The 72,089-nt window shown below is 39.8% G+C and overlaps 2 protein-coding genes, 1 non-coding gene and 1 pseudogene across 3 annotated transcripts; 2 read left to right on the top strand and 2 right to left on the bottom strand.

Annotated features, from left to right (window-relative positions):
- The first annotated feature begins 8,420 nt into the window (after positions 1 to 8,420).
- TRNAS-GGA (transfer RNA serine (anticodon GGA)) lies at positions 8,421 to 8,492 on the top strand. Its single transcript has one exon. It is a non-coding gene; the product is annotated as a tRNA-Ser (tRNA).
- Positions 8,493 to 14,179: 5,687 nt separating this feature from the next.
- Positions 14,180 to 27,749, bottom strand: LOC133242631 (zinc finger RNA-binding protein-like; annotated as a pseudogene).
- Positions 27,750 to 27,956: 207 nt separating this feature from the next.
- Positions 27,957 to 30,504, top strand: GSPT2 (G1 to S phase transition 2). Its single transcript, XM_061410133.1, has 2 exons — positions 27,957 to 28,066; positions 28,174 to 30,504. Exon 2 carries the CDS (start codon positions 28,185 to 28,187, stop codon positions 30,078 to 30,080), a length of 1,896 nt encoding a protein of 631 aa, XP_061266117.1. The 5' UTR covers positions 27,957 to 28,066; positions 28,174 to 28,184; the 3' UTR covers positions 30,081 to 30,504.
- Positions 30,505 to 62,139: 31,635 nt separating this feature from the next.
- Positions 62,140 to 62,950, bottom strand: LOC133242520 (polyadenylate-binding protein 1). The gene has a single exon (XM_061408702.1). It carries the CDS (start codon positions 62,650 to 62,652, stop codon positions 62,170 to 62,172), a length of 483 nt encoding a protein of 160 aa, XP_061264686.1. The 5' UTR covers positions 62,653 to 62,950; the 3' UTR covers positions 62,140 to 62,169.
- Positions 62,951 to 72,089: the final 9,139 nt, after the last annotated feature.

Below are 72,089 nucleotides of genomic sequence, written 5' to 3'. Positions count from 1 at the left end.
CTGCAGTATTTGCTCTGGGGAAGGGGAGATGGCCAGTTATAGGCAATTAATGTCAAGTTGGCTCATTGGTTACCAGGGAAACTAGCAGAGGAGCACGCCCCTCACTGCCCCACTGATAAGAACATTTGTGTGTAGCTGGGGCTGGGGGCATGTATGTGGGAAGGTCAGTCATGTGAGTAGGGTATAGGTGAAGCAGGTACTGGTTAAGCAGGGGATGGACAGAGAGCAAGACAACAGCCATCTTGAGAGGCCTGATTGTACACTTATCAACTTTCAAGCCCAGTAGATGCCTGAAACTGCAGACAGTACTGAACTATAAATATATATAATGTTTTTTCCTGTACATAAATACCTATGTCAAAATTTAATTTATAAATTAGGCACAATAAGAGAATATCCAAGTTGCCAGCCTCACTGCTTGGGTACTTTGGGCCCATTACTAAGTAAAATAACAGTTACTTGAACACAAGCACTGTGATACTGCCACACATCATCCAGATGGCTATGAAATAATTAATGGAAGGGATACGTTCATTTTCAGGTGGGACATAACAGGACAGCAGGAGATTTCATCCCACTACCAAAAATGGTACACAATTTCAAATTTAACAATCATGTCTAGATTTTCCCAATAAACTTTACAGACTGCAGCTCAAAGCAAGTAACTGAAACTGCAGAGAATGAAACCAAAGATAAGGAAGGACTACTGTATGCAATGCAGTGTTATTAACTGTAATACAGTGTTATTAACAGTCACCATACTGTGCATTACTTCCCCATGTCATTTGTTTTACAATTGAAAGTTTGTATCTTTGGTCTCTCTGCCAACCAATGAACACTTCTCTGTATCTATCAGTTTGGCTTTTTGCTTTGCTTTGCTTTCAAATCCACATATAAGTGACATGATGTGGTATTTGTCTTTCTCTGGCTGACTTATCGGGCTTCCCAGGTGGCACTAGTGGTAATGAACCCGCCTGCTAATGCAAGTGATGTAGGAGACCTGGATTCGATTCCCGGGATGGGAAGGTCCCTGGAGGAGCGCATGACAACCCACTCCAGTACTCTTGCCTAGAGAATCCCATGGACAGAAGAGCCTGGCAGGCTACAGTCCATTGGGTCACAAAGAGTCAGACACGACTGAAGTGACTTAGCAAGCACATCTGACTTATTTCACTTAGCATTATACCCTCCAAGTCCATTCATATGGTTGCTGATACTGGATCTCCTTCTCCTTTATGGCTTAATAATAGCACATTGTATTAATATCCATTAATATCTCATTGTACACCACATCTTCTTTATCCATCCATATGTCTATGGACACTTAAGCTGCTTTCATATCTTAGCTATTGTAAATAACACTGCAATAAAAATTGGTGTGCAAATAGCTTTTTGAGTTACTATTTTCATTTTCTTCAGATAAATATCCAGAAGTGGGATTGCTGGATCAGAGGGTAGTTCTATTTTTGTTTTTTTGAAGACCTACCATCCTGTTCTCTGTGGTGGCTGCACCAATTTACATTCCCACCAACAGTGCAAAAGTACTCCCTTTTCTATACATCTTTGCCAACACTTGTTATTTCTTGTCTTTTTGATAATAGCAATTCTGACAGATGTGAGTTGGTATCTTATTGTGGTTTAGATTTCCATTTCCCTGATGATTAGTGATGTTGAGCACTTTTTCATGTACCTATTGGCCAGCTCTGTGTCTTCTTTCCTCTTTTCTAATACATACATTTAAGGATAACAGTTTCACCTAATTGAGCTATCTTCCCAAGTTTGGTCTGTTACATCTCCATTTCCACCCAGTTGAATGTGCTTTATCATTTGCATCCAGATAGATGTGAAAGTGTTAGTCGCTCAGTCATATCTTACTCTTTGTGCCCCCATGGACTGTGGCCCACCAGGCTCCTCTGTCCACGGAATTTTCTAGGCAAGAATACTGGAGTAGGTACCCATGCCCTTCTCCAGGGGATCTTCCCAACTCAGGAATCGAACCCAGTCTCCTGAATTGCAGGCAGATTCTTTACCATCTGAGCCACCAGGCAAGCCACCCCAGATAGATGATACAAAGTGAAATGGGAACTAATTTACTTATGATTCAGTCACCTGACTCAGAGGGTGTAAGTTCTTGGGGTTTCAGCTAAAATTAGGGATGGTCACCACTTTTGGTTAGCTCTGAGACTTAAAGCACAGCTCAGTTTTATAGCTGTTTACTTTTACATAGACAACTCTGGATAGAAGCTGTTTTCAGTTGTAGGCTTGCTCTGCCAGTCCTGTCTTCTCCTAAGAGATCCAGTAATTACACAAAGTAATTCTTCAGCATCCTCTTCGAACCAAGCTGATTTAATGTTTTTCTTTATGTATCCCCTGAGCTTTTTAATTACTCTCGGCAGATCCACTGGTCCTTGCAACTTACTTCACATTTATCAGAATATGAAGTCTGTTATCTTCGTGTAGGTGCTGAGTATCATATGTATCACTTAGATCCATCTTATTTGTTATTTATTTAGTTCTTCTATGTTGTTATTGTGTGCACTTTATCTATCATGCCCTGAGAGAGGCCATGGCAAATCTCATACTGCTAATTTGTGTATATAAGAATCACAAGTGTTATATCATCTTGCTGCTGCTGCTGCTGCTAAGTCGCTTCAGTCATGTCTGACTCTGTGCGACCCCATAGACGGCAGCCCACCAGGCTCCGCCGTCCCTGGGATTCTCCAGGCAAGAACACTGGAGTGGGTTGCCATTTCCTTCTCCAATGCATGAAAGAGAAAAGTGAAAGTGAAGTCGCTCAGTCATCTCCGACCCTTAGCGACCCCATGGACTGCAGCCCACCAGGCTCCTCCGTCCATGGGATTTTCCATATTCTTCTGCAATAAAATATACCCTTATTTGTATCTCTTCTTCATTCATTCTCTCCCTGTTTTAAATTGTGATTCAAATTTAATTTCTCCTTCCTTCCTTTCTTTCATGTTATTTGCATTTGTCTGGAAAATCAACTTGCCAAGGCTAGGCTATCTCCTTCATGGACCACAGACTTGTCATGGAGAAGGGGTATGTGTAACTCAATGAAGTTATGAGCCATGCTATGCATGGCCACCCTAGACAGATGGGTCATAGTGAAGAGTTCTAAAAAAATGTGGTCCACTGGAGGAGGAAATAGTGATTCACTTCAGTATTCCTGCTGAGAGATCCCCATGAACAGTATGGAAAGGTAAAAAGATATGATCCTGGAAGATGAGGCCCCAGGTCAGAAGGTGTCCATTATGCTACTGGGGAACAATGAAGGGAAATAACTAATAGCTCCAGAAAGAATGAAGCAGCTGGGCCAAAGCAGAAATGACACTCAGTTGTGGATATGTCTGGTGGTGAAATTAGTCCTATGCTGTAACAAACAATGTTGCATAGAAACCTGGAATGTTAGGTCCAGGAATCAAAGCAAACTGGACATGGTCAACCAGGAGATGCACTATGGCTGATTCATGTTGATGTTTTATAGAAACCAATGTAAAACTGTAAAGCAATCATCCTTCAACTAAAAATAAATTATTTTTTTAAAAAAAGAAGGTAGGAGATGCAAAATTAGTCTTCGACATCTTTAGGAATCAGTGAACAAAAATGGATGAGAATGGGCAAATTTAATTCAGATGACCATTATATCTACTACTATGGGCAAAAATCTCTTAGAAACAATGCAGTAGACTTCATAGTCAACAAAAGTTTCCAAAATACAGTACTTGAGTCAACCTCAAAAATGACAAAATGATCTCAGTTTTTTTCCAAGGCAAACCATTCAACATCATAGTAGTAGTAGTAGTAGTAGTTATAGCAGCAGCAGCAGCAGCAGCAGCAGTGTTAATCACTCAGTCAGGTTCAACTCTTTGTGACCCTATGGACTGTAGCCTGCCAGGCTCCTCTGTCCATGGAATTCTCCAGGCGAGAATACTGGAGTGTGTTACCATTCCTTTTTCCAGAGGATCTTCCCTACCCAGGGATCAAACCCTGGTCTCCCACATTGTGGGCAGATTCTTTACCATCTGAGCCACAGAGAAGACCAACATCATAGTAATCCAAGTCCCCAACCACTAATGCCAAAGAAGCTCAAGTTGACTGGTTCTATGAAGATCTACACCACCTTCTAGAACTAACACCAAAAAGATGTCCTTTTCATCACAAAGGATTAGAATGCAAAAGTTGAGAGATATTGGAATAACAAGCAAGTTATTTGTACTTGGAGTACAAAGTGAAGCAGGGCAAAACCTAACAGAGTTTTGTCAAGAGAATATGATGGTCACAGCAAACACTTTTCCAACAACACGAGAAATGACTCTTTACATGGATATCACCAGATGCTCAATAATGAAACCAGAATGATTATGTCTTTGCAGTTAAAAATGGAGAAGCTCTACACAGTCAGTAAAAAATAAGACTTAGAGCTGACTGTGGCTCAGTTCATGAGCTCCTCAGTGCAAACTTCAGGCTTAAATTGAAGAAAATAGGGACAACCACTGGGCCATTCAGGTGCAACCTAAATCAAATCCCTCATGATTATACAGTGGAAGTGAGGTGGCAAATAGATTCAAGAAAATAGTTCTGGTAGATAGAGTGGATGAAGAACTGTGGACAGAGGTTCATAACACTGTACAGGAGGCAGTGACCAAAACCATACCAAAGAAAAAGAAATGCAAGAAGGCAAAGTGGTATTCTGAGGAAACTTTACCAATAACTGAGGAAAGAAGAAAAGCAAAAGGCAAGGGAGAATGTGCAATCTATACTCAACTGAATGCAAAGTTCTACAAGGAGAGAGAAGAAGGCTTTCTTAAATGAACAATGCAAAAAAAAAAAAAAAAACAGAGGGAAACAAATAGAATGGGAAAGACTAGATAGAGATTTATTCAAGAAAAATGGAGATATCAAGGGACCATTTCCTGCAAGGATGGGCACTAAAGGACAGAAATGGTAAGAATCTAACAGAAACAGAAGAGATTAAGAAAAGGTGGCAAGAATACACAGAAGAACTATGTAAGAAAAGTCTTAATTACCTGGATAAACACGATGGTATGGTCACTTACCTAAAGCTGGACTTCCTGGAGTATGAAGTAAACTGGGCCTTAACAAGCATTACTAGGAACAAAGCTAGTGGAAGTGACAGAATTCCATCTGAGCTACTGAAATCCTAAAAGATGACGTTGTTAAAGTGCTGCCCTCACTATGTCAGCAAATTTGGAAAATTCAGCAGTGGCCAAAGGACTGGAAAAAGTCAGTTTTCATTCCAATCTCAAAGAAGGGCAATGCCAAAGAATGTTCAAACTATCATACAATTGCACTCACTTCACATGCTACCAAGTTATGCTCATCAAACTAGGCTTTAATAGTATGTGAATCTAGAACTTCCAGATGTACAAGCTGGTTTTAGAAAAGGTAGAGGAACCAGACATCAAATTGCCGATATTCATTTGATCATAGAGAAAGGAAGGAAATTCCAGAAAAAAAAGACACCTATTTCTGCTTCATTGACTATACTAAAGCCTTTGACTGTGTGGATCACAACAAACTGGAAAATTCTGAAAACTGAGAGTATTGTACCATCTTCCTTGTCTCCTGAGAAGCCTGTATGCAGATCAAGAACTAACAGTTAGAACCTTACATGGAACAACTGACTGATTCAAAATTGGGAAAGGAATATGACAAGGCTGTATATTGTCACCTTGCTTACTTAAGTTGTATGCAGTATACGTCATGGGAAATGCCAGCCTGGATGAAACACAGGCTGGAGTCAACATGGCTGGGAGAAATATTAACAACTTCAGATATGCAGATGATACCACTCTAATGGTAGAAAGTGAAGAGGAACTAAAGAGCCTCTTGATGAGGGTGAAAGAGGAGAGTGAAAAAGCTGGCTTGAAACTCAACATGAAAAAACAACAACAACAACTAAGATCATGGTATCCAGTTCCATGTTTTCATGGCAAATATAAGGGGAAAAAGTGGAAACAGCGACAATTTTTCTTTTCTTGGGCTCCATAATCACTGCAAGTGGTGACTGGAGCCATGAAATTAAAAGACGCCTGCTCCTTGGAAGAAAAGCTATGACAAATCTAGACAACATATTAAAAAGCAGAGCAAAGGTCCATATAGTCAAAGATATTGTTTTTCCAGTAGTTTTCTATGGATGTGAGTGTTGGACCATAAAGAAGGCTGAGAGCTGAAGAATTGATGCTTTTGAATTGTGGTGCTGGAGAAGACTCTTGGGAGTTCCTTAAACTGCAAGGAGACCAAACCAGTCAATCCTAAAGGAAATCAACCCTGAATATTCACTGGAGGGACTGATGCTGAAGCTGAATCTCCAATACTTTGGCCACCTGATGTGAAGAGCCAACTCATTGGAAATGACCCTGATGTTGGGAAAGATCGAAGGCAAAAGGAGAAAGAGTGGCAGAGGATGAGATGGTTGAATAGCATCATCACCAGCTCAATGGTCATGTGTTTGAGCAAACTCTGGGAGATGCTGAAGGACAGGGAAGCCCAGCTTGCTGCATGTGTTCATGGGGTTGCAAAGGGTTGGACACAACTTAGTGACTGAGCAATAAATGTGTGTATCTATATCTATATATACAGCACATCTTTACCCATTCATCTGTCAAAGGATATTTAGGTTGCTTCCATGTGTGACTATTGTAGATACTTGGTGCTATGAACATAGGGGTGCAGGTATCTGTTTGAATTATAGTTTTCTTCTTTTCTGGGTAGATACCTGGGAGTTGGGTTGCTGAATCATATCACAATCTATTTTTAGTGTTTTAAGGAAAATCCATAATGTTCTGCACAGTGACTGTACCAATTTACATTCCCACCAACAGTGTAGGAGGGTTCCCTTTTCTCCACAATTTCTCTACCATTTATTATTTGTAAACATTTTTATGAAGGCCATTCTGGCTGGTATATATGTACACTTCTTTAACATTCCATCTTTCTTCTTTCCATTCTGAAGCTCTAAGTTTTCTCTAGTTATATCCTTCCTTTGTGTTTGGAGAGCTTCCTTAAACCATTTTTCTAGGGATATATTTCTAACTGACTAATTATTGTAACTTTCCTTGTTTTGAGTATGTTTTTTCTTTCCCCTCATTTCTAAAGGAATGTATCTCCATATGTAAAATTTAAGGTTATGGATTCTTTTCTAAAGAACTCAAAAAATATTGGTCAAAGACACAATCTCTTAGGTACAAGATGAATAATTTCTGGTAATCTAATGTACAGCATTGTGGTTGGATTTAATAATACTTGGCATTGCAAGGAAGAGTTTGTATGTGCTGTCACCACAAAAAAAGGTAATTATATGAGGTGATGGTTATGTTAATTAATTTGATTGTGTTTATCATTTCTTTATGTATATGTCAATCAATCATCATATTGTATAACCTCCAAAACAAACAGGACTTGAAAAAATGACATACCACTTCCTTATGTACTCCATGGTTTGAGACCAAAAAAAATCTACTAGAATCTGTTTTCCTCTCCAAATAACGTATCACTTCTGAGTGTTTCATTTCTTGATTATTTTCTTGGTCTTGAGCTTTCAGTAATTCAAAGTGTTGGAAAAGAATATTTTGAGTTTATCCGATTTTGAATTCTCTAATTTCCCAGAGCCTGTCGTTTTTTGGTTTTTCATTTCTTTTCCTTAAATTTGGGAAGTTTTCAAACACTGTTTTTAAAATAAAACTTTTAAAGAAAATGACATTTTATGTCTTAATATCTGTTTGGAGACCCCCAAGATAACTGAAAGTACTGCAACATGGTAGCAATATACTTATTAAAAATAAACTTTAAATTTTGCAACAGTTTTTGGATTTTTAGAATTACTATAAACAGTGACAATTCTCATATTATTATCATTTTATGTTAATATGGTACATTTATCACATTAATATACTGATATTGATAATAATCATTAAACAAAGTCAATGCTTTATTCATACTGTCTCAGCTATTCTCTAATGTCCTCTTCTCTAATGTCCAAGATCCCATCCAGGATACTGACTCACATTTAGTAGTTATGACTTCTTAGGATTCTTGTGGTTATGACAGTTATGTAGATGTGATTTTTTAATGCTCTTGACAATCTGAAAATGATATAGCTATTCCCAAGTTCTCTTGCTTACTTTTAGAATGATAAGATTTTTCCCATCGCTTTGCCCTATCAGAAACAGTCAATATAAAATGGATTAATATAAAATGAGGACATACATATATCTGGGCTGATCCATGTGGAAAATATGTCAGAAATCAACACAATATTGTAATTATTTTTAAATTGAAAATAAAAAACTTTTAAAATATGTTCCTGTTGACAATACTTACTTGTAAATTTATAAAATCCACTTTGACATTTATTTGGAATTTATAGACCATTCAGGGCTTCCCTGGTGGCTCAGAGGTTAAAGCGTCTGCCTGGAATGCAGGAGACCCAGGTTCGATCCCTGGGTGGGGAAGATCCCCTGGAGAAGGAAATGGCAACCCACTCCAGTACTATTGCCTGAAAAATCCCATGGACAGAGGTGCCTGGTAGGCTACAGTCCATGGGGTCGCAAAAGAGTCGGACAGGACTGAGCGACTTCACTTTCACTTTCAGAAAGTGATTATTGAAATAGTTGCATTAAAATCAGTTATGTTTGTAGATGCTTTCTATCCATTACAAGAAGCTTCTTTTCCTGCCTTCTACAATTGTAACAGATTGTTTTATAATAAGCCAATTAATTTCTCAGGCTTCTTTGGTGGATCAGAGGCAGGTTGGATCTCTAGCTTGGAGAGATCCCCTTGAGAATAAACTGCAACCCACTCCAGTATTCTTACTTGGGAAATCCCATGGGCAGAGGAGCCTTGTGGGCTACAGTCCATGGAATCACACAGAGTCAAACACAGCTGAGCAACTAAGCATGCAATATCTATGGAGCCTTTGCTGTGTACTGGTCACCCTGCCTGGGTTCTGCCAATATTATGTAGCTGCTGCTGCTGCTGCTAAGTCGCGTCCGACTCTGTGCGACCCCACAGATGGCAGGCCATCAAGCTCCCCTGTCCCTGGGATTCTCCAGGCAAGAACACTGGAGTGGGTTGCCATTTCCTTCTCCAATGCATGAAAGTGAAAAGTGAAAGTGAAGTCACTCAATCGTGTCCGACTCCTAGCGACCCCATGGACTGCAGCCTACCAGGCTCCTCCGTCCATGGGACTTTCCAGGCAAGAGTACTGGAGTGGGATGCCATCGCCTTCTCCGATATTATGTAGAGATAGACTTAAATACCGCTTCCAATGACTCCATCTGGCCCTTGGGAGACACTTCTGGCTCCTAATCAAAAAGGGCTAAGGATTTTAAAATATTTTTTATTGTGGTAAATTTATACATAGCATGACATTCCTCTTCTAACAATTTCAAGTGTACAATTAAATGGGATTAGATTCACGATATTATAGAACTGTCACCACTCTTTTCAAAATTTTTCATCCCTTTGCAAACATCTGTTCACACTGAACAATAATCTACCCAACCCTACCACCCAGTCCATGGTATCCTCTAACCTACTTTCAACTGTCTCTATGAATTTGCCTATTCTACACTTTTCATATCTGTGGAATCATATATTTGTCCTTTGTGTCTGGTTTATTTGATTCAACATATGTTTCCAAGATTAACCATCTTGTAGCATGCATCTAGAAGACACACAAGCATAGAAATAACAAGGTTTCCATTTTCTTTTGGGTTGATAAGAAAAATTTGGAAGCAGCCTTTGCTAGCCCAGTGTAGTCAGGTGCATAATTCACTGTATGTCTTTCCAGCCACATCTTCAATATTTTAGGGGAATATTGCATTTCCCCTCCTCCTGACAAGCTGCCAAGTAATGGATGTGATGTTTCAACAAATGAGTGAGTGAGAATGTTCTGAATCCTACCAGACAGAAGAGTATTAAAAAGGCTTTTCATCACAGACCATTTACTTTCTACACAGAATTAAATTAAGTGAAATAAGAAATTATCCACACTGATTTCTCAGACCTCTAATAGTAACTTTCTTTTCTCAGTGGGTGAATTACTTTAAGATCAGAGCAGTGCAATTGTACACTCCCTTCCAAACCTCATCAAAGAAGCTCAGCATCTCAGGTGAGAAAGACAGAGAAAACAAACAAACAAACAGATATTTCTAGGCTCAATCGATGTAGAAAAAAACTGTTCACCATTCCTCTCCTTTCAAGTCACTCTTTTCTGATAAAAACCCAACATGATTGACAGCAATAGCAACAATCTACTACTTCTCCTTTCTCACTTCAGTATCTGAAGCCTTTGCTTCTTTTATTGCATAAGGAACAACATGGAGCATGCTTGGATCAACAACATGCATGAAACAATTAATATCAACAAGATATAATAGAATTAATAAAGAAGGGATCCCCCTACTGTCTGTTATACTTCCTTGTTCTTACTGAGCTACAGAATCTACTGTGAGCAGAAATGCTTCCACCTTGCAGTGTCTTGATTTCCTAGTAAGGGTTGGGGAATACACAGAACTGTACAAAAAAAATCTTCACGACCCAGATAATCATGATAGTGTAATCACTCATCTAGAGCTAGACATCCTGGAATGTGAAGTCAAGTGGGCCTTAGAAAGCATCACTACCAACAAAGCTAGTGGACGTGATGAAATTCCTGTTGAGCTATTTCAAATCCTGAAAGATGATGCTGTGAAAGTGCTGCACTCAATATGCCAGCAAATTTGGAAAATTCAGCAGTGGCCACAGGACTGGAAAAGGTCAGCTTTCATTCCAATCCCAAAGAAAGGCAATGCCAAAGAATGCTCAAACTACCACACAATTGCACTCATCTCACATGCTAGTAAAGTAATGCTCAACATTCTCCAAGCCAGGCTTCAGCAATACATGAACCATGAACTTCCTGATATTCAAGCTGGTTTTAGAAAAGGCAGAGGAACCAGAGATCAAATTGCCAATATCTGCTGGATCATCGAAAAAGCAAGAGAGTTCCAGAAAAGCATCTATTTCTGCTTTATTGACTATGCCAAAGCCTTTGACTCTGTGGATCACAATAAACTGTGGAAAATTCTGAAAGAGATGGGAATACCAGACCACCTGACTTGCCTCTTGAGAAATCTGTATGCAGGTCAGGAAGCAACAGTTAGAACTGGACATGGAACAACAGACTGGTTCCAAATAGGAAAAGGAGTACGTCAAGGCTGTATATTGTCACCCTGCTTATTTAACTTATATGCAGAGTACATCATGAGAAACACTGGACTGGAAGAAGCACAAGCTGGAATTTGCTGGGAGAAATATCAATAACCTAAGATATGCAGATGACACCACCCTTATGGCAGAAAGTGAAGAGGAACTCAAGAGCCTCTTGATGAAAGTCAAAGTGGAGAGTGAAAAAGTTGGCTTAAAGCTCAACATTCAGAAAACGAAGATCATGGCATCTGGTCCCATCACTTCATGGGAAATAGATGGGGAAACAGTGGAAACAGTGTCAGACTTTATTTTTGGGGCTCCAAAATCACTGCAGATGGTGACTGCAGCCATGAAATTAAAAGACGCTTACTCCTTGGAAGAAAAGTTATGACCAACCTAGATAGCATATTCAAAAGCAGAGACATTACTTTGCCAACAAAGTTCCGTCTAGTCAAGGCTATGGTTTTTCCTGTGGTCATGTATGGATGTGAGAGTTGGACTGTGAAGAAGGCTGAGCGCCAAAGAATTGATGCTTTTGAACTGTGGTATTGGAGAAGACTCTTGAGAGTACCTTGGACTGCAAGGAGATCCAACCAGTCCATTCTGAAGGAGATCAGCCCTGGGATTTCTTTGGAAGGAATGATGCTAAAGCTGAAACTCCAGTACTTTGGCCACCTCCTGCCAAGAGTTGACTCATTGGAAAAGACTCTGATGCTGGGAGGGACTGGGGGCAGGAGGAGAAGGGGACAACAGAGGATGAGATGGCTGGATGGCATCACTGACTCGATGGACGTGAGTCTGAGTGTACTCCGAGAGTTGGTGATGGACAGGGAGGCCTGGCGTGCTGCAATTCATGGGGTTGCAGAGTCGGACACGACTGAGCGACTGAACTGTACTGAACTGAACTGAAGTCTGTAATAAGGTTTCAGAGGAAGGAGGAAATGTCATGTCAACTGGTAAGTCTGCAGTATTATGATGTCTCAATGGCTTTTCATGACATATGAAAAATTTGATTGAAATTTAATGTTATATCTTTAAAACATCCAAAGACTAGACTCCTAGTTTTCCCCACAATGATGGGAAGATCCCTGTCTTCCCATGTTCTTCTGAACAGACTTAAGGAGTGAGAACTGATCAGTCTACAAATGGTGTTGAGCCACAGGCACGTACTTAACTAGGGGATGGGGAGGGTTCAGTCAGCAGGATCTGTATCTCACAAGACTCAAGCGTTAATGGATGGAGGTTAAGGACAGAGAATTGGGTCACAGGATTTTGGCATTGGGTCAAATATGTCAGGGGAACAAAGTTGACACAATAAAGAACCACTCTGCCTCTGTAAGTGGCAATCTTCTACTGTCATGAAATGGCATTATGAGGCACAAGAAAGGTTTGTAGGAACTATAGTTGCTGTTATGGTAGAAGCTCTGCTGGACTCAGCAGGTACTCATGGGATGAATATACATCAAGCTCATTCCTTGTGAACAGGTGACCAGACCTGCTGTCCATGTGATCAGCTTGGCAGCACCTCTACCTATGGTCAGTACAGCAAGCTTCACACCTCCTGAGTTAGGCCCTGAAGTCCTTTCTTAGCCCATAACTGAGTTCCTATGTTCACAATTTTCACTTATGACCTTGTGTGCAGAATGACGAATGTGGGACAGGAGCAGTTGTGAGCCACTAGGTGAGCCCTAACTGTGCAAGCATCATCTACCATCACAGTAGGGCCAGAACCAAAGTAGGCCCCCTTCCTGAATTGGAATATGCCCAGCACAGTGCTGAGCAAACTGGACTTCATTCACTTGCCCTGTCAATATTTCCCACAGTGATTTTGGTGAGCTAGGGGGTGGCTGTTAGAACCCCTGGCAGAGGTGCAGAGTAATGTGTGGTGGAGCCACCCAAGAACCTCAACAAGACACCTTTCCCTTCCTCTAGGAGGCTCTGGTCCCTCATCAAAACAAGGAGATAATACCACATCCCTCCCTTGCACAATTGTTGTGAGGACTGAACAATACAGCAGGTGTGAAAGTGCTTGGATAGTGTATGCGACTGAATCCTGTGAGTGTATTCCCTTCAGTGCATATTTATCCCTTACCCTTGACTTGATTTTTGGCTCTAGGAGCTCTGCTCCTCCTTTCTCACTGGATTTGTTCATTTCTTACCCTCAGCATTTCCTACCAATGCTCTGTGGTAGGAAAAACTAATTTTGATCAAAGCAGTAACATGTTTGGTCCCCAGGTGGGACTTGGGATTTCTCCAATCCAGTCAGGGCTACACCATTTCTCTTGGTTAAGTCATGATTTTTCCAGCCTCCTCTATAGCTAAAGGTGGCTCTGTGATCAAGTCCTGCCCAATGAGATGTATGGAGAATGTGTTGGGGACTTCTCTGGTGTTTGCCTTTTTTATTGAGAAGGCCAGATGTGGCACAGGAAGGTAGTGGTACTTGGAATGCAATAGAGATGCCTGGAGCTCTTGCAAAGACAGCTGTGTGACTGCATGAGGTTGTCACCTTAACCTGAAAAAAAGAGTGCAGCAGGGAAATGGAAGCCATGGAGACCTGTGATGTCCTGGAACAGATGAATCAGAAAATGGGTGCTTCCTGACTTCTTATAGAAAACAAAAACAAAAAGGAACAAACAAGTGTCCAAAAACCAAACAAACAAGAAAAAAGTAAGGCCCTATTTATTTACCTTTAATTCTAAACTTTAACTTAAATTCATTTGAAGTTAACTTTTACAAATTCTAATTCTGGCTCTATATCCATAAATTCTTATTTCATTAGTCTATTTTGTAAATTTGGATATTTTAAACAACTGTCTATTAGATATTTTCAAACTGATACACAACAGGTTAACTATTATAATGTACTCCCATGTAAGTCTACCCAACTTCAAGTGTAATTCTTTTTTTTTTTTAATACAGTAAAGATTTAATAGGACTAGTTAATAAAAGACACAAATATAGGGGGAGCTAGGGCAACCAGTAAATAAAAACAAAAATAACAGGGAAAAAATCAGAACCATTGTAATTCCCCAAGCTGGAGCACAATTTTGCGGGGGAGGGGTGTCTTTCCATTCATATAATACCTAACACTGTACATTAAGATTTTAGTATCATAGAAAAACTTGGTTCTTCCATGAAGTTCTTTAAATTCTTGATAATTTTTCGAAGTAGACATCATTATGAATGAAAAACAGCCAACGAATGGGCACCTGTTGTTTTTTAACACTGTAGATTTACAGAAACTTTTTAAAAGTTATCATAATCTTTTTTGTCTTTTTTCCCCTCAGCTTCAAATCCATCAACTCCATCACTATCCCTTCTTCGTTTTCTGTTGTTGTGGATGTTAAAACACTGGTTCATCTGTGGTAGTGGATCCATGCCTAGAACTTTGTGTATCTGGCAGAATGCAAGGAGTCGCAATGCAAACTGTGCATTGGATGTGATGTCTCCACGCTGCTGGTCAGTCATTGTCGCCAAGGTATCGAAGGGATCCTTCTCACAAGGATCCAGATGTCCAGGACTACCTTTAAGAATAATCCCTGAAGAAATGCACTCAAAAACTCTTCTCAGAGCATCTCCAGGGCTTTGAGGACTAGAAGCACTACTGATTGCTTTCTGTACTAGTAACTCCATCGCCCAGCTTGGAAAATCAGACCAAGTTGGAACTCGTTGACAGAGGTCCCGGAGAATACGTATGATAATCACACAGGACTGTAGACCATTAGCTCTAGCCTGGAACCACTTAGCGTGGCCTAGAGCAGCCAGAGCGTCAAGGCATTTTTGCCTGTCCAAGATGTCCGGTGGGTCTTTCACCATACCCAAGGTTACATCTCCTTCCCTCATGTTCTCTTCTCAAATAATTGGAGATGTCAGGGTGATAGTGACTTGCATTTTGGGTTCCACACATGAGTTCAAAATTATTGCCACTTCAGAAACAGCACATTATATGCCATACTTCTCAGGACTTTTAACAGCAAGCTGCTTGGGTAGGTTTTCTGCAATACGGCTTAATAATGTCTTTGAAGGTTTCTCTGAGCACAGCAAAACAAGGTTGACATAATCCTTTCAACAATACTCCCACTCGCGAAACTCCCTTTAAAGCTCTGTCTTTACCTCCCTCTTTCTTATCATCTCCCTCTTTGCTCTTGCTCTTCTCGTGTTCAGATAAGCTGTCTGAAACAAGTTTTAAAGCACGTTCAGTGATAGAAACAATTTTCTGAACTGCCTGTAATTCCTCTTCAGTTGGATAAATGGTAGCATGCTTTGTTATTACGTAACGGTCATCAGATGAGTCACGACGATGTAAGGGTGCAGGCCCCTGTGGCTGAGGAGGCATGCCTGGTTGGACTCCCAGAAGGCCTAGTGGGCCCGGGGAACCATGAGGATAGCCTCTGTCAGGCATTTGGTGGCGATCATCCCAATGATACTGTTCTTCCTCCATTCTTCTCCAGTACATGTCCTCTTCGTAACGTCTCATTTCCATTCTCCAGTGTTCTTCCTCTTCTCTTCTTCACCAGTACTCCTCTTTCTGCATTTGCTTTCTCATTTTCTCTTCTTGAATCTTTCTTGCTCTAATACTGGGCTCTACTTCTTGCAAATCTGGATTTACTTTATTATTTTTTTCTTTATTTTATTTTTTAACTTTATAATATTGTATTGGTTTTGCCATGTATCAACATGAATCCACCACAGGTATACACATGTCCCCCATCCTGAACCCTTCTCCCTCCTCCCTCCCTGTACCATCCCTCTGGGTCGTCCCAGTGCACCAGCCCCAAGCATCCAGTATCATGCATCGAATCTGGACTGGCGAGTCGTTTCATATATGATATTATACATGTTTCAATGCCATTCTCCCAAATCATCCCACCCTCTCCCTCTCCCACAGAGTCCAAAAGACTGTTCTATACATCAATGTCTCTTTTGCTGTCTCGTATACAGGGTTATTGTTACCATCTTTCTAAATTCTATATATATGCGTTAGTATACAAGTGTAATTCTTGGTCAATTTTATTTCATGTAAACCTATTAATTTCCCCACCCCTCTAGGTTTTATTCAGACAAATCTTAAACATTTTATCAGTTAATCCACAGATATTTCATAATATAGCTCTTAAAGATAAAGACAACTTAAAAAGACTACTTTAGTGACAAAATGCATGCCATTATCATGCCTGAAGTGTCAAAGTGTTAGTCACTCAGTCATGGTCTACTTTTTGTGACTCCATGGACTGTGGCCCACCAGGCTCCTCTGTCCATGGGATTCTCCAGGGGAGAATACTGGAATAGGTAACCACTCCTTTCTCCAGCAGATCTTCCCAACCTGGGAATGAACATCGGTCTCCTTCATTGAAGGTGGATTCTTTACAGTCTGAGCTACCAGGGAAGCATGTTATCATGCTTAGACAAGAGTTAATGGCCACTTAGTATCTTCAGTATTCACAGTAAAGTTTCCCTTGTGTGCTGTACTCAGTTGTGCTGACTCGTTGCGACCCTATGGACTGTAGCTTGCCAGGTTCCTGTCCATGGGATTCTCCATGGAATAACATTGGAGTGGGTTGTCAGGCCTTCTCCAGGAGATCTGATTGCGGCTGGATTCCTTCCCCACTGAGCCACATGGGAAGCCCAAAGTTCCCCTTGTGTGGTGCTGTGTGTGCCTGCTCAGTCATGTCTGACTGTTTGTGACTCCATGGACTGCATTCTGCCAGGCTTTGTCCATGGGATTCTCCAGGCAAGAATATTGGAGTGGGTTGCCATTTCCTCTTCCAAAGGATCTTTCTGACCTAGGGCTTGAACCCATGTCTTCTTTACTCTCTCATAAATGTTAATGTTTTCACCAATTCTGAATCCCATTTAGTCTCAGGCACTGCAGTTTTTCAATATGCCTGCTAATTCTCTGTAAAATTCCCCCTCTCTTGCTCTCTCTGTTTCTCATGAGAAATGAATCCTTTGCTCTACAGAGTCATCCACATGCAGCATTTTGCTGATTTCATCTCATTGGCATCATTTAATACACTCCTCTGTCCCCAGCTTTTCCTGCAAATTGGGGTTTAGATCTTGTCTTCTGGTTCAGTCTTCTAATTTGGCAAGAATGGCTCAGAGGCAGTGTGGCATTCATCCACTGGGAGGGGAATACTGTATGGTTGTCCCTATTTTTGTAGAGCAAGCAGATACTGGTGCTCATTGCCTACAGTGCTTGTGTCATTTGAGGTTGAAAATGGAGGTATTTTCATTCTATCTATGCTTCTTCATTTAGTAGATGAAATTCTTCTCTGATGAGACACTTCCCTCATCCACTGTTTGGTAACCAATGTTATAGTTCATGTGCCACACACAGGATAACGGTTTCATTATTTGCCTCTGCTTACCCAATTTCCAAATAATGAATCTATTTCCTAGCATTTAATCATAGCGACCATGAGGTCTTTGTTCCTTTAGAGCCACTATGAACCCCATATTTAATCACAGCTGATGTGTTTTAATCCACTTTAGTTGTTAGTCTTATTGGCACTCAACTTGTCCCTACATGATGCAGACTCATAGTGTGAATCTGCCCACACACGGGCAAGTGCAACGCCAGTGCTCAGTTAGCATGGGTTGCAGTACATCAAAGAACTGAGTGAAGTATATTGACATCATGCTTGACTGTTTTATTACAACATTATATTACTGTGCTCATCCCTCCACCAGATGTTTGAAACTGGCATTATCCCCTTGGCTGTCTTGGGTGTGATGCATACTACATTTGGAGACTGAAGAATGAAGACTCTCTCTCCTTCACTGGAATTTAGTACCTTACTTGGGGGACGAGTGACTCAACTAGGCTCATGAACTTGATTACCTTTTTGTCTTACAAAAGTCCTTTCCCCACATGACCATTAATTCTTGCTCACACTGTTTTCTCTGTGCCATCATCTGCTATTGCTCTAGTTTCTGGAACCTTGCATGGCTCACATTTCCCCTTTCCCTGACACACTTCTCTCCTCCATATCATTGTATCAGCACTCCCGTGATAGTAGTTTATCAGTAAATCTCCAATGGCTTCTTTATTCAGCTTCCTCCCCTCAATGGTTTCTCCAATCATGGCTGTACACTTTGAGGATAGAATATTTTGGCCTCGAACACATCAAAGACCCTTTGGTAACTAATCTCTTTTTCTCCAAAGTTTAGTTTTCTGATTTCTAACCTGGGGCAAAAGAGCTAGCTTTCCTGTGTCCTTGTGAAATGAGCTTCACAAAAGACCACCAAGACATCATGAAGCATACAGAGTCTAGGATGTGTAAATTATTTTTACCCATGGTTGCTTGAGTACAGGCTGCTACCTGAGAAGTGCTGAATAAAATGTAGAGGATTAGACGATCCCTTGAATTTATCTCATTACTCTGAGAGATCACAGTAATCTTTACATAGGAAATGCTGGGACTTAGGCAGAAATGGTTGGCCATCATGTTAATGTACAGATATTTTTCCACTTTTTATCCCCCAAATAATCCCACTTTCTGGTTAGGCTACCTCAGCACTCAGCTATCAGGCAGTTCAGTTCTAGCTGAACGTGCTTCACTAAATTTTATTTTTTATTGAGATAATTGACATATGATATTCTATACTTTTAAGTTGGATGGTGTGTTGATTTTACATTATATATTACAATATGAATACCACTCTAGCATTAGGTAACATCCCCATCATGTCACATAGTTATCATTTTATTTCTGTTTCACTAAATTTTACTGTGGTACTCGTGTACACTGGTGGAAAGTGAACAATTCTTAGTGACTAATTATCTGTTTTCATAGTTCTTCATATTTCCGGTATTAAGTCTGTGTGAATTTGTATGAAAACAACTGCTTGATAGTTTAACCTCTTTTGTGATTACATTCTCACCTAGGACCGGAAACATTGGATAGAGTATGGTGGTGACATTGCAGTCATTAAGGATTGCCTTAGAATGGAGATACATTTCCCCCCATTTAACCTCAAAACTAGGCTATTTTCTTCCTGTTTACACACGTTTGGCTATCAGGCATTTCATCCATGATGTCCCACAATTTACCATATTGGTGTTTAGTAATGATGATGTTACTGAAGCGTCTTACAATTCCAGCCCCTGTGGCTCTTTATACTCACCATGACGTTTGCCTCTAGCACCTCAGAGTGTATGTGTGGATGTGGGTTCATCTCCACTCATCATATAAGGAAAATGAGGCACAGAGTGGTTAAGGATATCAAACAAAGAAAATAGTTTAAAATGGCAGGCCTTGAACCCTAGTCTTTTGGTACTTGTACTAGTCAATGTCTGGTTGCTGTTAGCAGAAAGCATTCTATGTTAATTAGCACAGGGATGAATTTCAGGAGTTAGGAGCATATAAATACTGTCTTTCAAGGGCCTGGAGATACAGGTCTATTCATGGCCTCTCAGAATGATTATTATACTCATTCAGCAAAGTTGGTCCCCAAGGGCAGCTGCCACAGTTGAGTGTGGAATCAGGATGTTTCCAGTACATCTGTTGGCTTTAGGCATAGGGTGTCTTAATTGCTTTCCTAGAAGCAGGAAATTCCACCAGAATTGTTAGCTCTTAATTGCTTTCTTGGAAGCAGGAAATTCCACCAGAATTGTTAGCTTCCCAGCTACATTCACAACTCCAGCATGCACGTCTTACATCTCTCTACACTTAAAATGCTTCTAAAATAAATCTGATCAGTGTACATCAGATTGACAGAAGGTAAAATGCATTTGGAATCCTACTAAGTTAAAAACTCTAGGAAATGGAGAATTAAACTGCTGCCTAGTCGCTTCAGTATGCTGCTGCTACTGCTGCTAAGTCCCTTCAGTCATGTCCGACTCTGTGCGACCCCATAGATGGCAGCCCACCAGGCTTCCCTGTCCTGGCATTCTCCAGGCAAGGACACTGGAGTTGGTTGCCATTTCCTTCTCCAATGCATGAAAGTGAAAAGTGAAAGTGAAGTCTCTCAGTCGTGTCCGACTCTTGGCAACACCATGGACTGCAGCCTATCAGGCTTCTCCATCCATGGGATTTTCCAGGCAAGAGTACTGGAGTGGGGTGCCGTTGCCTTCTCCACTCTTCAGTATAGAGAGGGATATTTATGAATGGAGCTTGAAGAACCAATGCTGAAAGAACCAATATAAGGCATCCAATACAGTGTTCTTAACCCTGTGCTCACTAGTCCCTTGATATATTCCTCTTCTCCTTCCAGTCCATTTGGCACTACTATTCATAAAACCTGGGTGAAACTTAAAACTCTGTTTGTGCTCTAGGCTGCCTAATGAAGTTAGAGGTACACTGGAGAAAGAGAGGAATCTCAAAGCCTGAGCATATTATGTTTTCCAGTATAAACTACTTTTGTTTAAATGGAATTCTTCAGAAAATAATTTTACATTCTCAAATCAGCCACCTCCCCCCAAAAGTCTATCCTAAATTTTCTCCCATTCCTCATTTTTCTTATTTCATTCTGCCTTAACAATCTCCACAGGGTTATCTCCTACTTCAGGAAGAAAACGTGTTCTCATAAAAGAACTTCACTGTATTATCCTTTCTCTCAAAAATTCACCAATATTTTCATTCTCTCCAGATAATCTAACATGTTTCCATCTTTTCTCATTTTGTGATTTAAACGTACCTAATCTCCTGATTTCTTTTTTAGTATATAATAGATGTTACAAGCCAGTATGGCCTTAGAATTGTACTGTCTGTGCTCGAACACAAAGCCTACTACTTACTACTTATATGATCTTGGATAATTCACTCAGCTTATCTAAACATTCATTTCTTCTCTGTAAAATATATTGATAAGATTACCTTATTCACAGAATGATAGGGAAAATGAAATAAGAAAATTCATAGAAAGTAATTGAAATACAACCTGCACCCAGGAAACACTCAACAAAAGTGAGTTATTATCAGATAAATGTAGTTCAACCATAATGTACTGGCAGAGAATGTGAAGAGCTTATGGAAAAAAAAATCTGTTTTCTCTAATCATATTGGTGATGGCAATACTAAGAATTCTATTAATACATGTGTGAAAGTGAAAGTGAAGTCGCTCAGTCGTGTCCAAGTCTTTGCGACCCCATGGACTGTAGCCTACCAGCTCCTCCATCCATGGGATTCTCCAGGCAAGAGTACTGGAGTGGGTTGCCATTTCCTTCTCCAGGGGATCTTCCCGACCCAGGGATCAAACCAGGGTCTCCTGCATTCCAGGCAGACGCTTTAACCTCTGAGCCACCAGGGAAGCCCTATACATGTGTAGGTGGGGTAAATCAAGTAAATAAGTATTTTATTTTCTAATTTTATCATCCGCTTTTATCACCTCATGCGAAGAGTTGACTCATTGGAAAAGACTCTGATGCTGGGAGGGATTGGGGGCAGGAGGAGAAGGGGACTACAGAGGATGAGATGTCTGGATGTCATCACTGACTTGACCGACATGAGTTTAAGTGAACTCCAGGAGTTGGTGATGAACAGGGAGGCCTGGTGTGCTGCAATTCATGGGGTCGCAAAGAGTCGGACACGACTGAGCGACTGAACTGAGCTGAACTTTATCATTGAGAACCAATATTTCTGGTTGGCAGAAATATATAAAATTGGTCTGGTACATTTTGTCTTACCAGCTAATAAAAAAACCCATGAAGGACCACTAGCTTAGTCTCAAAACCACTCAGAATTAAACTAGAAGAGGCTTCCACTGGTTGATGAAGGGCCATCCTAAATTCAGAGAGTATAGCAAGAAAAATTGTTTCAGTTCAGTTCAGTCGCTCAGTCATGTCTGACTCTTTGCAACCCCATGAATCGCAGCACACCAGGCCTCCCTGTCCATCACCAACTCCCGGAGTCCACTCAAACTCATGTCCATCGAGTTGGTGATGCCATCCAGCCATCTCATCCTCTGTTGTCCCCTTCTCCTCATCCCCCCAATCCTTCCCAGCATCAGGGTCTTCTCCAATGAGTCAACTCTTCCCATGAGGTGGCCAAAGTACTGGAGTTTCAGCTTTAGCATCATTCCTTCCAAAGAAATCCCAGGACTGATCTCCTTTAGGATGGACTGCTTAGACCTCCTTGAAGTCCAAGGGACTCTCAAGAGTCTTCTCCAACACAACAGTTCAAAAGGATCAATTCTTTGGTGCTCAGCTTCCTTCACAGTCCACACTCACATCCATACATGACCACAGGAAAAACCATAGCCTTGACTAGACGGACCTTTGTTGGCAAAGTAATGTCTCTGCTTTTGAATATGCTATCTAGGTTGGTCATAACTTTCCTTCCAAGGAGCAAGCGTCTTTTAATTTCATGGCTGCAGTCACCATCTGCAGTGATTTTGGAGCCTCCCAAAATAAAGTCAGCCACTTTTTCCACTTTTTCCCCATCTAGTTGCCATGAAGTGATGGGACCAGATGCCATGATCTTCGTTTTCTGAATGTTGAGCTTTAAGCCAACTTTTTCACTCTCCTCTTTCACTTTCACCAAGAGGCTTTTTAGTTCCTGTTCACTTTCTGCCATAAGGGTGGTGTCATCTGCATATCTGAGGTTATTGATATTTCTCCCTACAATCTTGATTCCAGCTTGTGTTTCTTCCAGCCCAGTGTTTCTCATGATGTACTCTGCATATAAGTTAAATAAGCAGGGTGACAATATACAGCCCTGACGTACTCCTTTTCCTATTTGGAACCAGTTTGTTGTTCCATCTACAGTTCTAACTGTTGCTTCCTGACCTGCATACAGATTTCTCAAGAGGCAGATCAGGTGGTCTGGTATTCCCATCTCTTTCAGAATTTTCCACAGTTTATTGTGATCCACACAGTCAAAGGCTTTGGCATAGTCAATAAAGCAGAAATAGATGTTTTCTGGAACTCTCTTGGTTTTTTGATGATCCAGAGAATGTTGGCAATTTGATCTCTGGTTCCTCTATCTTTTCTAAAACCAGCTTGAACATCTGGGAGTTCATGGTTCATGTATTGCTGAAGCCTGGCTTGGAGAATTTTGAGCATTACTTTACTAGCATGTGAGATGAGTGCAATTGTGCGGTAGTTTGAGCATTCTTTGGCATTGTCTTTCTTTGGGATTGGAATGAAAACTGACCTTTTCCAATCCTGTGGCCACTGCTGAGTTTTCCAAATTTGCTAGCATATTGAGTGCAGCACTTTCACAGCATCATCTTTCAGGATTTGAAATAGCTCAACTGGAATTTCATCACCTCCACTAGCTTTGTTGGTAGTGATGCTTTCTAAGGCCCACTGGACTTCACATTCCAGGATGTCTGGCTCTAGGTGAGTGATCACACCATCATGATTATCTGGGTCGTGAAGCTCTTTTTTGTACAGTTCTCTTGTGTATTGTTGCCACCTCTTCTTAATATCTTCTGCTTCTGTTAGGGCCATACCATTTCTGTCCTTTATCGAGACCATCTTTGCATGAAATGTTCCCTTGGTATCTCTAATTTTCTTGAAGAGATCTCTAGTCTTTCCCATTCTGTTGTCTTCCTCTATTTTTTTGCATTTCTCACTGAGGAAGGCTTTCTTATCTCTCCTTGCTATTTTTTGGAACTCTGCATTCAGAAGCTTATATTTTTCCTTTTCTCCTTTGCTTTTCACTTCTCTTCTTTTCACAGCTATTTGCAAGGCCTCCTCAGACAGCCATTTTGCTTTTTTGCATTTTTTTTTTCCGTGGGGATGGTCTTGATCCCTGTCTCCTGTACAATGTCATGAACCTCCGTCCATAGATCATCAGGCACTCTGTCTATCAGATCTAGTCCCTTAAATCTATTTCTCACTTCCACTGTATAATCATAAGGGATTTGATTTCGGTCATACCTGAATGGTCTAGTGGTTTTCCCTACTTTTTTTCAATTTCAGTTTGAATTTGGCAATAAAGAGTTCATGATCTGAGCCACAGTCAGCTCCTGGTCTTGTTTTTGCTGACTGTATAGAGCTTCTCCATCTTTGGCTGCAAAGAATATAATCAGTCTGATTTCGGTGTTGACCATCTGGTGATGTCCATGTGTAGAGTCTTCTCTTGTGTTGTTGGAAGAGGGTGTTTGCTATGACCGGTGTGTTCTCTTGGCAAAACTGTATTAGCCTTTGCCCTGCTTCATTCCGTATTCCAAGGCCAAATTTGCCTGTTACTCCAGGTGTTTCTTGACTTCCTACTTTTGCATTCCAGTCCCCTATAATGAAAAAGACATCTTTTTTGGGTGTTAGTTCTAAAAGGTCTTGTAGGTCTTCATAGAACTGTTCAACTTTAGCTTCTTCAGCATTACTGGTTGGGGCATAGGCTTGGATCACCGTGCTATTGAATGGTTTGCCTTGGAAATGAACAGAGATCATTTTGTCATTTTTGAGATTGCATCCAAGTACTGCATTTCAGACTCTTTTGTTGACCATGATGGCTACTCCATTTCTTCTAAGGGATTCCTACCCACAGTAGTAGATATAATGGTTATCTGGGTCAGATTCACCCATTCCAGTCCATTTTAGCTCGCTGGTTCCTAGAATGTCAATGTTCACTCTTGCCATCTCCTGTTTGACTACTTCCAATTTGTGTTGATTCATGGACCTAACATTCCAGGTTCCTATGCAATATTGCTCTTTACAGCATCAGACCTTGCTTCTATCACCAGTCACATACACAACTGGGTATTGTTTTTGCTTTGGCTCCATCCCTTCATTCTTTCTGCAGTTATTTCTCCACTGATTTCTAGTAGCATATTGGGCACCTACCGACCTGGGGAGTTCTTATTTCAATCCTATCATTTTGCTTTTTCATACGTTCATGGGGTTCTCAAGGCAAGAATACTGAAGTGGTTTGCCATTCCCTTCTCCAGTGGACCACAGTCTGCCAGACCTCTCCACCATGACCCACCCGTCTTGGGTTGCCCCACACGGCATGGCTTAGTTTCATTGAGTTATACAAGGCTATGGTCCATGTGATCAGATTGGCTAGTTTTCTGTGATTATGGTTTCAGTGTGTCTGCCCTCTCACAACACCTATTGTCTTACTTGGGTTTCTCTTACCTTGGACGTGGGGTCTCTCTTTATGGCTGCTCCAGCAAAGCACAGCCGCTGCTCCTTACCTTGGAGGGGGGGTATCTCCTCACGGCTGCCCGTCCTGACCTTGAACATGGAGAAGCTTCTCTCGGCCCTCCTGCTCCCGCGCAGCCGTAACTCCTTGGACGTGGGGTTGCTCCCAATCATCATTAACTTTTGCTAACTGAAAAAGCAGTCACAACTTGACATTATGTGCATCTTTATGGAAATACTCAAAATTCCCCTTCAAGTATTCTTGCTTAAAAATTACACCTATATCTGGTCAAGCTCACAGATTCAATTATTGATACACAGGAAATACACAGAAAAAAAAGGATATTCTAAACTATACCATAAGGATACAATCACTAAAGTCAAGAACGTAGAAAACTCTACAAGTCTCATGATCTACCTTCTCTAATGAATAAATGATGTGAAAAAATGGAGGGTAGATTGGGAACCTGTAGATTGAGAGACTTAAAAGTATCCAAAAACCTAGGCAAAATTGAACTGCAGTGTTTGAGTATACATTTGTGTGATAAAACTGTATGGAAAATCATGAAGGTGATTATTATAAACGTTAGAATAGTGGTTACATTTAAGGGTGGAAGGAGTGGGTTGTGATTGGACAGGGTAGAGATAGGCCTTCTGGATTGACTGGCAAAGTTCTAATTGCTGATTTGAGTGGTGGTTACAAGTGTGTTTTCCTTCTAAGTCAATAAGTTATAATTTTGTGTTATGCAATTTTCTGTATTTGTGCTGTATTTTGCAATGAAATTAAGTTGAAAATGATTAATTAAGCAGTGACCAGATATTTCCTACACTTTCTTTTTTTAAAAAAGCCTTTGATGAGACTTCTCCCATTTACTAATGAACTCTTTCAAAGTTCTAGGCAGATCCACCAGAGACAATTGCCCCATCACAAAAATCAAAAGAGTTTTGTCCAAGGTTAGTCTCTGTGTATATTTCTGGTCAGTGTTTCTCTCTCGGATATATCTGTCTTCTCCTGAATCCCAAGGATGATGGTTTGTGAAGACATCCAGTCACCATTTCTCATTTCTCCTTTAAGGTTCTAAAAGTAACTCATCCTTTTGTCTCTAACAGAGATAATACTAAGTAACAGTTATGCTAATATTCTCATGATTAATACAAATGACCAAGGTAAAGGAAATGTCCCTGGTCTGTCCTGCTTCCTTGCTATTGCTAACTTTATGTGAACACAATTCCCTAAACCTTGACAAGTTCTCCCAGAGACATTTTAGTAAGTCTATTTGAGGTTCACAGAATGCCCAAGAAAGTCTTCGGTGCATGGCTTCTGCACATTTACCCTCTAATTTCTTCCTATTCATTGTGAATAGGTGTGCACATTCTCTTTAAGTGATAGCAAATAACTAAGTCTTTTTACCTGACGCAAAAAGAATGAAGGGGTTTGACATCTAATGGCTTAGGAACAGCACACAGCTCGTAAAATAGTGGCAACCAGGCTGAAACCACCAAGTATCCAAGTGTGTTAGACATAGGACATTTTCTTCTACCCCTGAAATGTTCATTACAAAATTTTTGTTTTAAATCAGCTACTAATTTTTATATTCTGGCTTGTTGTTGGATTTATTTAATATGACTTTATTTCATACTAGCAAATTACATTTTCCCAGGATCTTTTTTTCTATTTCAGTTTGATCTAAATTAAGATAATTTACAAACCAGCTCTTCTAGGCTTTGGCACAAGCGTTCCAAATTCTAAGAGTGAGATTCTACTGCTTAGGATCTTATGGACTTTGTCCATCTCAGAGGTCTTAATTGGTTTAATTATGCTGATACCCACACCACCTGTAAGGTTCCAATATGACACTGATTCTTAAGATCAAACCCAGTATCAGCAGTAAGAAGGTTCTAGGCCCCAAGAATTAGAGGGAAGCCTAATTCTGTGGACCTCGGCTGTACTCCAGGGAGGTTAGTGAGGAAGGTACACCAGAATACAGTTGATTAGAAGAATACAAGAGATCTGAGTCCCGTACCTGTCTATCTGACCCACCACCACATCACAGGCTAGCCATTGTCCAGACACCTGCACAAATGCTGTAGGTTGTGCAGCTAGACTGGGACAAGGGTCTCATTGGAAACTTCTTCCAAGCAGACACAGCCCAAGTGCTTTACATAAAAAGAGGTTATAAGCCCATCTTTACACCATGAAAGCCATCAGCCAAGGTTACAGGCTTATTTATTGGAGTGGGGAGGTGGGGGGGAGGAGTGCACTGGAAAGGGTTTCAAATTAATGTCTGAGCTAAAGTCGCATTTCCAAGGTTCAGCTTCATCTTCCTGTATTTCAAGAGCACCTCCCTAATCACTAATTTCTTCTTTCAGTTGCTGGGTAAACCTTTAACCCCTATCCTACCTCCATTTGTTCAATAAGAATGTTCATTTTCACTAGAATCTGAGTAGAATTGGAAATCAGGTGTGCCTGTCTAGGTTTAATCATTACATCGTGGTCAAATCGCTCTCCCGGAGCGCGTATACAAAAATGAATGGAAATTTTCGGGTTTTTTTGTTTTTAAAAAAAGAGGCTTTTGGACCTCAGCCAGGACTAAGGATGCGGGAGGCCGAGCATACGGATGGCAGCTAGGGGTCAATCCCCGCCCGGCACCGGGTCGGCCGTGGAAGAGTCGGAAGTGGTCGGGGTTTGGGGGAGGAGATCCGCTCACACACAACAGGAGAGGCTGCGCCGCCATATCTGCTGCTGCCGCCGCAGTTGCGAATGCAGTGTCGGGACCCGGCTGCCTCCAAGCCGCCGCTAAGGTTCGTGTCGCTTCCCCATCCCAACTCTCCACTCTTGCCGCCTCACCCCCGGCGGCACTGCCGTCTCTTTTCTCCCATTAAACCCGTTCCCTCCCCGCATCTATCAGGGCTGAAGACGATGGATCTGGGCAGCAGCAGCAGCAGCGACTCGGCTCCCGACTGCTGGGACCAGGTGGACATGGAAGCACCGGGTTTGGCCCCGAGCGGGGACCGAGCCTCCTCGGCGTTGGCGGCGGTCGCCGCCGAGGTGCAGCATGAGCCCCTCAGCTCGGCCTTCAGCCGTCAGCTCAACATCAACGCCAAACCCTTCGTGCCTAACGTCCATGCCGCGGAGTTCGTGCCGGCCTTCCTGCGGGGCCCGAGCCAGCCGCAGACCCCCCCGAATGACGCCCCCGGATTCTATGAAACCTGTACGGGCGCGGGCGACCCTCAAGGTAAAAGGCTGGGACGGGGGGCACCTGTGGAACATTCCAAAGAGGAACAGTTATTGTGGCGTGAAGGTTCCAATTCAGCCGTTACCATGGAACTTTCAGAACCTGTTGTAGAAAATGGAGAGGTGGAGATGGTTTTAGAAGAGTCATGGGAGCACAATGAAGTAAGTGAAGCCGAGCCAGGGGGTAGTTCCTTGGGAGATTCGGGGCCCCCAGAAGAAAGTGGCCAGGAAATGATGGAGAAAGAGGAAATCAGAAAATCGAAATCTGTGGTCGTACCCTCAGGTGCTCCTAAAAAAGAACACGTAAATGTGGTATTCATTGGGCATGTTGATGCCGGGAAGTCAACCATTGGAGGACAGATCATGTTTTTGACAGGAATGGTTGACAAAAGAACACTTGAGAAATATGAAAGAGAAGCTAAAGAAAAAAACAGAGAAACTTGGTATTTGTCCTGGGCCTTAGATACAAACCAGGAAGAACGAGACAAGGGTAAAACAGTAGAAGTGGGTCGTGCCTATTTTGAAACAGAAAAGAAACATTTCACAATTTTAGATGCTCCTGGCCATAAGAGTTTTGTCCCAAATATGATCGGTGGTGCTTCTCAAGCTGATTTGGCTGTACTGGTAATCTCTGCCAGGAAAGGAGAGTTTGAGACTGGATTTGAAAAAGGTGGACAGACAAGAGAACATGCAATGTTGGCAAAAACGGCAGGGGTGAAATATTTGATAGTGCTTATTAATAAGATGGATGATCCCACAGTAAATTGGAGCATTGAAAGATATGAAGAATGTAAAGAAAAGCTAGTGCCCTTTTTGAAAAAAGTCGGCTTTAGTCCCAAAAAGGACATTCACTTTATGCCCTGCTCAGGGCTGACCGGGGCAAATATTAAAGAGCAATCAGATTTCTGCCCTTGGTACACTGGATTACCATTCATTCCCTATTTGGATAATATGCCAAACTTCAACAGATCCATTGATGGACCAATTAGACTGCCAATTGTGGATAAGTACAAGGATATGGGCACTGTGGTCCTGGGAAAGCTGGAATCAGGATCCATTTTTAAAGGCCAGCAGCTTGTGATGATGCCAAACAAGCACAATGTGGAAGTTCTTGGAATACTTTCTGATGATGCTGAAACTGATTATGTAGCCCCAGGTGAAAACCTTAAAATCAGACTGAAGGGAATTGAAGAAGAAGAGATTCTTCCAGGATTCATACTCTGTGATCCTACTAATCTCTGCCATTCTGGACGCACATTTGATGTTCAGATAGTGATTATTGAGCACAAATCCATCATCTGCCCAGGTTATAATGCAGTGCTGCACATTCATACTTGTATTGAGGAAGTTGAGATAACAGCCTTAATCTCCTTGGTAGATAAAAAATCAGGAGAAAAGAGTAAGACACGGCCCCGCTTCGTGAAGCAAGATCAAGTGTGCATTGCCCGTTTAAGGACAGCAGGAACTATCTGCCTTGAGACATTCAAAGATTTTCCTCAGATGGGTCGTTTTACTTTAAGAGATGAGGGTAAGACCATTGCAATTGGCAAAGTTCTGAAACTGGTCCCAGAGAAGGACTAAGCAGTTTTCTTGATGTCCATATACAATACTGTGAGAATTGACTATGATAAATTTCACCATCTTCTCTTATTTACTACACATTGACAAACTTTTCTCCATATTTTGCAAAGAAAAATTTCACAGCAAAAATCCATGTTTTGTCAGCTCTCATGTTGAGATCTCAGTTATGTCACTGTTGAATTTACCCACAATTTCCTCCTCCTATTCCATTCTGCTTCCTTGAACAAAATCAGTAAAATCTTTGTAACTGATGTGGATGTAATTGTCTATAACAATGAAAAATTAATATATTTTTAATTTTTCATTTTCCTTTAGGATACTTAGACAACCCTTGTTCCAACCAGACCAATCAGAGTGTGTCAGTGTGTGTGTACATGTTAAAGACAACTAACATGTGAATAAAATATTCCATTTGAAACTCTTACTGGTATTTGAAGTGCTTTTGAATATTTTTAAAATTTGTCTATAATACTAATCAGTTAGCTTTTTCACTTTCTCAAATAACTGAATACATCTTATTACCTGGGTTTTTTTTTTTTTTCTAATTTTATTTTATTTTTAAACTTTACATAATTGTATTAGTTTTTAAAAACTGTCTTGTACTCACTGCTCTAAATGAAGAATTTACAAATAATGCACAGGTTTGTGTTAAAGGAAAGGTTTTAATTTTGATGAAAAAGATTTTAGAGCTCTTCCCAATGAACTTTGTTTTCTGTGTTCAAGTCCAGTCAATAAAGGAGCTCTTCTGCTTCCCTACTTGGTATTTGGGAAAAAAAGCTCATGCCATCTACCAAATCCCCAAATGTTGAACATGGTCAGATTACAAATATACCTGGGGATTCAGATAGTATGTTGACTAGACTGTTATCTGTACCCCCTGGGCTTCGCTGGTGGCTCAGGCAGTAAAAATCCGCCTTCAGTGTGGGAGACCTGGGTTCGATCCCTGGATTGGGAAGATCCCCTGGAGGAAGGCATGGCAGCCCACTCTGGTATTCTTGCCTGGAGAATCCCCAAGGACAGAGGAGCCTGGTGGGCTACAGCCCCTAGGGGGGTCACAAAGAGTTGGACATGACTGAGCAACTAAACACAGCACAGCTTCATCTTAACACACCCCTTTGTTCTATTCACTGAGAACCTTGTGGTGTGGGGCACAACACAATAAGGGGCATTACTGTTGAGAAGATAAATACTTGCAATAGTAAGTCAGTCATTCACTGACAAGTAAGGGTTAGAGTACTGAGCTTAGAAATGGGGAGACCATTCCACTCTCCCATTCTTCACTGCTTGGGGTTAGTAGGAAAGGTGAGGGGTCATTTTTACAATCAAATCACAACACACTCTTGGGATCAGAGATAACAGGACTTGTCCATGAAGAGTACCTTGAGGAAAACAACTGTAGATCCTGAGGTGACTACTTTTATTGCCAAGAGAGAGGCTTTATAACCTGTGTGACTCAACAACCGCAGGAACTTTCTGTCTTGGTAAGTGGATAGTGGCCCAGTGTAAACACTGCCCAGTGGTGGGCACATCCAATTCCTCACACTCATGGGGTGGTTTAACAAGGGTGGGGATTGCTGCTGGAACACCCTGGGCAGTGCTCAGGACCCTTTTCCATGGTCCCTTTGTTTGTGTCCCCATGTACCTTCAGAATCAGAGATAGCCACAGGTCTTTTCAGAGCATCAATAGCATGGCTCTGTGAATCATCCAACCATAGATCTTCAGGACACCCACAAAGGAAAAGAGGTTTTTTATTTTGTCATATGTCAGCTGACCTAACCCACAGGGATGTGTCTCATGTTGTCTTGGACCCAGTCCTTTAATAATTAGAATATCAGTGGCAAGAGTTTCATTTTATTTTAGAGTTTGTTCTTTTGCCTCTGTGCTCTGAACTTTGTACAAAATGGAGTGTTTGCTAAAAGTTTTACTGTGGCAGCCACTTTTAAAAAATCTGTTTCTGATGCTGCATCAATCTCACTGATTTTACAATTCTAGTAATTTACCAATAGGATCATTGTAGATAGCATCCACTAATAGGCCAAAGCCGCAAGGCAGAACAGAACTCTTTTTCTCCATCCAATTTGGATAACTTCCCATCAAAAACTGTCTCCTAAATGTCTTTCTCATTAGCCAGTTGTATAGAAACTTCTCCACCAGGAGCTCTGAAATATATATATATATATATATAAACATTCAGAAGTCAGGACATAAATCATAAATCTTTGGGAGTGGATTTTAGAAACCAATAATTTTCATTTCAGAGATGATCCAGGTGGTTGGAGACACTTTAGGAAAATATATACACTTGTAACAGTTTTTTTTCTAGCTTCATGAATAACTTTCTCTATAGTTCTTAATGTCTGGTAGTGTTTTCCAATACTGCAAATTAAGGCCATTCACAAGCACAGTACTGTTTCCCCAGGGCATACAAAACAGTGTCCCTTCAGAGGTCCCCTGTTGCCTCTAATTTAGACCTATTTAACTTAACTGTGCCAAGAGCATCTCAAATTCCTGACAAGCAAGGTCAGTGTAGAAACTCCCCAAGTCTGGCTGTATTCTGTAAATACATCATGAACTTGCTCAATTGAGAAATTGAGGATTTCTCAATATGTGCCTAGCCATTTCACTCTTGGCAACATTTCTCCCAAGGCTCTTCCTTGTATTCTTCTGGTCGTTATAGGACAAATAGGAAATTTAGGAAAGGGGGCCAATTTATTTGGTACTTCAGCAAAGACCCGTGAAAGAAAGAAAGTGGAAAGTTTGAGCTGGGCATAAGCTAGCAGGTCTCCACATTACTCAACTTCGAGCGCCTTTCTCTGGTACCCAGGACAAATTGTCAGTGCTATTAATATCCACTATGGTTACCATTCCTGTCTCCCAGTAGACAAATCCTTTGTCAGAATAGACCTTTTAACAGTGCCATGATTCTGATTTACTGCAATGCAAGAACCTGTTCTTTTAAAGTTTACTTATGCACATTTTGCAGTGCAAATATTCAACTCACATTAATTAAAATAGCCTATTTAGCAGCAGGAAAATTATTACTGTTTCATGGTCATTCAAAAGAAATTATCCAGCAACCACAGAAATTCTGCCAAAACCTGAGCATTTGGACATGTTCACATTGATCCAATGCCTGTTTCTATGTTCATTATGATTCTATATTTTCTTTCTTTTAAATTTTTAAAATTTATGTATTAATTGAAGGATCATTGCTTTACAGAATTTCATTGTTTTCTGTCAAACATCAACATGAGATTCTCTATTTTCTGTTGAAGGTATTGACATTTTTTCATTTGTCCTAGTTTTCATTTAACAATATCTACTCATGTTTGGCCACTGAGGGGAAGGAAAGTTTGATCCCAGATTTCTCACTAGGGACACAACCACTTCCACAGGGTGGGGAAAGTGGGCTTTGAATTTGGGAGAGGCTTCTTCAAAACACCCTGGGTGTGCTCATGTTCGACCAATCACCAAAATCAACAAGGGGAAAAGAAGAGAAACTAAAACCCTTCTGTATGAACATGCTATGAATGAGAAAACAAAACAAGAAGTAAAAAAAAAAAAAGTGTTGCTTATATGTAAGAGAACACAGTATACAGTTTGACACTATAGCCTATAGAATATTGACTGTAGGCTTCCCTTACAGTTCCATCTTGCACTCAACACTGCCAGATCATTTTAGAGGAAATTTGTCTAAATTCTAGGGGGATTCTCTTTTCCTTCACTTACCCTTTAAAAATCATAACAGTTTCTTTATAACTCAGTGGATGAAAAGTTCAGTCAAGTTCTAAGAATCAATCAAAAGGGGTTTCAGCAAAGCCCCTTCTTTTCTACTCAGATTAATGTTAGACAATCCAAATTTACATGGGCACATAATTTGCAGATAGTTCTCAGTCCCCTAAGGAAGATATTTGTATCTTTCACTGTTGAACTTAAAAGTTCAGAGACTATTTAGACCTGCCCCCAGTTTTAGAATGAGGACAAAAAGGGAAAAAAAAGGTTTATATCTCTCACATGATATGATATATATCCAATAAGTAAATTACGGCTCTTTCCTCACATTTGGAGCTCTGATTAAAAGGCTTCCTCTAATCTCTGAGATTTAAATGAATTATCTCCTCCCCAAACTGCTTTTACTAGCTCTACCACAGTCTTTCAGTGACCTTTTGCCACAGCAATAAATTTACAGAAGAAGAACACATTCTTACATAGCAGATGAGCAAGAAAGACTCCCAGTGACTTCTGCTGGTTTAGCTGACATTTCCTGGATTAAAGGTTTGTTGTTGAGTGTTAAGTGGTGTCTGGCTCTTTGTGACCCCATGGACTGCTGCACCAGGTTCCTTCTGTTCTGCACTATCTGATTAAAGGTTAGTGTTTGATTTCTACCTTTGTATTTCTTTTTGCACCCTGCTTTAACTGATGCTCACGACATATATTATTTAGCTTTCCAAACCGCTTTAGCTTCTTTTGTCAATTTTGTAAGGTATAAATGAACAGGTGAAATAAAATATATTAATACATTTTAAAATGTATAAAGGGTTAACTCTTTGAGTGATGCTAACAGCAGAATGCTCCATCCCTATCTGTGTCCTTCAACGCATGTGAAACCAAAAGAACTCTGAAAGGGTAAATGAGCCTCAAGCATGCATTTTACACATTTGAGAAGGGAACATCAAGGTTCGAAGGGAAGGAGATACATCTAAGGAGGCTTTACCCTTAAAGGATGGTGATTCAGGACAGATACGTGATGGCTTCACAAGATCCTGGTGGTGGATGAAAAGTTGCTGTGACCAAATTGAACATAATTCAAGAACATTTGCTTCTATGGATGGCACACTACTTAAGGCCTGGAGGGAATTTCGGGGCATGAGAATGGTCATATTGATTTCCCAGCAGAATCTGAGCCGGGCCTCCAGGTGGCTAGGGGACAGATGCACATCAGATTCATTCTGTGAGTAAAAGAGGTCAAAACCTCTGGCACTACTGGTAGCATGGCAGCCAACTCTGAGGATGGTGATATTATCAAGCCTCACAGATCCCCAGGTGTCAGTGTTCGGTCTCACACTATCTACCAATGCCTGGCTGAATTAGCAGCATCTCATCTATTTACACCTCTCTAGTTCACAGTATGAGCAGTGCCACCCACTAAGTTTGGCCCTTTGTCTGCTAGTCTCTTCATTAACTGACGCTCACCCCATTTAATTCAGTATTTAGGGATATTTTGTTTACTTGTCTGTAGGTAGTCAGATTGGATAGCAGTGAACAGATAGTCTTGGCTGAGTTCATAAAAAACATCCAAAGTCATGACCTGGGAAAATTCCTCACAGAAAATATAAAGCTTGTGCACCCATTTAGAGCCATATGGATGAGAGCTCCACTTGAGGATGGCAATTAAGGCATCTAATAAGATGATTTCAGCAATGATATCCTCACAGCCTTGTGCAAGCATGTTAAATTCCAAGAACAGTGCTATATGGTAAAGTTCTATGGCTTCTTCTACCCTGATCATGTTTGGCTTCCCTGCGACGAGAGCCTAAACTTCACTGAGACTCCCCACAGAGGTGCTACAGTGCAAAACAGAGGTCCACCATGTCACATTTTGTATTTTTTTTTTTTTGGAATAATTCTTGTGGGAGTCCTCAAAGTTCAGTCTGATTTCTTCACCAGTCCGTATTCTCCTTTGTAATAAATTTCGAAAAAATGGAGACTGTGCTGAAATAATAGCCTTGTGAGCGTTGAGCTATCATCTAAACAGTTCTAATTTCAACCAAAATCAGAAATCAATCTTTTTTAATGCTTAATCTTTCAGTGCTGTACTAAGATAAATGTGAAGTCTGAGTAAGATTGCTGTCAGAAATAATATAAAATTTAGGCCAGAGAACCTAGAGTTTACTTAGTGTAGAAATTTCTTGAGAATGAAATCTCAAGATACAAGATCTCTTCTTGAGCCACGGACAATCAGGCCATTAGACAAGCTCCACTTTTGGTGCCTACTGTGTCGAGGTTAACGAATACCAGTTAGATCCTAGAATGGAAGGAGAAGATCCATGTTTCTTCAAGATGCTGTTGGTCTTATTCTTATATTTTTGTTTTAGTTTTGTGATTAATAATTTCAGTTCACAGTCACCTGTGACTCCTAAGAGGAAAAGACAGTTGCATAAAGGCAAAAATTATTCCTGAAAAAATAGTTTGAATTTTCCATGTACCATGCATACCTTCTCTCACATGCCCCTTTAGGCACATCACTAGACCTAAACTTTCCTCACATTTTGGTAACCAGGTAGATTTTAAATTAATTATTTTTATTTGAGTTTTCTGTTGACCCCTCTATGAAAACTTACCTAACTCTTGTTTCTGTTGTTGTTTAGCTGCTAAGTCATATCCTACTCTTTGTGACCCCATGGACTGTAGCCCACTAGGCTCCTCTGTCCATGAGATTTCCTAGGCAAGAATACTGGAGTGGGTTTACATTTCCTTCTCCAGGCAATCATCTCGACCCAGGGATGGAACCTGTGTCTCCTGCATTGGCAGGCAGATTCTTTATACTTCCTTAAAAAATGTTCTTTATTGGGTTTTCTTTGGATTTGTTGTTCAAGCCCTAGTAGCAGTGGACAATACTTGTCCATTTGAATTTAGGTGATAATGGAGGAGAAACCATATCAGCAGGAAGGCACAAAGATGCCCTCTGTGTGTCTGTCTCTAGAGGTGAAAGATGAACACTTCTCAGCAACTACTCAGCAAAATATGTATTTTCGTGTTTAAATCTGCCTTTTAGGGGAAAATGTGTTTTGTGAAGCACTTGTAAGATACTTTTTTGAAATTTTAAGACTTTTTTTTTTTTGCTTTGCCCAATTTTTTTTTTTTATTTTAATTGGAGGCTAATTACTTTACAATATTGTATTGGTTTTGCCATACATCAACATGAATCTGCCATGGGTATACACGTGTTCCCCATCCTGAACCCCCCTTCCACCTCCCTCCCCATACCATCCCTCTGGGTCATCCCAGTGCACCAGCCCCAAGCATCCTGTATCCTGCATCAAACCTGGACTGGCGATTCGTTTCTTATATGATATTATACATGTTTCAATGCCATTCTTCCAAATCATCCCCCCAACTCCCACAGAGTCCAAAAGACTGTTCTATACATCTGTGTATTTTTTGCTGTCTCGCATACAGGGTTATCGTTACCATCTTTCTCAATTCCATATATATGTGTTAGTATACTGTATTGGTGTTTTTCTTTCTGGCTTACTTCACTCTGTATAATCGGCTCCAGTTTCATCCACCTCATTAGAACTGATTCAAATGTATTCTTTTAATGGCTGAGTAATACTCCATTGTGTATATGTACCACAGCTTTCTTATCCATTCATCTGCTGATGGACATCTAGGTTGCTTCCATGTCCTGGCTATTATAAACAGTGCTGCGATGAACACTGGGGTACACGTCTCTCTTTCAATTCTGGTTTCTTCAGTGTGTATGCCCAGCAGTGGGATTGCTGGGTCGTATGGCAGTTCGACATTTATATTTTTTTATCTTAGGACTGAACTCAAAGGGAAATGTTTATTTGACTTTTTAAAAAAAATTATTCAATTGAACTTCAACTTAGTGTTGAAAGTTACTATTAAAGCAGCAGTGATGGGTGCTATTCCCTGTTCTGCAATGGTTTACTCTGTCTTCTAAGGAGTTTACTTTCCAACCTCATTACAGATAGCCTTACTCAAAGAATTACCATCACACACTAGAGGTATTGTACTATTTTCCAGTAATGCTGTTGTATGAACAATATTTTATGAAATGTTGTCTTTTTGTCCTACAGATTGCAGTAGCTGTTATGTAATTGTTATATTGGCAAGTCTTTTGATTTTTTCCCCCTCTCAAAAACTCTCAGATCATGAGTCAGTCTTCCATATTCTGAATATTTTAATACTGTGGCCATTTCTATAGAAAGATTACTTGCAGGTGTGTATCTTGAAAGTAACCTCTTGTGTTTGTGTTTACATGGGTTCTGTCTAAGAGCTGAGATGAGCTCTGGAAGCTTCATCACATACTTGCACGTGACTGTGTATCTGGGTTCCATGGGCAGGTGGGATGGAACCCTGCTTTTAGGTGGGGTGGCTGGAAGATAAAGATTCCTGAACTCTACTTGCTGTTTATGTACCACATCTTTACTTCAGAGAGGTAGTATTTTCTACAGCACTGCAGTTTTTTTGGTGGTTGTGTTGTTACTGGTATAAAGTCAAGTGCCTGCAATGCTAAAGGCTCAGAAATTTTTCTGAAACTGATTTCATGTCCTGTGCAAGTATTTTCTGCAATGTGCATAACAAGTACTTTATAAAGCTTGTTTACACTTTAATTGTACATAGTGTTTTTTAAAGAAATATATATATATATATATATATAATTTTTTTTTCTCCAGGATCACCTTAGGAAATTCCAAACTTTATTTCATCTGTGTGAAGCATTGTAAAATGATACGTTTCTCTTTTGAGTGTCATTACAGTTATACAAAGGTTTTCACTCGTTCTATTTTTCTACTGTTACTGACAAGCATGCAACACTGACTTTATCCTACATATAACTGGTGTTTCAAATAAATGGAATTGATAGAAACAAAACAAAACAACACGTGATCTGAGTTTGCAGATATAACAGCTACAATGAAGGGTAAGTTCTGCTGTCGGCCACCTTGGTGTCCCCACCTCTTCCAGAAGATCCTATTATCAGCGAAGTGGCCAGAATCAAAATATATCCCCTTCCTGACTTAGAATATATCTAGCATGGTGCTGAAGAAATAGTGGACCTCTTTTTTCTTCCCATTTATGTTTTAGACAGTGATCTTGGTAATCCAGAGAAGGGACTCTGACCCATGGCACAGGGGTAGTGTACCATGAAGCCACTAATTAGAATCCTGAATAAGCCACCTCACCCCTCTTCTATGAAACTCTGGTGCCTCATGAATGACATAGAAGGGACAAGACCTGCAAGGCCTGTACTTGCCCAGCCTCAAGACCAAAGAAAGAACCTGGAGTCAGTGATAGAGACATCAGTGATTTAATGGGTGGAGGTGGGGGTGATCTTATGCGTCTGAAGCAAGATCTTGGAGCGACACCCTACAATGTGTGGTGAAAGGTGGCAGTCTTTGCGACATGGTAGCTGTCTTTGCTCCCAGGGGTATGGGGAGGTTACCAGTTATGGGGGAATTAACGTCAGGTCAGCTCATCAGTAACCAGGGAAACCAGGAGAGAAGCACACCCTTCACTACCCTTTTGATAAACTAACAAGTGGAGATGTTCTGATTTAATGTTATGTTCTAAGATTAGAACAGTCATTAGCTGGGGCTGGGGACAAGTGCATAAGCATTTACTGATTAGGCTCTATGATTAAAAGGGAAGGTTAGTCATCTGGTTGAGCAGGGCATGTACAGAAAGTAAGGGAATAGCCATATTGTGTGACCTGATCAAACACCTTGTTTATAGGATTGTTGTGAGGACTGGACTGAACAAGGTAGCAGGTATAAAAATGTGGCTCAATTTTTGTGAGTTAATTCCCTTCAGTGCATAGTGAATCCTTACCCTTGACTATGTTTTTGATCCTAGGAACCCTGCTTTTCCTTTTCACTAGATTTGTTGATTAGTGACTCAATAGCCTTTCCTACCAATGCCCTATGGTATGAAATATTGATTTTTTTCAAAAAGAAGCAATATGTCCAGCCCTAGGGGGTAGGAGTGGGACAAGGGGGATTCAGAATTTCTCTAGTCCTGTCATGGCTATTCTCATTCCCCTTTGTCAGATGATGGTTTTCCCAGCCTCCTCTACACTTAAGGATGACCATGTGGCCCAGTTCTTCCCAATGATGTATACAGGAATGTGTTGGGGACTTTTATAGAAAAAGATGGTAATTGGCATGTGATAGAGATGACTGGAGCAGTTGTAACTGTACTGTGACAAGCATATGGTCATAGAGTCAACCTGTTGAAAAAAGGCTGAGCAGGAGGATGGAAGCTGTGGTATCCTCATGACATCTTTGAACAGCTGAACCAATGCAAGTGTACTTCTAGATTTTTTATAAGGAGAGGGAAAAAGAGTTGTTTTATGGCCTTGTTTAGACCATTGTCTCTAAACTTTAGCCACATAGTAAATTCATTTGAAAGTAACTTTTAACAATACTAATGTCCTTGCTTCATATCCAGGAATTCTGATTAATCAATCTATATTATGGCTGTGGATGCTTGGGGCTGGTGCACTGGGACGACCCAGAGGGATGGTGTGGGGAGGGAGGAGGGAGGAGGGTTCAGGATGGGGAACACATGTATGCCTGTGGTGGATTCATTTTGATATTTGGCAAAACTAATACAATTATGTAAAGTTTAAAAATAAAATAAAATTAAAAAAAAATATCTTTGTTATACTGTCAGATACATGACAAAATGTACCATTGTTAAGAACCCATGTAGATCTCACATAGCTCCAACAGTTAAGAAATATTATTTAATTTTATTTAATCTACATTCCCACCTACTTCTCTTTACCTGCAGATTACTTTGAAATTAATCTAAATATCATATCACTTAATAAAAGATTATTTCAGTATGTATTTCCAAAAGACATAGTTAAAAAATACAAGCACAGTAACATTATAACATATAAAGTTGTAATTCCTAAATATCTTCAGATATTCATTCCTAGTTTAAATGTTCCAATTGTGTCATAAATATTTTTTTTTAATTTGATTTCCAAATCAAGATCCAGTTTACGCCCATGCATTGTAATTTGTCAACATGATTATTAAGTCTCTTTCAACCTATAGGTTGTCCCTTCTTTTGTTTTTCTTGCAATTTATACACTAAAAATTTGGGGTCCTTTATTTCTCTAGAGTTTCACACAATCTGGATTTTGCTGACATCTTCCCTTTGTCATTGTTTAACAAGTCTATCTCGTGACTTCCCTGTAAATTGGTTGTTAGAGATAGAAGCTTCTTTGGGGTCAAGTTTGTTTTCCTTCTTCCCTTTTTTTTTAAAGCAAGAATACTTCACAGGGCCCTATGATGGATAGGGAGGCATGGCACACTACAGTTCATGAGGTTGCAGAGTCAGACACAACTGGGTGACTGAACAACTTCACAGGTAGTGCTATATACTTCTATCTGGATATACATAATATCTGGTCATCTCTTGTTTTATGATGGAAGCAGACACTGATGATTAGTGCCTAGATCCAGTATTTCATTGAAGTTTATCTGCTACTGCTGCTAAGTCACTTCAGTCGTGTCCGACTCTGTGCGACCCCATAGATGGCAGCCCATCAGGCTCCACTGTCCCTGGGATTCTCCAGGCAAGAACACTGGAGTGGGTTGCCATTTCCTTCTCCAAATTGAAGTTTATAGTATGAAGATATTCTATTTATCTTTGTTCATTTACTAACTAGAATACTTCTCTAAAGAGAATATTTTCCTCACTAGTTATTTGATTAAACCGTACCTATATAGATAGAAGGATAATTATTTAATTCTTTCCTTTTATTTAAGAGTTTTGAAATTATGAATTTATTTCTTAGCATTTTTAAAGGTGACCACAGAGTAAATTTTAGAATCACCATGAATATAATATCTAAGCACACTTAATGTGTTCAAATCTGTTTACTTATCATTTTATAGATGCTCAAACTGTACCATTTTAAGACATTTAGGCTCTTCAGACTAGCTCTTGAATCCTTTTTACACGACCTTGGTAGGCCTTCCTCTTTTCTGGTGCATCAAGTTGCTCAAGGCTCACCTCATACTTTTCTAGAAATCAGTTAATTCATCATGCAATCTAGATTTATTTTTTAGTGGAAAATTCTTCTTGCTTTGTAAGGGGGCAGAGCTATTCTTTTTAAAGGAAAATATAGCATGAATTTATACTGATACTACCCATTCAAATTCAGGGCTCCAGGGTATTTGCTTTATGACCTTGATCTTTCATAAGTATATCCTTTCAATGAAGCCACAAGTCTTGACTCCCAATGAAACCAAATAATTAAAAATTACTCATTAATGTTTTCCCACAATTCACAACCAACAGTGTCCAAAAAATCATGCCAACACTACCAATAAAAGTACTGATTCTTAAAACCGTTTAAAGTTTTCATGTGATTGTTTTGGTCCTCAGGTTGTACCCTCTAGGAATGTGCAAAACAAATGGCTATATTTTAAAATCATTAAACATATTTTCTGTATGGTAATGATACCAATTGGATGCACAATGAAGTATAGTTGGTTCATTTTGCTTTTCCTTGATTTTAACTTAATTAGTTTTTATAAATATGCAGAAAATTTACATTATACCAATTTCAAACCTATAAAACAATGCATTTTAGCAGAATCCAGCTTGGCTTCTTGTTCCTACCACTCTGAGCATTCTTACACATGTACATTATTTTTAGTTTGGTGATTACAGTTGATATGTATTCATACTTACCATGAGAGGTAAGCAATAATGTACTATACAGTTCCCCATCTTGATTTTTCCTCACTTGTCAATATATCCCAGAGAGTGTTTCAAATCAATATAGAAATAGTCATCATTCATTTAAAAATTTTTATTTTAATTGGAGGATAATTATTTTATAATGTTGCATTGGTTTCTGTCATACAAAGAGACGAACACAGCCATAAGTGTGTGTGTGTGTGTGTATATATATATATATCTCCTCCCTCTGGAGGCTCCCTCCCACTCAACCCACCCCCCTCATCCCACCACTCTAGGTCATCATAGAGTGCTGGGCTGGGCTCCCTGTGTTGTATGGAAGCTTCGAAATGGCTGTCTATTTTACTCATTGTGGTGTATATATGTCAATGCTATTCTCTCAGTTTGTCCCATTCTCTCCCTCCCTCGCTGTGTCCACAAGACCATCCTCTAAATCTGAGTCTCTATTGCTGCACTACAAATAAGTTCTTGAGTACCATTTTTCTAGATTCCATATATATGCTTTGTTGTTGTTTTAGTCACTAAGTTATGTCTGACTCTTTTGCAACCCCATGGACTGCAGCCTGCCAGGCTCCTCTATCCATGAGATTTCCCAGGCAAGAATACTGGAATGGGTTTCCGTTTCCTTCTCCAGGGGTATCCCCGCCCCAGGGAACCAATCTGAGTCTCTTGCATTGGCACATGGATCCTTTACCACTGAGCCACATGGGAAGCCCTATATATATGTATTAACATAAGATATTTGTTTTTCACTTTATGACTTACTTCACTCTATGTAATGGGCTCTGTGTTCATCCACCTCATTTCGACTAATTCAAAATTTTTTTTCCTTTTTATGGCTGAGTAACATTCCATTGTGGGCTTCCCAAGTGGCTTAGTGGTAAAGAATCCACCTGCCAATGCAAGTGATGCAGGAGACACAGGTTGGATCCCTGGAGTGAGAAGATCCCCTGGAGGAGAAAATGGCAACCCACTCCAGTATTCTTGCCTGGAAAATCCCATGGACAGAGGAGCCTGGTAAGCTACAGTCCGTAGGGTTGCAAAGAGCAACACAACTGAGCAGCTGAGCATACACACAATATTCCATTGTATGTATGGACCACAAATTCTTTATCCATTCATCTATTAATGGACATCTAGGTGCTTCAATGTCCTGGCAATTATAAATAGTGCTGCTATGAACATTGGGGTACATGTGTGTCTTTTGAATTGTGATTTTCTCAGGGGTATGTCCAATAGTGGGATCACTGAGTCATTTGGTATTTTTATTCTGAGTTTTGAAAGGAATCTCCATACTGTTTTTCAAAGTGGTTGTATCAATTTGCATTCCCACCACCAGTGCAAGAGGGTTCCCTTTTCTCCACATCCTCTTCAGCATTGTTTATAGATTTTTTTGATGATAGCCTTTATGACTTCTGTGAGGTGATACCTCATTGTAGTTTTGATTTGCATTTCTCTAATAATGAGGGATGTTGAGCATCTTTTCACGTGTTTGTTGGTCATCTGTATGTCTTTGTTGGAGAAATGTCTGTTTAGGTCTTCTGCCCATTTTTTAATTGGCTTGTTTTTCTGATATTGAGCTACATGAATTGCTTGTATATTCTGGAGATTAATCCTTTGTCAGTTGCTTCATTTGCAATTATTTTCTCCCATTTTGAGGGTTGTCTTTTCATCTTGTTTGTGGTTTTCTTTGCTGTGCAAAAGTTTTTAAGATTAATTAGGACTCATATCTTTATTTTTGTTTTTAGTTCCATTACTCTAGGAGGTGGGTCAAAGAAGATCTTGATGCATTTTATGTCAAAGAGTGTTCTGACTCTGTTTTCCTCTAAGAGTTTTATAGTGTCTGGACGTAAATTTATGTCTTTAATCCATTTTGAGTTTATTTTTGTGTATAGTGTTAGAAAGTGTTCTAATTTCATTCTTTTACACTTAGCTGTCCAATTTTTCCAGCACTACTTATTGAAGAGACTATCTTTTCTCCATTGAATGTTCTTGCCTTCTTTGTCAAAGATAACACGCCCATAGGTGCACGGGTTTCTCTATGGCCTTTCTATCATGTTCCATTGATCTATATTTCTGTTTTTGTGCCAGTATCATACTGCCTTGATGACTATAGCTTTGTAGTATAGTCTGAAGTCAGGAAGGTTGATTCCCAGCTCTGTTTTTCTTTCTCAAGATTTCTTTGGCTACAGGGTCTTTTAAGTTTCCATACAAATTCTAAAATTTTTTGTTCTAGTTTTGTGAAAAATGCCATTGGTAATTTGATAGGGATTACATTGAATATATAGATTTCCTTGGGTAATATAGTCATTTTCACAATATTGATGCTTCCAATCCAAGATCGTTGCCCATCTCTCTGTTTGTTTTGTATTTGATTTCTTTCATCAGTGTCTTACAGTTTTCTGCATACAGGCCTTTTGTCTCCTTCAGTTCAGTTCAGTTCAGTCACTCAGTCATGTCCGACTCTTTACGACCCCATGAATCGCAGCACGCTAGGCCTCCCTGTCTATCACCAACTCCCGGAGTTCACCCAGACTCACGTCCATCAGGTCGGTGATGCCATCCAGCCATCTCATCCTCTGTCGTCCCCTTCTCCTCCTGCCCCCAATCCCTCCCAGCATCAGAGTCTTTTCCAATGAGTCAACTCTTCACATGAGGTGGCCAAAGTACTGGAGTTTCAGCTTTAGCATCATTCCTTCCAAAGAAATCCCAGGGCTGATCTCCTTCAGAATGGACTGGTTGGATCTCCTTGCAGTCCAAGGGACTCTCAAGAGTCTTCTCCAATACCACAGTTCAAAAGCATCAATTCTTCGGCGCTCAGCCTTCTTCACAGTCCAACTCTCACATCCATACATGACCACAGGAAAAACCATAGCCTTGACTAGACGGAACTTTGTTGGCAAAGTAATGTCTCTGCTTTTGAATATGCTATCTAGGTTGGTCATAACTTTCCTTCCAAGGAGTAAGAGTCTTTTAATTTCATGGCTGCAGTCACCATCTGCAGTGATTTTGGAGCCCAAAAAATAAAGTCTGACACTGTTTCCACTGTTTCCCCATCTATTTCCAATGAAGTGATGGGACTGGATGCCATAATCTTTGTTTTCTGAATGTTGAGCTTTAAGCCAACTTTTTCACTCTCCTCTTTCACTTTCATCAAGAGGCTTTTTAGTTCCTCTTCACTTTCTGCCATAAGGGTGGTGTTATCTGCATATCTGAGGTTATTGGTATTTCTCCCAGCAATCTTGATTCCAGCTTGTGTTTCTTCCAGTCCCGCGTTTCTCATGATGTACTCTGCATATAAGTTAAATAAGCAGGGTGATAATACACAGCCTTGATGTATTCCTTTTCCTATTTGGAACCAGTCTGTTGTTCCATGTCCAGTACTAACTGTTGCTTCCTGACCTGCATACAGATTTCTCAAGAGGCAGATCAGGTGGTCTGGTATTCCCATGTCTTTCAGAATTTTCCACAGTTTATTGTGATCCACACAGTCAAAGGCTTTGGCATAGTCAATAAAGCAGAAATCGATGTTTTTCTGGAACTCTCTTGCTTTTTCCATGATCCAGCAGATGTTGGCAATTTGATCTCTGGGTCCTCTGCCTTTTCTAAAACCAGCTTGAACATCAGGAAGTTCACGGTTCACATATTGCTGAAGCCTGGCTTGGAGAATGTTGAGCATTACTTTACTAGCATGTGAGATGAGTGCAATTGTGCAGTAGTTTGAGCATTCTTTGGCATTGCCTTTCTTTGGGATTGGAATGAAAACTGACCTTTTCCAGGCCTGTGGCCACTGCTGAGTTTTCCAAATTTGCTGGCATATTGAGTGCAACACTTTCACAGCATCATCTTTCAGGATTTGAAATAGCTCAACTGGAATTCCATCACCTCCATTAGCTTTGTTCGTAGTGATGCTTTCTAAGGCCTTTGTCTTCTTAGGTAGGTTTATTTTTAGGTATTTTATTCTTTTTGCTGCAATAGTGAATGAGATTGTTTCCTTAATTTCTCTTTCTAATTTTTCATTGTTAGTATATAGGAATGTAAGGCATTTCTGTGTATTAATTTTGTAACCAACAACTTTACTAAATGCATTGATTAGCTCCAATAATTTTCTGGTGGCATCTTTAGTATTTTCTATGTATAGTATCATGTCACCTGCAAATAATGAGAATTTACTTCTTTTCTGATCTGGATTCCTTCTAATTTCTTCTTCTTTTCTGACTGTCATGGCTAGAACTTCCAAAACTATATTCACTAATAGTGGTGAGAGTGGGTATACTTGTCTTGTCTCTTATCTTAGAAGAAATGCTTTCAGTTTTTCACCATTGAGAATAATGTTTGCTGTGGGTTTGTCATATATGTCCTTTATTATGTTGATGTAGGTTCACTCTATGCCTAATTTCTGGAGAATTTTTATTATGATGGGTGTTTGTTGAAAGCTTTTTCTGCATCTATTGAGATGATCATATGCTTTTTTTTTTCTTTTTTAAATTTTATTTTATTTTTAAACTTTACATAATTGTATTAGTTTTGCCAAATATCAAAATGAATCCGCCACAGGTATACATGTGTTCCCCATCCCGAACCCTCCTCCCTCCTCCCTCCCCATACCATCCCTCTAGGCCGTCCCAGTGCACCAGCCCCAAGCATCCAGCATCGTGCATCAAACCTGGACTGGCAACTCGTTTCCTACATGATATTTTACATGTTTCAATGCCATTCTCCCAAATCTTCCCACCCTCTCCCTCTCCCACAGAGTCCATAAGACTGTTCTATACATTAGTGTCTCTTTTGCTGTCTCGTACACTGGGTTATTGTTACCATCTTTCTAAATTCCATATATATGCGTTAGTATACTGTATTGATGTTTTTCCTTCTGGCTTACTTCACTCTGTATAATAGGCTCCAGTTTCATCCACCTCATTAGAACTGATTCAAATGTATTCTTTTTAATGGCTGAGTAATACTCCATTGTGTATATGTACCACAGCTGTCTTATCCATTCATCTGCTGATGGACATCTAGGTTGCTTCCATGTCTTGGCTATTATAAACAGTGCTGCGATGAACATTGGGGTACACGTGTCTCTTTCCCTTCTGGTTTCCTCAGTGTGTATGCCCAGCAGTGGGATTGCTGGATCATAAGGCAGTTCTATTTCCAGTTTTTTAAGGAATCTCCACACTGTTCTCCATAGTGGCTGTACTAGTTTGCATTCCCACCAACAGTGTAAGAGGGTTCCCTTTTCTCCACACCCTCTCCAGCATTTATTATTTGTAGACTTTTGGATCGCAGCCATTCTGACTGGTGTGAAATGGTACCTCATAGTGGTTTTGATTTGCATTTCTCTGATAATGAGTGATGTTGAGCATCTTTTCACGTGTTTGTTAGCCATCTGTATGTCTTCTTTGGAGAAATGTCTATTTAGTTCTTTGGCCCATTTTTTGATTGGGTCGTTTATTTTTCTGGAGTTGAGCTGTAGGAGTTGCTTGTATATTTTTGAGATTAGTTGTTTGTCGGTTGCTTCATTTGCTATTATTTTCTCCCATTCTGAAGGATCATATGCTTTTTATCTTTCAGTTTCTTAATATGGTGTATCACATTTTTTGATTAGCATATATTGAAGAATCCTTGGATCCCTAGTATCAACCCCACTGGATCATGGTGTATGATCCTTTTAATGTGTTGTTTGATTCTGTTTGCTAGGATTTTATTAAGGATATTTGCATCTGTGTTCATCAGTGGTATTGACCTATAAGTTTCTTTTTTGTGACATCTTTGTCTGGTTTTGGTATTAGGGTAATAGTGGCCTTGTAGAATGAGTTTGGAAGTGTTCCTTCCTCTGCAATTTTTTGGGAGACTTTCAGCAGGATAGGTGTTAGCTTTTCTCTAAACATTTGATAGAATTTACCTGTGAAACATCTGGCTCTGGGCTTTTGTTCATTTGAAGAGTTTTTATCATAGTTTCCATTTCCATGTTTGTGATTGATTTGTTCATATTTTCTGTTTCTTCCTGGTTCAGTCTTAGAAGGTTGTACTTTTCTAAGAATTTGTCCATTTCTTAAACTCAAAATGGGTTAAAGATCTAAATGTAAGACCAGAAACTATAAAACTCTTAGAGGAAAACATAGGCCGAACACTCTCTGGCATAAATCATAGCAAAATCCTCTATGACCCACCTCCCAGAACAATGGAAATAAAAACAAAAATAAACAAATTGGACCTAATTAAACTTAAAAGCTTTTGTAAAACAAATGAAACTATAAGCAAGGTGAAAAGGCTGCTTTCACAATGGGAGAAAATATTAGCAAATTAAACAAATGACAAAGAATTAATCTCCAAAATACACAAACAGCTCATGAACCTCAATACCAGAAAAATAAACAACGAAATCAAAAAGTGGACCAAAGAACTAAACAGACATTATCCAAAGAAGACATACAGATGGCTAATAAACACATGAAAAAATGCTCAACATCACTCATTATTCGGTCAGTCAGTTCAGTCACTCTGTCGTGTCTGACTCTTTGTGACCCCATGAACCATAGCACACAAGGCCTCCCTGTCCATCACCGACTGCCAGAGTTTACCCAAACTCATGTCCATTGAGTTGGTGATGCCATCTAACCATCTCATCATCTGTCGTTGCCTTCTCCTCCTGCCTTCAATCTTTACCAACATTGGGATCTTTTCAAATGAGTCAGCTCTTTGCATCATGTGGCCAAAGTATTGGAGTTTCAGCCTCAATATCAGTCCTTCTAGTGAACACCCAGGACTGATTTCCTTTAGTATTGACTGGTTGGATCTCCTTGCAGTCTAAGGGACTCTCAAGAGTCTTCTCCAACACCACAGTTCAAAAGCATCCATTTTTCTGAGCTCAGCTTTCTCTATAGTTCAACTCTTACATCCATACGTGACCACTGGAAAAACCATAGCCTTGACTAGACGGACCTTTGTTGACAAAGTAATGTCTCTGCTTTTTAATATGCTGTCTAGGTTGGTCATAACTTTTCTCCCAAGGAGTTAGCATCTTTAATTTCATTGTTGCAATCACCATGTGCAGTGATTTTGGAGCCCCCCAAAATAAAGTCAGCCACTGTTTGCACTGTTTCCCCATCTATTTGCCATGAAGTGATGTGACCGGATGCCATGATCTTCGTTTTCTGAATGCTGAGCTTTAAGCCAACTTTTTCACTCTCCTCTTTCACTTTCATCAAGAAGCTCTTTAGTTCTTCTTCACTTTCACTTCTTTACTTTCACCACCCATAAGGTGTCATCTGCGTATCTGAGGTTATTGATATTTTCCCGGCAATCTTGATTCCAGCTTGTGCTTCATCCAGCCCGGCATTTCTCATGATGTACTCTGCATATAAATTAAATAAGCAGGGTGACAATATACAGCCTTGACGTACTCCTTTTCCTATTTGGAACCAGTCTGTTGTTCCATGTCCAGTTCTAACTGTTGCTTCCCGACCTGCATACAGGTTTCTCAAGAGACAGATAACATGGTCTGGTATTCCCATCTCTTTCAGAATTTTCACTCATTATTAGAGAAATGCAAATCAAAATCACAATGAGGGATCATCTCCCACTGATCAGAATGGCTGCCAGAAAAAAGGCTACAAACAATAAATGCTAAAGAGGGTGTGGAGAAAAGGGAACCTTCTTACACTGTTGGTGGGAATTCACACTGGTACAGCTATTCTGGAGAGCAGTGTGAAAATTCCTTTAGAAACTGGTAATAGAACTGCCATATGACCTAGCAGCCCTGCTGCTGGGCATACCAGTGTTACCAGACTTGAAAGAGATACATGTACCCTAATGTTCATCACACCACTGTTTACAATAGCTAGGAAATGGAAGCAACCTTGACGTCCATTGGCAGATGAATGCATAAGGAAGTTGTGATACATATACACAATGGAATATTACTCAGCTATAAAAAAAGAATGCATTTGAGTCAGTTCTAATGAGGTGGATGCAACTGGAGCCTATTATACAGAGTGAAGTAAGTCAGAAAGAGAAACCCGAATACAGTATATCAATGCATATATATGGAATTTAGAAAGACAGTAATGATCCTATATGCAAGGCAGCAAAAGAGACACAGAAGTAAAGAACAGACTCTTGGACTATGTGCAAGAAGGTGAGGGTGGGATGATTTGAGAGAATAGCATCAAAACATGTATATTACCATATGTGAAACAGATGACCAGTACATATTCCATGCATGAAGCAGGGCACTCAAAGCTGGCGCTCAGGGATAATCCAGAGGGTTGGGTTGGGGAGGGAGCTGGGAGGTGGTTTCAGGATGGGGGGACACATATGCACATATGGCTGATTCATGTCAATATATGGTAAAAAGCCACCACAATATTGTACAGTAATTATCCTCCAATTAAAATTAATTAATTAATTAAAAAAAGAATTCATCCAATTATTCCAGGTTGTTCATTTTTTATTGGTGTATAGTTGCTTGTAGTAGTCTCTTATGATTATTTGCATTTCTGCATTGTCTGTTGTAACGTCTCCTTTTTCATTTCTAATTTTATTGTTTTGAGTTTTCTCCATGTTTTTTCCTGATAAGCCTGGCTAATGGTTTGTCAGTTTTGTTTCTCTACTCAAAGAACCAGCTTTTAGTTTTATTGATCTTTGCTATTGTTTTCTGCATTGTTTTTTCATTTATTTCTGCTCTGATTTTGATGATTTCCTTTCTTCTACAAACTTTGGAAAGTTTTTGTTCTTTTTTAACTTGCTTTTGGTGTAAGGTTAGGTTTTTTATTTGAGGTTTTTCTTGTTTCTTTGGGTAGGCTTTTTTTCCCCCAATAGTCTTCCCACCTAGCAGTGCTTTTGCTGCATCCCATAGGTTTTGGGTTTGGGTGTTTTTGTTGTCACCTGTTTCTAGGTATTTTTTAAATTTCCACTTTGAGTTGCTCAGTGACCTCTTCGTTACGTTGAAGTGTATTGCTTAGCCTCCATGTGCTTGTGTTTTTACAGTGTTTTCCCTGTAACTGATATGTAATTTCATAGTGTTGTGGTCTGAAAAGATGATTGATATAATTTCAATTTTCTTAAACTTATAGAGACTTGATTTGTTATCCAGGATATTATCTATCTTGGAGACTGTTCTATGTGCACTTGAGGAAAAAAGTATATTCTGCTTTTAGATAGAATACTCTGTAGATATCACTTAGGTTCATCTGGGATAATGTGTCATTTAAAAATTGCGTTTCCTTATTAATTGTCTGCTGGATGATCTCTCCATTGGTGTGAGTTCTGTGTTAAAGTCCCCCTCTTTCATAGCTGTTAGCATTTGCCTTGTGAATTGAGGTGCTCCTATGTTGGGTGCATACATATTTTAATTGTTAGAACATCTTATTGGATTAATCCCTTGATCATTATGTAGTGTCTTTGTCTCTTGTAATAGTCTTTATTTTAAAGTATATTTTATCTGATATGAATATTGCTACTCAGCTTTCTTTTGATTTCAATTTGCATGGAATATCTTTTTCCAGCCTCTCACTTTCAGTCTGTAAGAGTCCCTAGGTCTGAAGTAGGTTTCTTCTAGACAGCATATATATGGATCCTGTTTTTGTATCCATTCAGCCAGTCTTTGTCTTTGTTTGGAGCATTTAACCCATTTATATTTAAAGTAATTATTGATTTGTATAATAATGTTATATTATACACATCGTAATATACATATCAGATCAAATTGCCAACATCCATTGGCTCAGAGAAAAAACAATACAATTCCAGAAAAACATCTACTTCTGCTTCAGTGACTATGCTAAAGCCTTTGGCTATATGGATCACAACAAACTATGGAAAATTCTTTTTTTTTTAGGATTTAAAAAAATTAATTAATTTATTTTAATTGGAAGCTAATTACTTTACAATATTGTAGTGTTTTTTTGCCATATGTTGACATGAATCAGCCATGGGTGTACATGTGTTCCCCATCCTGAATCCCCTTCCACCTCCCTCCCCGTCCTATCCCTCAGGGTCATCCCAGTGCACCAACCTTGAGCACCCTGTCTCATGAATCAAACCTGGACTGGCGACCTAGTCCACATATGATAGTATACATGTTTCAATGCTATTCTCTCAAATCATCCCACCCTTGCCTTCTCACACAGAGTCCAAAAGTCTGTTTTTACTTCTGTGTCTCTTTTGCTGTCTTGCATACAGGGTCATCGTTACCATCTTTGTAAATTACATGTGTATATGCATTAGTATACTGTATTGGTGTTTTTCTTTCTGACTTACTTCACTCTGTATAATAGGCTCCAACTTCATCCACCTCATTAGAACTGATTCAAATGCTTTCTTTTTAACAGCTGAGTAATATTCCATTGTGTATATGTAACACAGCTTTCTTATCCATTTATCTGCTGATAGACATCTAAGTTGCTTCCAAGTCCTGGCTATTGTAAACAGTGCTGCGATGAACATTGGGGTACATGTGTCTCTTTCAATTCTGGTTTCCTCGGTGTGTATGCCCAGCAGTAGGATTGCTGGGTCATATGGCAGTTCTATTTCCAGTTTTTAAAGGAATCTCCACACTGTTCTCCATAGTGGCTGTACTAGTTTGCATTCCCACCAACAATGTAAGGTGTTCCCTTTTCTCTGCACCCTCTCGAGCATTTATTGTTTGTAGACTTTTTGACAGCTGCCATTCTGACTGGCGTGAGATGGTACCTCATTGTGGTTTAGATTTGCATTTCTCTGATAATGAGTGATGTTGAGCATTTTTTAATGTGTTTGTTAGCCATTTTTATGTCTTCTTTGGAGAAATGTCTGTTTAGTCCTTTGGCCCATTTCTTGATCCTTTCGTTTATTTTTCTAGAATTAAGCTGCAGGAGTTGCTTGTATAATTTTGAGATTAATTCTTTTTCAGTTGCTTCGTTTGCTATTATTTTCTCCCATTCTGAAGGCTGTCTTTTCACTTTGCTTATAGTTTCCTTCATTGTGCAAATGCTTTTAAGTTTAATTAGGTCCCATTTGTTTATTTTTGCTTTTATTCCATTACTCTGGGAGGTGGATCATAGAGGATCCTGCTGTGATTTATGTCAGAGTGTTTTGCCTATGTTTTCCTCTAGGAGTTTTATAGTTTCTGGTCTTACATTTAGATCTTTAATCCATTTTGAGTTTATTTTTGTGATGGTGTTAGAAAGTATTCTAGTTTCATTCCTTTACAAGTACTTGGCCAGTTTTCCCAGCACCACTTGTTAAAGAGATTGTCTTTTCTCCATTGTATATTCTTGCCTCCTTTATCAAAGATGAGGTGTCCATATTTGTGTGGATTTATCTCTGGGGTTTCTATTTTGTTCCATTGATCTATATTTCTGTCTTTGTGCCAGTACCATACTATCTTGATGACTGTAGCTTTGTAGTATACTCTGAAGTCAGGCAGGTTGATTCCTCCAGTTCTAGTCTGCCTCCAGCAGGGGATGGGCCAATCCACAGCTGGCTAGCTCTCTTCTGGCACTCACTCAGTCCTTTGTTCTGTGAGCGGGCCAGGTTGTGCCTTAGAGCTTTTTGTGGGAAAGTTCTCTCTCTCTCTTTCTCTCTCTCTCTCTTTTTTTTCTCTATCTCTCTGGCTATCCCACAGTTTGGGTTGCTATCTCACGTTAGCTCTTTCAGATTGTACTCAGGGCATTCAGGCCAGGTCCTTATCCTAAGCAATGCACCCGCACCTCCCTGTTCAGCCCCTGCTTGCTGGTGACAGACCGAGTGTCTGGGCTACTTCTCCACTGGGAGTTGCAGTTAGGCACGTAATTCGTGGGCTTGTTTTTTTTTCCTCCTGGTTATGTTTCCCTCTCAGAGAAACATACCCACCAGTGAGAGGGTTTTCTGGTGTTTGGAAACCTCCTCCTTCACGACTCCCTCCCTGGGATGGGTCTCCATCCCACACTCTTTTGTCTCTATTTTTTATCTTTTATATTTTGTCCTACCTCCTTTTGAAGAGTCTGGGTTGCCTTTTTGGGTGCCTGGTGTCCTCTGCCAGCATTCAGAAGTTGTTTTGTGGAATTTGCTCAGCGTTCAAATGATCTTTCAATGACTTTGTGGGGGAGAAAGTGGTCTCCCCTTCCTATTCCTCTACCATCTTAGGACCACCCCTGGAAAATTCTTAAAGAGATGGGAATGCCATACCACCTTACCTGCATCCTGAGAAACCTGTATGCAGGTCAAGAAGCAACAGTTAGAACTGGACATAGAACAACAGACTGATTCCAAATTGTGAAAGGAGTACATCAAGGCTGTATACTGTCACCCTGCTTATTTAACTTATATGCAGAGTACATCATGCGAAATGCCAGGCTGTATGAAGCACAAACTGGAATCAAGATTGACTGGAGAAATACCAATCACCTCAGATATGAATATGACACCACCCTTATGGCAGAAAGCAAAGAGGAACTAAAGAGCCTCTTGATGGACGTGAAAGAGAAGAGTGAAAAGTTTGACTTAAAACTCAACATTCAAAAAATGGAGATCATGGCATCTGGTCTCATCACTTCTTGGCAAATAGATGGGGAAACAATAGAAACAGAGACAGACTTTATTTTCTTGGTTTCCAAAATCACTGCAGATGGTGAGTGCAGCCATGAAATTAAAAGATGCTTGCTTCTTGGAAGAAAAGCTATGACCAACCTTGACAGTATATTAAAAAGCAGAGACATAACTTTGCTGACAAAGGTCCATAAAGTCAAAACTATGGTTTTTCCAGTAGTCATGTATGAATGTGAGAGTTGTACCATAAAGAAGGCTGAGGTCCAAAGAATTGATGCTTTTGAACTGTGGTGTTGGAGAAGACTCTTGGGAGTCCCTTGGACTGCAAGGAGATCAAACTGTTCAATCCTGAATGAAATCAACTCCGAATAATCATTGGAAGGACTGATTGTGTAGCTGAACCTCCAATATTTTGGCCTCCTGACACAAAGAGCTGACTCATTTGAAAAGACCCTGAATTTGGATAAGAATGAGGGAAGGAGGAGAAGGCGGTGACAGAGGATGAGATAGTTGAATGGCATCACTGACTCAATGGACATGAATTTGAGCAAAGTCTAGGAGATGGTGAAGGACAGAGAAGCCTGTTGTGCTGCAGCCCATGGGGTCACAAAGTCAGACACGACTGAGTGACTGAACAACAGCAACAACAAATAATCATATTACCATTTACTTTATTGATTTGGGTATGTTCTTTCTTTTTTTTTTTTTTTTTTGTAGGTCTTTTCCATCCTTTGTGTTTCCTGCCTAAAGAAATTCCTTTAACATTTGCTATAATGCTAGTTTGGTGGTCTTGAATTCTCTTAACTTTTGCTTGTCTGTAAAGCTGTTAATTTCTTTGTTGAATCTGAATGAGATCCTTGCTGGGTAACATAATTTTTCTTGGCTGTAGGTGTTTTCCTTTCATCACTTTAAATACATCTTCCCACTCCCTTCTCACCTGCAGAATTTCTGGTGAAAAATCAGCTGTTAATCATATGAGGACTCTCTTCTATGTTATTTGTTGCTTTCCCCTTGCTGCTTTTGATATTTTCCTTTGTGTTTAATTTTTTTTTAAGTTTGATTAGTATTTGTCTTGGCATGTTTCTTGGGTTTTTTTTAATATGGGACTCTGTGTTTCCTGGACCTGGGGGCTATTTCCTTTCCCTTGTTAGGGAATTTTTCGACTCTAATCTCCTGAAATATATTTTCATACTCTTTCTTTTTCTCTTCTTCTGCTGCTGCTGCTAAGTCGCTTCAGTCGTGTCTGACTCTGTGCGACCCCATAGATGGCAGCCCACCAGGCTCCCCCATCCCTGGGATTCTCCAGGCAAGAATACTGGAGTGGGTTGCCATTTCCTTCTCCAATGCATGAAAGTGAAAAGTCAAAGTGAAGCCTTCTGGGACCCCTATAATTCAAATGTTGGTGTGGAATGTTGTACCTGAGGTCTCTGAGACTGTCATGATTTCTTTTTATTGTTTTTTCTTTATTCTGTTCTGCTTCAGTTATTTCCACCATTATATCTTCCATCTCACTTATCTGTTCTGCCTCAGTTACTCTGCTATTGTTTCCCTCTAGTGTATTTTTTATTCAGCTACTGTGTTATTCATTGCTGATTATATGTTCTTTAGTTACTCTAGGTCCTTTTGAAACATTGCTTGTATCTTTTTGATCCATGCTTCCATTTTATTTCTGAGATTTAAGATTATCTTTAGCATCATTACTCTCAATTCTTTTTTGGGAAGATAGCCTATTTCCTCTTCATTTGTTTGGTTTTGTGGATTTTTACCTTACTCCTTCATGTATTTCTCTGTCTTCACATTTTGTTTAACTTACTATGTTTACAGTCACCTTTCTGCAGGCTACAGGGTCATAGTTCCTCTTACATTTGGTGTCTGCTCTCAGTAGGTGGTATGGAGTGCCTTGTGTAGGCTCTCTGGTAGGAGGGACTAGTGCCTGTGTTATTGTGGGTGGAGCTCTATCTTGTCCCTCTGATGGGCAGTGCCACATTTGGTGTTGGTTTCTTGTTGTCTGTGAGCTTAGTATGACTTTAGGCAGCCTGTGTGCTAATGGGTGGGGTTGTGTTCCTCTTTTGCTAGTTGTTTGGTATAAGGCATCCAGGACTGGAGCTTTCTGGCCATTGGGTGGAGCTAGGTTTTAATGTTAACATGGTGGTTTCTCGGAGAGCTCTCACTTATTAATACTCTCTGGGATCAGGGCTCTGTGGTGTTCTAATGTCCTGGACTCAGATGCCCCACCTCTTAGGCTCAGACCCAATCCCTGGCTGGAGCACCAAGACGCTCCCAAGCCACATGGTACAGAAGAAAAGTTTAAAAAGAGGAAAGAGAAAAGAGAAGAAAATAGAAAAACAAGCAACAAAAAAGTAGACAGACAAAACCCTAAGACAAATGGTAAAAGGAGAATGAAACAGACAAAAACACAAAAAGAAACACATGCACTCACAAAAAGGTAAGAGAAAAAAGAAGAAATGCAAAGGAAGAAAGCCATCAAACCAATAAACAAACTTATAAATGAAAACCAACATTGAAAACTAAACTAGGAAAAACACAAAACCATGAGCAAATCAAATGCAGAAAGCAAACTAAAAACAAGCAAAGGATGTATAAAACAAACACACAAATATGATCAAAAGGGAAAAAAATGTATAAACAAAAGAGAGGTGCAAACCAAAGGGAAAAATACAAAAAACAAAGAAGTAAAGTAAAAATATAAAATATAATTAAAAGTAAGGCAGAAACAAAATAAAATGAAGAAAAAAACCCAAAACATGGAAAAAGTGCAATATAAAGTACAGTAGAAATAGGAAAATAGAAAAAAAAACATAAAGCATAAAAAGAAAAAGTAAATAAGAATAAAAATTTTAAAAATAACAAAAAGGACAGCAGTATAAGAAAACAAAAAGTTAAAAGAAAAAGTTAGGTATAGAGAGACAGTAGTAGTAAGAAGAATATTTTCCTATGGTCTCAGCTCTCAGTGTCCTTACCCCTACAGTGAGCACCAATCAATCTGTCTACCCAGGAAGCCCTGCAATATTTCTAGGAAGGTCTCTGGACCTGCTTTGGGCACTGCGGGGTCAGCTCAAACTCTGATCTGGTTTACTCCAGCTTGTACTTGCTTCCAAAGTCCACAATTGCCTCCAAAGTCAACATCCTCAAATACGGGGGAACGCGTATTGTTTATTCAGATATTCCACAGATGCAGGGTTTACCAAGCCAATTGTAGGGTTTACCAATCCACTGCTCCTGCAGCTGCACAAGAGAATTCCCTTCCTCTTCTTTGGTCCATAGCCCCTGGAGCTCAGCTTTGGTTTGGACCAGCCTCTAGCCCTGTCTCTGCCCTCTTTCTGTTCCCCGCCCAGGCAAGAAGGGGTGAAAGCAGCGGCTGATTAAGGCTCACTTACTCAGGCCATGGAGAATGAAGGATATGGCAGTCACAATTGGGATGTATAGGGAGTGCCTGTGGCAGCAGAGGTTGGCAGGAAGTTGCTACAGCCTGAATTAGGCCATGTGTTCTCCTGGGAAGTTGGCCCTGGATCACAGGACCCTTGCCAGTGCCAGGTTGCACAGGCTCCCACGAAGGTGTGGGCAGTAACCTGGGCCTTCTCACAGTTTGCTGGCTGTAGCAGCAGCCATCGCACCCACCCCTGGGATCAGAGATAGCAGCTGCTGCTCATACAGCCCCTGGAGCTCACAAAGGTGGTGTCCTGCCCTTTGTCAGTGCTTGGTGTCAGAAGCATCTTGGCTAGACCCCCTTCTCCTTGAGCATCCTGCAACAGCGGTCTCTTGCCTCTCTGGCAAGCACAGGCTTCCCTCTAGACTCTTTCAGCCGCATTGCGCTAACCTGTCTTTACAGCAGTCAAACCCAGTCCTTTCCCTGGGATCTGACTTCTGAAGCCTGAGCCTCAGCATCCAGCCCCCACCTACCCTCTTGGGCACATAGGCAAGCATTTCAGGCTGTGGGGTGCTGGTTGGCACCAATCTTTGTGTAAAATTCTATCCATTCTGCCCTCTGCATACTTGTTGCTGTGATCTCCTTTGAGGCTCCGAAGCTCCCCTCTGTCCCAACCAGTGAGGGGTTTCGCAGTGTGTGGAAACGTTTCCTCCTTCATAGCTCCCTCCCAGAGGCTCAGGTCCCGTTCTGATTCGTTGGCTTCTCTTTTTTCTTATTTCTTTTGCCCTACCCTGTTATGTGGAGATTACCCTGCCTTTTTGAAGTCTGAGGTCTTCTGCCAGTGTGTGGTAGGTGTTCTGTAGGAGTTGTTCCACACACAGATATATTTTTGATATATTTGTGGGGTGGAATGTGATCTCCACATCTTGTGCCTTCACCATCTCAAAGGTCCCTCCCATCATCCCTTTTTATACCTTCATAATATTCAATTACTTTGTTTTTCAAGTCCTCTATTCATGGACATTGAATTATTCTAGTTTTTACTGTAACATATATTATCGCAATCAATAACATTTTCATATTTTCCCAGTGTTTTCATGATTTGGATAATTGGGATTTATGGGTTAACAGAGAATTGGGATTTATGGGTTAGCAGCAACAGCTTTGTTGCTCCTCAGTCACTAAGTCATGTCTGACTCTTTGCGACCCCATGGAGTGCAACATGCCAGGCTTCCCTGTCCTTCACTATCTGCAGGATTTGCTCAAATTCATGTCCATTGAGTCAGTGATGCTTTCTAACCAGCTCATCCTCTGCCACCCCCTTCTTCTTTTGCATTCAACCTTTCCCAGCTTCAGGGTCTTTTCCAATGAGTTGGCTCTCAGTATCTACATATGTGCTGCTGCTGCTGCTGCTAAGTCACTTCAGCCATGTCCAACTCTGTGCAACCCCATAGACGGCAGCCCACCAGGCTCTGCCATCCCTGAGATTCTCCAGGCAAGAACACTGGAGTGTTTCCAAATTTCCCTCTATAAGGATTTTACCATTTTGGAAGAAGTTTGTCTTTTTGAAAAACTTCTGAAGTGATTCTATGGTTCTTCAAGAATTAAGAACTACTGGTTTAATTTGTTTTTTTATTGTTGTTGTTTGATTTGTTTTGGATTTGTTGTTGTTGTTACTGATGCTAAATCATAACAATCTAATGCTCAGTTCATAATGGAAATATTCCTACTATATCCAATACTAGTAGAGATCAGGGACTGTACTGTGTTCATGTCTACATTCATGGTGGCTAGCACAGGGGCTTCAACAAGCACATGCTTATTAAATACATGTTGAATATTGAATGATGTAATAAAGTGTGGTGACATCATATTTATTTATTTTCTTATCAATATATACTACTGTGCCTGCCCTACACCAGATGTTTTATTCTCTGAAGTCATGGGGTGGTTATTATTCATACATTATCTAACAAATGTTTATTTAGAATGTGCCATGTGACTGGCAGGATTCTGGATAATATAGATAAAATAGGGAAAAAATGGGCAAAAATCTGTGCCCCTGTAGAATTTTTATTTTAGTGGGAAGATACTAAAGAAAATTGGAGAAGGCAATGGCAACCCATTCCAGTACTCTTGCCTGGAAAATCCCATGGACGGAGGAGTCTGGTAGGCTGCAGTCCATGGGGTCGAGAAGAGTCCGACACAACTGAGCGACTTCACTTTCACTTTTCACTTTCATGCACTGGAGAAGGAAATGGCAACCCACTCCAGTGTTCTTGCCTGGAGAATCCCAGGGACGGTGGAGCCTGGTGGGCTGCCTTCTATGGGGTCGCACAGAGTCGGATACGACTGAAGCAACTTAGCAGCAACAGCAACTAAAGTAAATGGGCTTCCCAGGTGGTGCTAGTGGTAAAAAGAACCCACCTGTGAATGCAGGAGTTGTAAGAGACATGGGTTGGATCCCTGGGTTGGGAAGATGGCCTGGAGGAGGGCACGGCAACCTACTCCAGTATTCTTGCCTGGAGAATCCCATGGACAGTGGAGCCTGCGGGCTACAGTCCATAAGGTCACAAAGAGTTAGAGACGAGTGAAATGACTTAGCATGCACGGAGGCACTAAAGAAAGTAAGAATTGAATGTAAGCAGAAGAGTACTAAGTGCTAAGAAGATACTGAAAGCAGTGTAACAAGACTGACGGGGATTTCAGCTGTGTTTAGACCTGTCTGTGCCCAGAAACCTGAATTAAATGAAAAATGGCTTGTCAGAGAGAGCATTTTGAGTATTTATTGAGTAAATGAATGCTTATGATTGTCAATAGAATCTATGTCTCTGGCTGTGTACCAGTGTCCAGATCAAAGCACCCTTCCCTATTCCTGTGTGTTAACGCTTCTCTTTCCATCCTCCCAAGTGAAAGTGAAAGTGAAGTCGCTCAGTCGTGCCCGACTCTTAGTGACCCCATGGACTGCAGCCTACCAGGCTCCTCCGCCCATGGGATTTTCCAGGCAAGAGTACTGGAGTGGGGTGCCATTGCATTCTCCTTACAATATATAAATGTATCCAATTAACACGTTATACACCTTAAATTTACACAATGTTGTTTTGTCAAGTATTTTAATAAAAACAAAAGTAAGAGGACCAATACTGGCACTTGTCCCGTGAAAGCCCTCAGCCAGGTTCAGCCAGTTGAGAGCCTGTCTCTGTAAAGCTCTATGAACCACGGCCACCCCTGCTCAATCACAAGCTGCGCGGCCGCTCTCACAGGGTGACAGCGGGGCAGAGGAGCTTCAACATGGAACACAGCCTGCACAGCCCCAGCTATTTCCTATTTTATAGGAAAGCTTTGTACACGCCTGGCTCTGGCTACACAGCTACATCACTCTATTTCTTGGGGGTAATGAAAGGCAGTATTAGAGGCCAAAAAACAACTTCATCACTGCCACCCAAGAAAACGTATTAAGCTATGAAAGTCCTTCAGCTATCTACACAGGGCCAATCCACGTTACAGCTATTTAACACAAATTACTATGCAAAACATCTGAAGGGGTCTTGATCTCAAAAATTCAAGTTTATACCAGGGTAACACATAGTTAATTCCTCTGTATCTTTACTTCTCTTTGAAAAACTGGCAATGCATTTGGATTAGTGATAAAATGAGTTTTTGCTACGTTTCAATACATGCTCAAACTGTGAGAATAAGGAACAGGAGGCAGGCTCACTTTAAACAGTTGGAACCCCAGTGCCACTGTTAACTGCTTTCTGGGCAGCCTCTTTTGCTTGGTGGGCTTGGAGTACAGCTACAGCTTCATCAACTTTAGAACGGAGAGACTCTAGAGACTCAAGCATATGAAGAAGTTCTGAATTGTCAATCTCCAACAACATGCCAGTGATTTTACCAGCAAGAGTAGGGTGCATGGCTTGAATTAGAGGAAAGAGCCGTTCACCCAACATTTGCTTCTGCTCTTGAGGAGGGGCAGAGGCCAACATGGAAGCAGTCAGAGGCTCCTGACCTTGTACATGAACAGCGGGCTGCTGCATGGTGACCTGTGGCTGTGCATTCAGATGTTGTTGAGGATTGCGAACTCCTGCAGCGTATTTGTACTGTGGAATGGTGCGAACAGCAGGAGTAGCTGCAGCTGCAGCAGCTGCGGGACATAGACCCATCGTTTGTGTTGATGTGTTAGCAACACGCTGTGTCGACATGACTTGTGGAACCTGTGAAGAAGCTGGTCTCACAGTACTTAATGGTGGTCTAGGAGCGGCTGGTCAGATAGCACCGGGCATATTTTGGAATGGATGAGGTCTGGCACCCTGAGCAGTCCAGTGAGGACTTGGTCTTAGTTGAGCAATTTGATTAGGAGGATAGTATTCAGCACGGTTCTGAGCCTGTGGGATAGCTGCCATGAAGTAACCTGAAGGAAGTGCTGGCTGGTAGGGGTTGATTACAGGGTTGGGCACAGCTCTTACACTTGCCATCCTCTGCATATACTGGTTAAGCCTGCTTAGAAAAAACTGGACTTCATTCCACATAATCAATAAGTTAGATCTTCTACATATATATCAAACATTACATCTAGACGATAGAAAATTATCTTCCCTCGCACACGATGAGTATTAATAAAACTTTATTTTGTGCCAGGTCACAAAGAAAGTATCATCAAATTAAATAAAATAGAAACAACACAGCTGGCATCATTCTTTTTTATCATAGTACAATGAAAGTAAACATTTTTCTAAAAGTGTTTACATCAGAAAATTTAAAAAATCTATTAAGGATGGCAGAGTTGCACAAAGGAAGCATGCTGGGCCCATAAACCTCTCTTAAAAGCTCTTGAGTGAAAAGAGAAATACAGGGAATTTGTGCTTTCACTGCCAAGAGCATGTGTTCATTCTCTGGTAGGGAACAAAGATCCTGTGAGCCACGTAGCATAGCCAACCCTCTCCCCTGCCCAAAAAAAAAAAAAAAAAAGAAAGCGAAAATACAAACCAATAATGATATTAGAAACACACATATCATAATATGTGGGATATATTTTAGGGTTATTAGAGGAAGTTTAATATTTATATTAACTACAAAAATTTACATCAATAAAATTTTAAAATAAAATTGAGTTAAGATTTCAACTCTTAAATTTAAACAAAAAACAATAAAATAAACCAAAAGAAAACACAAGGAAACAATGATAAAAATAGAAGTAAATAAATCAAAATACTGTTTTTAAAATAAATTAACAATAAGGAATCAACCACAAGTTAATGTAATAAGACATAAGTAGAAAACACAGATATACATAATAAGAATTCAAAAGATGAAAATAAGTATTAAAACAGAAAAATATTAAACATAATTAGCAATGACTTCTTTGCACAATAAGCTAAAAACCTAAATGATAAATATTATTTCTTAGGAAAGCAATAAGTTGTCAGAATTATTCCAATTGTGATGGAGATATTAAGGAAATCAATTTCCATAAAAGAAATATGGAGATTTAGTAAACAGATACCTCACAGAAAAACACTAAGCCTTAAAATTTTCACAGAAGTATTTTACCAGAACTGAATCATCAACTTAAATGCAAGGCTATAAAAGCACTCATAGTGCTACACAAAATATTCCAAAATAGAGACAATAAAGATAAATTCAAGTTATTTTTTATGAAATGAGTATAATATTGATATAAAAACCTGACAAAGACAGTATAGTAACAGAAAGCTATAGAACAATGTCAGTTATGCATCTTGATTCAATTTTCTTAAATTTAATATCAGTGGACAGAATCTAACACCATGATCAAGTAGGATTTAGTGTAGGCAACCAGGGATGATTCAATAATTAGGAAATCCATTAATATAATACACCTTATGATAGACCTAAGGGGATATATCATATGAAAATCTCCAGATAGCCTGAAAAGGAATCCAGTGAAATTCAACATTCATCCCCCCCCCAAAAAAAATCAAAACAAAAAACAAAATAAGAACTCATGGCTACTTCCTGTATATACTTTATGTATATGTATTTGTGAGTATATATAGAAATTTAGGATGCACACACACACACAAAGCAAGTGTCCATTATATATGGAAATCAATATGAAAATAAATATTAAAATTCTTAATGGGAAACACAAGAGGCATTCCTGCTAAAGTCAAGAACAAGAAAAAAATTTACCCACACCCTTATTATTCAAACTTGTAGTGAATCTATTAGCCAACACGATTATACATATCAGAACTGAAAAAAAAAAGGGAAACTCAGTAGATTATAATATTTACTTGGACAAGTTGAGAAGTTTAGTAATAAAACAAAAACAATAAAGTTTTGGTAAATTAATATACAAAATCAATGACTTTATATGTATATAAAAACAATAACCAGAAACAAGATAAAATGGAAAAGAGATTCTTATTTGTAATAGCAAAAAATAAAATAGTGTTCTTAGGAACAAACTTATAATGTGGAAAAACTATTTAAGGACAAGATTAAAGACTTCAGGAAATCTATAAAAAGTAGGAAAAACAAATTTGGGTCTTGGATGGGAAGATAGGAACTAATTATAAGTTCACAAATGTAATGCATTCTTAATTTTAAAAATACCAAAAAATTACTGTTATTGTTCTTCCTAGAGAAAGACAAATTGATTCAAAATTTCCTCTGGAGAAAAAGAAAACATGCAAGAATAGTTACAACACACTATGAAGAAATAGCAATGAGGGGATTCTAACCTAATCAGAAATAAAACATACTATAAATTCTAAATAATTAAAACCATATAGTTATGGCACTTGAATGAACAAACTAGTGAAATAGAATAGAAAGTTTTGAAACACATCCATGTACATATTGAAACTTACTACATAGTAACAGTGACATCATATATGACCAGGGAAAGAAAAACATTTAATAAATGCTTTTTGGACAACTGGACAGCCATTTGATTAAAGATAAAATCTTTAATTCATATCATAATTAATTCATAATTTAATATCATATATACCATAATAAATTAATATCATAATTAATTTAATTCATATCATTAAAAGACTCATCTAAAAATTAAAGATCTATGTAATAAAGGAAACTCTTAATATTAGAAAATAATACAAGTAGATTCTGTAATAACCTAAAAGTGTGGAAAATACCTCTATCAAAGAATCAAAATTCAAACATGATCAAGGGGTAAATTAATAAGTGACCTACCTACAAGTAAAGAAGAAACATTTTGGTCTGGCAAAGCAAAAAAACAAAAATAAAGAGCCAAACAAAAATTCAATAATCAACTTGGGGAAAATATTTTCAAAATATATTAAAAATTAAGAAATAAGAAACTAAATAAATGTACTATTTAAGGTCAAATTTAAAAGACTCCATTACATAAAATGGCAAAAGAACTGAACAAAATTTTTATTTTTTTTTAACTGGAGGATAATTGCTTTACAATGCTGTGGTGATCTCTGCCATACATCAAGAGGAATCAGTCATTGCTGTTGTTCAGTCAGTCATGTTGGACTCTTTGCAACCCCATGGACTTCAGCACACCAGGCTTCCCTGTCCTTCACTATCTCCTAGAGGTTGCTCAAACTCATATCCATTGAGCCGATGATGCCATCCAACCATCTCATCCCCTGTTGCCCCTTCTCCTCCTGCCCTCAATCTTTCCCAGCATCAAGGTCTTATTAGAAAAGAGTCAGCTTTTCACATTAGGTGGTCAAGGTGTTGGAACTTCAGCTTCAGGACCAGTCCTTCCAATGAATATTCAGGGTTGATTTCCTTTAGGATTGACAGGTTTGATCTCCTTGCAGTCCAAGGGACAGGTTTGATCTCCTTGCAGTCCAAGAGTCTTCTCCAGCACCACAGTTTGAAAGCATTGATTCTTCAGACCTCAGCCTTCTTTATGGTCCAACTCACATCCATACATGACTACTGGAAAAACCATAGCTTTGACTAGATGGACCTTTGTCAGCAAAGTGATGTCTCTGCTTTTTAATATGCTGTCTAGGTTTGTCATAGCTTTTCTTCCAAGGAGCAAGCATCTTTTAATTTCACGACTGCAGTCACCATCTGCAGTGATTTTGGAGCCCACGAAAATAAAGTCTGTCTTAGTTTTCATTGTTTCCCCATGTATTTGCCATGAAGAGATGGGACCTGATGCCAAGATCTTAGCTTTTTGAATGCTGAATTTTAAGCCTGCTTCTTTACCTTCCTCTTTCACCTTCATCAAGAAATTCTTTAGTTCCTCTTTGCTTTCTGCCATTAGAGTGGTGTCCTCTGCATATCTGAAGTTATTGATATTTGGTATTTCTCCTGGAATTCTTGAAAGTGTAGTCACTCAGTTGTTCCAGCTTGAGCTTCATTCAGCCTGGAATTTCTTTTTTTTTAATTTATTTATTTTAATTGGAGGATAATTATATTACAGTATTATGATGGTTTTTGCCATATATCAACATGAATTGGCCACAGATATACATGTGTCCCCCAAAATCCTGAATCTCCCTCCTACCTTCCTCCCCACCCTATTCATCTGGATTGTCCCAGAGCACCGGCTTTGAGTGCCCTGCTTCATGCATTGAACTTGCACTGGTCATCTATTTAACATATGGTAATGTTCATGTTTCAATGCTATTCTCTCAAATCATCCCACTCTTGCCTTCTCCCACTGAGTCCAAAAATCTGTTCTTTACATCTGTGTCTCCTTTGTGGCCCTGCATGTAGGATCATTACTGTCTTTCTAAATTCCATATATATGTGTTAATATACAGTATTTGTCTGCCTCTTTCTGATTTACTTTACTCTGTATAATAGGTTCCAGTTTTGTCCACCTCATTAGAATTGACGCAGATGCATTCCTTCTTACAGCTGAGTAATATTCCATTGTGTATATGTACCACAGCTTCCTTATCCATTCATCTGCTAATAGACATCTAGGTTGTTTCCATGTCCCAGCTATTGTAAACAGTGCTGCAATGAACACTGGGTGCATGTGTCTTTTAGAATTGTGGTTTCCAATAACCCTGTGTACGAGACAGCAAAAGAGACACTGATGTATGGAACAGTCTTATGGACTCTGTGGGAGAGGGAGAGGGTGGGAAGATTTGGGAGAATGGCATTGAAACATGTAAAATATCATGTATGAAACGAGATGCCAGTCTAGGTTCAATGCACGATACTGGATGCTTGGGGCTAGTGCACTGGGATGACCCAGAGGGATGGTATGGGGAGGGAGGAGGGAGGAGGGTTCAGGATGGGGAGCACATGTATACCTGTGATGGATTCATTTTGATATTTGGCAAAACTAATACAATTATGTAAAGTTTAAAAATAAAATAAAATTAAAAAAAAAAAAGAATTGTGGTTTCCTCAGTGTATACCCATTAGTAGGATTGCTGGGTCATATGGTAGTTTGGGGGCTTTCCAGTTGATAATAGTGATAAATAACCTGCCTGCTAATGCAAGAGATGTAAGGGACACAGGTTTGATCTCTGAGTTGAGAAAATTCCCTAGAGGGGCATGGCAGCCCACTTCAGTATTCTTGCCTCAAGAATCCCATGGACAGAGGAGCATGGGGGGCTATAGTACATAGTGTCACAAAGAGTTGGACAAGACTGAAGTGACTTAGCACACATGCACATGCATGGTAGTTTTATTCCTAGTTTGTTACAGAATCTCCATACTATTCTCCATAGCAGCTGTACCATTTTACGTTCCCACCAACAGTGCAGTTGGGTTCCCTTTTCTCTACATCCTCTCCAGCGTGTATTGTCTGTAGTTTCTTTGATGATGGCCATTGTGATTGGTGTGGGATGATACCTCATTGTAGTTTTGATTTGCATTTCTCTAATAATGAGTAATGTGGAGCATCTTTTTATGTGTTTATTGTCTATCTGTATGTCTTCTTTGGAAAAATGTCTTTTTAGGTCTTCTGCCCATTTTTTGATCAGGCTGTTTATTTTTCTGATTTTCAGCTGTATGAGCTGCCTGTATATTTTGGAGATTAAATCTTTGTCAGTTACTTCATTTACAATTATTTTCTCCCATTCTGAGGGTTGTCTTTTAATCTTGTTTATTGTTTCCTTTGCTGTGCAAAAGCTTTTAAGTTTAATGAGGTCCCATTTGTTTATTTTTGTTTTTATTTGCATTATTCTAGGTGTGTCAAAGAGGAACTTGCTGTGATATATATAGAAACTCAAAGACCCAGAATAACTGAAGCAATCTTGAGGAAAAAGATGGAACTGGAGAAATTGATCTTCCTGATTACAGAGTATACTGCAAAGCTGCAGTCATCAGGACAGTATGGTTCTGGCACAAAGACAGAAATATAGGCCAACGGAACAAGATGGAAAGCCTAGCAATAAACTCAAGCACCTATGGGCACCTTGTCTTTGACAAAGGAGGCAAGAATAAACAATGGATAAAAGCAGCCTCTTCAATGAGCGGTGCTGGGAAAACTGGACATGTTAACAAATGAAACTAGAACACTTCCTAACACCATGCACAAAAATAAACTCAAAATGGCTTACAGACTTAAATGTAATGCCCAAAACTATAAAGCTCTTAGAGGAAAACATAGGCAGTACATTCTCTGAACAAATATTTTAGAAAAAGACATACAAATGACCCTTAAATATATAAAAAGATGATTAAATCTACTCTTAGTAACAGAAATGTAAACTAAAATATCTTTGGAAAACCATTTCTTTCTTATCAGGTTGTCTGTTCTCTATTCCTATCTGTTGTGATCCATGCACCATTATCTCAGGCATTTATTATTTTAGGCTTATTAAACATCGAATAATATGCTAGTGCTAGTCAAGCTATCTATAAAGGACAATGAGTAGAGCCTGGTAGAATGAAAGCACTCAGTAGCAATAGCTATCCTCATTTTAGTCCCTTCTAATCATGAATAATATATAACCTGGATGCGCCTCCAAAAGTTTGGGGAGCAGTTGGCATGTTCCATCCTCTACGTGCCCATTAACCAAATGATCTGTACATGCACATCTGCTAACAAAAATAAAAATTCTAGAAGCAATCCTTTCCCAATTTTTGTACCAAATAACTTATAGAGCAATGACTATCTTTGGGTAAATAATTCTATTGGTTCTATTTTCTCATTCTGAACTGAAAAAGGAGATGATACTGTCAACTGAGGAAAAGCTGCCTTTGGTATATTAAGTCTGAACAAGATTGGGTCAAGTGCATAAGTTACCATGGCAACAACAAAATCAGGATGCATCATCTCCCATAGAAACAGCATTGAAGGGGCCTTGTGTCTGATCTGAGTAAAAGCTTTCTCTTGCTGTCAGGCCTTGTTTGAATCCACTTCTACAGCTACATCCTGGGGTGCAAGTTGCAAGGATACAAGGAGGGCACAAAGAACCACAGACTCTGGAATTATAAGTCAGTTAACAGCTTTGACATTTTCAGGCATACTGCCCACCATTATTAGAGAAAGTGTAGGAGAGCCATGTCAGTCAGTAATGAAATGCTTGATATTCAAACATGGGAGAAGCCAGCTCAAAAATAGCTTAATTTTAAAGTTAAACAGGAAAAACTGTATCTCCTTTCTAAGGCAGTCCTATTGTTCACATGACACTCTAGAAAGTTGATCATTCACTGTTTCCAATGCTAGGTAAATAAAGAGCTACAAAATGAAAGTAGACACTTGCAATCCTGCTGCTAACAGACATTTTGACAAACAATTATATGGGGAATGTGAAGAACTCCAAAAACAAGGATCATTTCACTCAGCCTTGTTCATTTTATACCATTACTCAAAACTGATACTGAATATTTTGATGAGAAATCCTCAGCTAGAACTGAACTGGCCAATAGCTGAGTGCTGGAGTAGCCTAACCAGAAAGTAGTCTTTAGAGGTTAAAAAGTGGAAAAATATCTCTATACTTAACATGTGTGTATGCTTAGTCTCTCTGTTGTGTCCAACTCTTTGCAACACCATGGACTGTAGCCCGCCAGGCTCCTCTGTCTGTGGAATTCTCCAGGCAAGTACACTGGAGTGGGTGGCATTCCGTTCTCCTGGGGATCTTCCAGATCCAGGGATCAGAGCTGGGTCTACCAAATTGCAAGCAGCTTCTTTACTGTCTGAGTCACCAGGGAAGCCCATGCATTAACATGAGGGCCAACCAATTCCTGCATATGTCCCAGCACTTCCCATGTAAAGATTACTGTGATCCCTCATGGTAATGAGATAAGTTCAAAAGCTTGTATAATCCCCTACATTTTATTCAGCACTTCTCAGATAGCAGCCCGTACTCAAGCAACCATGGGTACAAATGTTTTACACATCCTAGACTCTGTATGCTTCATGATATCTTGGTGGTTTCTTGTGAAGCTCATTTCACAAGGACACAGGAGAGCTAGGTCTTTTGCTCTAGGTTAGTAATCAGAAAACCAAACTTTGGAGAAAAGGAGGCTAGCTACTAAAGGGTCTTTGATGTGATGAAGACCCAAATACTCTGTCCTCAAAGTACACAGCCATGATTGGAAAAACCATTGAGGGAAGGAAGCTGAGTAAAGAAGCCATTGGAGATTTACTGATAAACGACTTTCACAAGAGTGCTGGTACAATGATATGGAGAAGAGAAGTATGTCAGGGAAAGGGGAAATGTGAGCCATGCAAGGTTCCAGAAACTAGAGCAACAGTAGATGATGGCACATATGAGCACAGAGAAAACACTGTGAGCGAGAATTAATGGTCATGTGGGCAAAGGACTTTTGTGAGCCAAAGAGATAATCAAATTCATGAGCCTAGTTGAGTCGTTTGTCCCCCAAGTAAGGTACTAAATTCCAAAGAAGGAGAGGGTGTCTTCATTCTTCAGTCTCCAAATGTAGTATGCATCACACCCAAGACATCCAAGGGGATAATGCCAGTTTCAAACATCTGGTGGAGGGATGAGCACAGTAATATAATGTTGTAATAAAACAGTCAAGTGTGATGTCATTACACCTCACTCAGTTCTTTGATATACTTCAACCCATGCTAACTGAGTACTGGCGTTGCACTTGCCCCTGTGTGGGCAGATTCACAGTATGAGTCTGCATCACATAGGAACAAATTGAATGCCAATAAGAACAACAAGATGGCTGTGTGGATCACAACAAACTGTGGAAAATTCTGAAAGAGATGAGAATACCAGACTACCTTACCTGACTCTTGAGAAATCTGTATGCAGGTCAAGAAGCAACAGTTAGAACTGGACATGGAAGACTGGTCCCAAATAGGGAAAGGAGTACATCAAGGCTGTATATTGTTGCCTTATTTATTTAACTTATATGCAGAGTACATCATGGAAAATGCCAGGCTCAATGAAGCACAAGCTGGAATCAAGATTTCTGGGAGAAACAGCAATAACTTCAGATATGCAGATGACACCACTCTTATGGCAGAAAGTGAAGAAGAACTAAAGAGCCTCTTGATGAAAGTGAAAGAGGAGAGTGAAAAAGTTGGCTTAAAATTTAACATTCATGAAACGAAGATTATGGCCTCCTGTCCCATCACTTCATGGCAAATAGATGGGGAAACAATGTAAACAGTGACAGACTTCATTTCCTTGGGCTCCAAAATCACTGCAGATGGTGACTGCAGCCATGAAATTAAATGATGCTTGCTCCTTGGAAGAAA

The sequence above is a fragment of the Bos javanicus genome, chromosome X, assembly GCF_032452875.1.
Source record: "Bos javanicus breed banteng chromosome X, ARS-OSU_banteng_1.0, whole genome shotgun sequence".
NCBI lineage: Eukaryota > Metazoa > Chordata > Mammalia > Artiodactyla > Bovidae > Bos > Bos javanicus.
The sequence above is the reverse complement of the archived record's forward strand: the minus strand, read 5'-3'. Positions and strand labels throughout refer to the sequence as shown.

Bases quoted from the DNA above. Each gene is read 5' to 3' on its own strand.
- LOC133242520 (XM_061408702.1), bottom strand. From the start codon at position 62,652: ATGTCGACACAGCGTGTTGCTAACACATCAACACAAACGATGGGTCTA.
- GSPT2 (XM_061410133.1), top strand. From the start codon at position 28,185: ATGGATCTGGGCAGCAGCAGCAGCAGCGACTCGGCTCCCGACTGCTGG.